We start from the raw sequence: 60,948 nt of genomic DNA on the forward strand, positions 1-60,948 counted from the left end.
CTCATTTGGCTTCACATGTTAACAGTTATGGGTGCGAACCAAAATTCAATGAGGTAAATATTTTGAAGAGACATAAGGACCAGTTGGTTAGAGAGCTAAACGAGGCTTACTACATTAGGAAGAAATCTGGTTCATGCATCAGTGAACCACTGGTTGTGAGTATCAATTTTTAAACCAGTACATCTGACTTAGATGTTCAAGAATTTTTTGTGTTCGCTTGGTTTTTATTTGTTGACACGCAGTGATTAGTGCGTTCCTTTAGTTTGCTCATGCGGGAATCTTACGGTGGTTGTTCTTTTAAGTGTTGTTTGTGAAGTAAAATATTCAGTTTGGAGTAGCGCTGTGTTTCGTGTACCTTCTTTCTTCAGTCCCTGTGTGGTTGCGCTGCCGTTTCATCATGAAGTACGACCGTCTAGCCCAAGTTTCGGTGTGATTACGATATAATGTAAACCTAGTATACATCAGTACAGTGTTCTAAAGGACGCTTAGGCGCGCATCTGGGTGCACAAACGCGCTAAAATTAAGTGGGCAGAAGAGTACGAAGCACCAATGACCCTGCCCGAATCCCGTCCTCTTCTGCAGCGTCGGCGCATGCGCACGAAACACGTTAAAAAAAAGAAACTAGCAAAACCTCCCATTTTTACGTAAAAATAAACGAAAAGTTTTCGTTTCCGCTTTCTGTTTTCGCATCGCCATTCCTTGGTTTCCATGGGTAATTCGGTGTGCTACCTCTGCCTGTTTTAATGGCGAAACTGGTTAAGCGCAGCGTGATCATGATCCTAATCATGAACTGCCACGCGCTCTCCACATCCTCTCCTTCATATTCTTCCTCTTCCACTTCTCCCCCCTAACGCGCGCGCCAATTTCTCTGGCTTGGCCTGTCATAAGCCTGATGGGGAGAACAAGTACACAGAGAAATAAACAGAGAAAAAGAGAGAAATAAATATAGATATATAAAGAAATAGAAAGACAGATATCCTTCGCGGAATGTAGTGTCTAAAGGCGTTACACAAAAGATAATATAAAGTAACTATTTAAACACCAACAGTTTAAAAAGATATGATAACTGTCGAAAGAGTTTTCCGCAAATAACTGAACACAGAGAATAAAATAAAAACAGGGGGAAAAAGAAGAAAGTAAAACATACCGGTAACAGGATTGCAACGCCATACATCAAATTTCGGTGCATAAATATATTTTGAGGTTGTTTAAGAATTTTACATGACATCGCTGTGATGCGAGATCATCTGGAAGGTCATTCCACAAACGAATCGCTCGTGGAAGAGCCGAAAGTTTGAAAGCGTCAGTTTCACCGTACATGCGTGATAAGCTATGGTTGTTATGTAGTCGGCGTGAAGTTCGATGAACCAGATTAAGGTGAACAGATGGCATCATGCTGGTGTGGATGAGTTTGTGGAATAGTGATAAAGGGGAAATGTCACGACGAATTTTTAGTGGCTCGAGTGCAAGGCCTTGTTTAATCTGTGTTATGCTAGATGGGTAGCCGTAATTACGCGTAATGAAACGACTGGCTCGGTTCTGGATAGATTTTAACATGTTAATTAAGTATTCTCGATGCAGTGACCAAAGGGAGGAGGCGTACCCTAGTTGGGGATGGATTAAAGCAAGATACGCGAGTTTACGTACATCGGAAGCAGAATTGTATAAATTATGGCGTAGAAAACCTAATGATTTTGATGCGTTAGCACTAGATGGAAGTGGTATGTGTGAACCAGGAAAGATTAGGAGTTAGGTTTATGCCTAGGTACTTATAATGCTGAGCGCGTTCCACAAGGCTGTTACCAATTTTGTATAGACCACTGAAGTTATGACGTTTTCGACAAAAAGTGATCAGTTTGCACTTGGAAACGTTTAATGTCATCTGCCAGGTATTGCACCACTCACCAATACGCTCAAGGTCTTGTTGAAGGGCAAGATGATCACTACTGTTGCGGATGCGACGGAAAATAATGCTGTCATCAGCGAATATGCGGATACAAGATGATAAACTGTCCGGCAGATCATTAATGTAGAAGAGGAAAAAGTAAGGGGCCGAGAACACTTCCTCGCGGAACACCAGAGGAAACGTAACAAAGTGATGAAGAGGAATTATTTGCGATAGTGAACTGTTGCCGGTTCGTTAGGAAGTTACGGAGCCATGTTAGCGTAAGCGAATATAGTTTTAGCGATGATAGTTTTAAAATCAAGCGGCAGTGAGCAACACGATCGAAGGCCTTTGCAAAGTCAAGGAATATGCAGTTTGTCTATAGATTATTGTTCATGTTAGAATGTAAGACGGTAGTAAATTCGAAAAGTTGAGTCTCACAAGAAAGACAATTTCCAAACCCATGCTGGTTAGAAAAGAAGAATTTGTTAGATTCTAAATTAATGTAAATGTTAGAAGCTAAGATATCCTCCAGCATCTTACAAGAGATGCATGTTAAGGAAATGGGGCGTTAATTACCAGGAGAACTTTTACTGCCACTTTTATGGACTGGCACTACTTTCGCTATCTTTCAGTCAGAAGGCAACAATCGTGTAGTTAGGGACTGCCGAGAAATGTGGAATGAAATTCTACTAAAGACAGATATTGTGGTCTGTAAAATTTTAGAATTTATATCGTCAATACCAGAAGACGAATACAGTTTCAGATTTTCTTTGATTTTAGAAATGCCTTCAATTGTAATATCGGTGGGTGCCATGTATGAGTAATCCCGTTCGAGAACCTTGGAGAGATGGTCGTTTTCACTGGCAAAGAGAGATGAAAAGAATGAGTTAAAAACATATGGACAATCAGTGTCGGCAAGAGGAATGTTATTTGCATCATGCAAAGAAATGAAGTTATCGTCGCAGTCAGGACTTAGTGCTTTCCAGAACTTCTTCGGATTAGATTTAAGAATGATATATATATATATATATATATATATATATATATATATATATATATATATATATATATATATATATAAAGAGAGAGAGAGAGAGAGAAATACAGAACTTACAGTGTTCATAACTACTACACCGCAGCGGTAGGTGGTGGGTCGGCGAAGGGTGCAACAGTGCTGGTTCTTTTCCATTTTTTCGCGCTATCAGAAGAATTATCCGCACTTTCTTTTTTTAAATTATTGTGAATGCTCTTTGACGGCTAATATACAAATATATTTGTTGTCCTCACTTGAAAGGATGCGGAGACACGTGTGATTCTCGGGTATCTTGAGAAGATTGTTCAAGTTAGCAGTTTTATGATCACCCACTCGCAGTTGTGCATTTCCTTTGCAAGTGTGCAGCTGTGCATGTTTGCCGTCTCTTCACTGCATTCGGAGAGTCGTGCATGTGCGTTTCGTCCTCATATATTTTGTATGAGAATGCAAGCGCACTTTCTGCCAGTTGTCAACATCAGCAAAGTAGCAGTACAGTTGAAACCCGCAATAACGAAATCGGCGGGAAAAGCACAAAATTTCGCTCTTGCGGGAATTTCGTTGGCGCGAGAATGCGGCAGAAAAGACATGGAGTTTACAAAAAATACATTTATTTCCAAAAGTCAGTGTGCTTGCTCTGGAAGGCCTTACCACGCAGCAATTTCATGCCTCTCGATCGGGAATCTCGTTAGCCACGGCACAAAGTTCGCCCCACGCACTGGTCAGTGACGGCGGCACTGCGCTGTCACCAGTACCGTCAACAAGTGCGCCAACAGGTGAACCTTCTCCCGGCTGCGCTGGATCAGCGCGAATCAGCGCAGAATCGTGGACAGCGAGCTGCACGCAACGCCGAATTCTTCGGCGATGTCCATTTTTTTTCTGCCCTTTTAACACGAAAGTGTTTTATGCCGGGGTCCTTCGGTGACGTATTTCCGTCACGGAAATGACGTCGAAAAAATACACACGATCAGATGCCAAAGAAAAAAGGTTCCGTCAACGGGCATTGAACCCACGACCGCTCTGTCCGCAACAACAGATGCCGGGCACGCTATCCACTGCGCCACGGTCACAGACTCTAGGTGCTTTACAAACGCACCTTTTATATATACCATTCTCCCGGTCGGCGGGATGGTGTTGCTCTCTGGGAGCGGTAAAGTAATTCGTCATCACTGTGGCCTCCACGATTAGCACCTGCAACGGGTTACACTTCCCTTCCATTCGGCGCGTTTTCAATAAAGTTCAATTTTGTCAATGCCTTACCACACCGCGTGGTGGCGACCTTAGCCAAGCGTCGTTAGAGTCACTAGCGTCGTAAAAGCGTCGGCCTCGCTCATAGCTCTGCGACGCGCGCCTGCCTCACTTGGCTGTAACACCGTGTTTCCCGCTCACGCGCTCGCCCCTACAAAAATCGCGGCCGGGCTACCGGGGCGGCACAACGCGCTTTGCGTTTCCCTCTAGTGCGGCCGTGGTGTTCAGTCATATTTTAACATGCCGCTGGATGGCGACCAAGTTCTGCGACCAACATGCGACGCTCGTCTGGCTATCACACCTAGTTCTCTCATTACGCTTTCACCGTTAACTACTACAGCTACCACAAGGGTTTGTTTAATCATTTAGCAGGGACGTTAGTTGTCGGGGTGGAGATGTACCACCAATCATCAAAGTGGGCACATCCACGTTAAACGGTGCTATAGCTGCCAGGCATCAATATACTTGTGCAAACTATCTTATATCAACGGGCAGTTAAGATTCAGTTACTTCTGTAAGGACACGCTTTACTTTCGTGTTATTCCAATTCCTATGACGGAGGGATCAACGATGTTTTTCTACCTCACTGATGATTGCAGCCTTATCTTCCAGCGTAATAAACTTCCGCTTTTTCGTAGGAGGCGACATCTTCGCAGGCAGTGAAATCGGACGAAGCAATCGCAACACACAGTTCACGTTGCACCAAGCGACCAAGCAAACGCTCCACAAATGGCTCCACACACGCGACCATGTGCGCGGTAAGCCGACAAAGCCAAGCACAGAGCCAAGCCAACGAACGAAACTCCATGAGGAATGTGGATTTGGCTACGTAGTCCGCGATAACGAGCAGGTGTTTCGGCAAGCCATCATCATCATCATAGTCGCCAGCTTAATGTTATTTTGTAAACAATGATTGCGGCTGCTTCTCAAGTGCGCTTAGCAATAGTTCTGCATAATTTAAGTGTAGCATGAATGCATTTCAGCAGTCTTCGAATGCAGTTAATGTTGCGAGAGTAGGTTATTTGCGCGCTCGTGTTTCAAAAATTTCGTTAATGAGGGACTACGGTATGAATATCTTTCGTAGTCGCGAGTTACGAACTCCATTGACTCCTATAGGCGTTCGCCGGTGCTCCGAAAATATTTTGTTGCGGTGAGAATTTCATTCCCTCGGGGATTTCGTTATCGCGGGTTTCGACTGCATAACTGAAAAAGATTGTGTGCATTTCAAAACTTCTCTTTCACAGTGCATTTTCAAAGCTGGACCCAAGAGCTGAGACACCCTTCAGATAAGCACGCAAGGACATAACCACACATGTTATGCGATACTCGTTTTTTAATGGCATACACTACGTTTTACTCCTACTGTATTCTTTCAGAACAACAGAGAAGCTATGCCCACTAAGTACACAAATATTGCAATTTCCCCGTCTGTTGAAATAGCACAGCAGTTTAGTCAGGAGTATTCACGTACTAGTAAACCAGAAAATTGCAGCCTGTCTTTCAGCGCAGCTATCTCAGCTGAACATTAGGTAATGAATTCTTATACCTCAGAGGGTTATGCCGCACCATTCATCTATCTGTTAAGAACACTAGTTTCAATTATTTTCTCGATGTGAGGTTTTCATGGCCTTATCGGTGGTGTGATGTGGCAGATTTCGCAGTGATATGCTATCGTGCCCATAGCTTTGTGGGAAAAGCATGGTTTCGCAGTGCAATCACACAAAATTAGATGCGGCGCCAAGATCTGTGAAAATAGTTACAACTGCAGTAAGGAAGCACCGCTAATGTATGTGTAAGAACGGGGGTATCATTTTCTTTCTAAACAAGCACAGTATTCGAAGCAAAAGAAGTTTTCGTATCTTCCTTTTAATTTTATGAAGCAGTTAAAAAGTAAGCTCTCACCTCATAATGAAGAGGGCAAAAACGATGAAGTATGCGGTTGCATTGTTCATTCTGATTGTCTTTTTTCATGAACTTGCTTCCCAAGGAATATGATCGAGCGTATTTCCTGAAGCAGAAAAACTGACGTGAGGTATACTTGAGCGAATATACTGATAAAGCTCACCTACAAATTGATACGCGCTCATCAAATGTGCAATAAAGTGGTAGGGTTTTATCATTGTGTGTCAAAGAAATTTGTGATTCGTTGTAACGAGAAAGAAAGAAAAGTGCATACTTAAAGTGATAGTTTACTAAGTGAAGTTCAGATAAATGGATACTTTTGCCCATTAAGGAAGAAGGATATATCTCGAAATAAGAGATTGGAAATTCAAGTTTCGGAATTTCGGAAAGTGCAGAAACAGGCTTTGCGTGTATCCGCGGCCAAACACTCTAGTACATTGGTATTACAGCTGTGTTCCGTCAATTATACATGCTTGATTCGTTCTTTAAAATTCACTTCTGTAAAAATACATTACAGAGTAGTTAGGAACGCCAATTTTGTTATCATACATTGTTATCGAATGTGTAAAGATTATTCTGAAAGAACAGGAAAGTTGGATTGATTCGCTAGACGCCACTAGAACAGGGCAGGGGAGTGCTCGGAACGGCGCAGCTACACTGCACAGAAAGCGAAGCCAAAAAAGGGTAAAGCCGCTTATCCCGCTGCGATCGGTGGCTTGTAATGTGGCATCATTTAAGAACGGCGCGCGGATCTGCCAAAGTGGTGTAGAAGTAGAATGCCCGCTTCCAATTGAACGACCTGGGTTTCAATCCCAGCTGTAGAAGGTGGATTTTTATTGGTAGCGTCAACTTGTCACAGTTGTATTGGTTTCCTTTTCATTTTTTCTGTCTTCTAAAACTAAGTTCAGTTGCTACGGATTTTCAAAAATGTTACGCGAAATGTGAAGTAAAACACAGGACATTTGACAGAAAGCGTAAATAATGGCAGCACCCCGTATGACATGCATTTAAAACAAAGTTCGCGGTAAGCGCTCATTAAGACGGCACGCACTAAGCGCACGAGCCAACGGCCTGCTATTCAACTGCCGTACAAGTGACACACTACGATTTGGCTATGGTGTTACAGTGTACAACCCTTCGCCATTTCCGATAACTGAATGCCGACTGCATTCAGTTCTTCTCATGCTGTGACCCAGCGGCCGCTAACCGAGGGCAGCGTATCGAGCACAGGTAGGCCGAGACTCCTATTCGCAAAAATCTCAGAAGTCATAATTTTATTTACGTTTATGTATAATCTCGCTTGGATGCGCTGCAAGTATTTAAGCTTGTTGTCACATTTCTTGTATTTTACTTGTCATTTCACGTTGCTTTCGTAGCAATGCTAAGCAACTGAAGGCACTTTTAAATACAATAAAAAACAGGTTACAGTAAAAATAAAACAATATGTACAGCTTTAACCGGAATTTGGGTCTTTTAAGTGGGAAGCGGGCATTCTACATCTGCACTACTTTGGTGGAGCCGCGCGCAACTCTTACACGACTACACATTGCAGGCTGTAGATCGCAGCGCCACAAGTGGCTTGTCTCTGTTTTGGCTTCACTTTCCGAAGCCGTTTGCGAGCACTCCCATACTCTAGTACACTATACTAGCGCGGAACGAAACGTGATGATTGGTGATGATGACCACAGATCTGGGATGGCGTATACAGTCGAAGACAAAATTCATGACGGCCATCGAAACAGCACAATAGACAAAAAGAAGTACATGAGGCAGGGGCTGTTTACTAGCTTTCATAGTATTGTTAGGGTTTAATGTCCCAAACCCACGATTCGACTATGAGGGACGCCATAGTGAAGGGCTCCGGTAACTTTGACCACATGGGCTTCTTTAACCTGCACATAAATCCAAGTACGCACACCTCTAGCATTTTCGCCTACATCGAAAATGCAGTTCCGCAGATCTACAGGTCTTAACCACTAGACCACCTTAACCACTAGACCACCGTGGCGGGTCTTTCTATTAGCTGAAGGTTCAATATTGCCACGCCCACTTCTTGTCTTGTTTTGATGTATTCGGGTTTGACCGGCAGAGACGGTTATCAACGCTCGACGCTGTCCGCGAAGTAGTGTTCTAGAAGCGTCGCGATTGTAGTAGATCGGTTTGTTAAGATTGCGCCCCGCAGGCGAATGTTCCAGCTTTGTCTAGAGATTACGCCGCCACCAGCGATATTGCTGGGAAGTTCGATAGCGCCTGTATAAAAGCCGACGCGCTTGATCGCTTGTCAGTTGATCGACGGACGACGCCCTGTTCGCCGCTATCATTGTACAGCGTGCATTGCTGTAGTTCTAGTTCTCATTTTCCGGCCACAGGTTCGGCCAAATAAACAGCTTCATCCTGCAAACGCCGACTGCTGTCTTCGTCGACGTCACGACCACGTGACATCTGGTGGAGGTGCTGCTTCATGATCCGGACGCCACCGCGGAGCGCTGACCCAAGCCCAAGCCGCGAAGAAGACGACTCTAAGGACAACGCGGATCCTCGAACCAGCCGCCGGCAGAAAGGACTACCCCCCCCCCCAATACGGACTCCTACCGGATAAGCCAAAAGCCACGCCGACAAGAACAACAGGTACGATGACGGCCGCAGCGAACCCTGCCGCGATAGTGATGCAGCCGCCCAGGGAGCCGCCGACATTTCGTGGTTCGCCACGTGAAGACCCCGAAACCTGGCTGGAGACGTTCGAAAGGGTCGCAACATTTAACAACTGGAACGCCGACGACAAGCTGCGCCACGTGTACTTCTACCTGGAAGAAGCAGCAAGGACATGGCTCGAGAACCGGGAGTCCACGCTTCGAACCTGGGATCTCTTTCGTAGTGCTTTTTTGGAGACGTTCACGAGCGTCGTTCGAAAGGAAAGGGCCGCATCCTTGCTGGAGACACGGGTTCAGCTCCCGAACGAAAACGTGAGCATCTCGCGGAAGAAATGACCCGGCTGTTCCGCCACGCTGACCCCAACATGCCTGAAGAAAAGAAGGTTCGTTTACTCATGCGAGGAGTAAAGGAACAGCTCTTCGCTGGCCTTATGAGGAATCCGCCGAATACCGTCCAAGAATTTGTCTCCGAAGCAACAATCGAGAAAACGCTTGAGATGCGAACACGGCAATACGACCGCAGATTCTCGACCACAGGTTACGCCGACGCTCAAGCGCTAGGATCCGCCGACCTGCGTGAGACGATTCGAGCAATCGTGCAAGAGGAGCTGCGAAAACTTCTACCTTCGTCGCAACCTCAAGTAGATTCCATCGCCGACGTCGTGCGCCAGGAGATCCAGCATTCACTCGGCGCGCCTCAGCTAGTAGAGCCGTAGCCGCAAGCTATGAGCTATGCTGCTGCAGCCCGCCGTCATGCTCCTCCTCCACGTCCACGCCAAGACGACACACCGCCGCAGTACCGTCGCCAGGCGCCGCCGCCGCCACCGACGCCCTACCGCCCACCTGTCGGCCAGCGCTACACCCCGAGGAAGACAGATGTCTGGCGCGCCCCTGACAACCGCCCGCTCTGCTACCACTGCGGGGAGGCCGGCCACACGTACCGCCGCTGCCTGTACCGACAGATGGGACTACGAGGATTCGCCATCAACGCGCCGCGACCGCAGCCAGGCGAACGGCCTCGCGACATCGACGACTACCCAGGCAGCACGCCGGCATTGGACCAATCTCGGAACTACGTTGGTAAACATTGGCAGAAATATTGGTCCTGCGTTGGCTTTTAGGGGTTTGCTACACCTAAATGTGCATTGGTCCAATATTGGATGCCAATTATTTTCCAATAATGGCAAGGATGGCTGGAGCCAACATTGTCCGTCCAACATATCGCCAATAATGGCAAGGATGGCTGTAGCCAACATTGTCCGTCGTACGTATCGCCAACATTGTATAAACATTGGCAGCTCCAATGTTTTTTGCCAGCCTTTATCATTGGCTGCACCATCGTTCTTTCTTTTTCAGCGTTTCACACTGGTTCTTGCCAGCCTTTTTGTTGGCTATGTCAACATCTTTACGACATTTTTCACTGAATGTGTAGTTTAACATGAGGTAGATTTTTGTGCACGTAAATAAATGCATGTTGCCCACGCTTTTGCTTTTTGGCAAGCAGCAGGGATAATCAGCGTAGAAAAGCTGAGAGTACACACAACTTTATTCTGCATGTATACATATGGCAAAGATACTGCAAGTATTGAAAATAATTTCGCATTTCACGCTTTGTTCTGCTGACCGCTTGCACAGAACCTACACTAATTACCTTGAATAACGCTCTTATATTAGAAATCGCGGAAACGGGACCACTCACAAACACACACAGCCTCCCTGTTAGCGCTTATTTAAGTTGTCAGTTCACCGAAGGTTCAAAAGGAAATGAGTGAAAAGCGAAGCGTAATGCAAAATGAAATAAATGAACATCTACATGCGAACAGACATTCGACACAGATGAAATCTATAACCATCTTGAACTACCGGAATGTTCATAGCCTATTTGTTAATTAAAAGGTAACTGCGGCAAGAGCTTGAAAGACTGCAACAACTTCAAAACTAATGAAAATTTGTGTGTTACAGATCCATCATTTCTTTGCGCGAAACGAGCGGCGAAGGGCAAATCAAAAACGGATATTTAGCTGGCGCACGACAACGCGATAAAAGAACAAAACAACAAACGCAAATGCTGAAACATCGCTAAGGGCGAGGACTTAACTAACCTGCTTCGACGCGCACAGCAAAGCCCACCACATGGGTATTCACAAAGTAACAATTTTAGAGAAAGTACGCGGTAATGTATACGTTAATAAACGCAGCACATATTTCACGTACGAAAAACACGGAAAGTAACATGCGACTAAGGAACGAAACGACTTACTGAACGCGATACGTACACAAAAATCCGGCGGAAAGTTTGCGATTTGTCAGGACACATCGGCGCTCATCTGCGGATCGCTCTTCAAAAGTCAAAACAATCAAGTCCGATGAAGAACAGGACAGCTGCCTTCTCACTGTGGCATCGTCGTCGAATCTCCGTATCCATAGAATCGCGGCATCCTGTCTCGATATCCGACTTCGTTTTTTCCCGATGACTCTTGACTGAATACTGAGGGGCGCGCGCGCGGCGCCCGCCGATGCTTGGAGCCCGAACGAGGGAAAGTAACCACCACTGACTGACGAAGAATAGCCGCCGGCCAGAAGGGGCCGAAACGCGTACGCATCTTCCGAGGTGCCGTCGTCTCCCGCGATCTCCTCACCCCCCACCCTCTCGTTTTCTAAGGCATTGAAAGCCCGGAGCCACGTTTGAACCGTCGTGGGCGGAGCAGCCGTCAAGTGACAAGTGTTTTATGACCAGCCACCCCCGCGCAACTGCCGGGAGGAGAGGATGTAAAATTCCTGAGCAAAACATGGCGTCGCGCTGCTTCTCCGGCCTCCCGATCACCGAGAACATTTGTTCGAAGTGAACACGTCTGGTTGCGTGAAGCGTTGAGAGTGCAAACATAACTCATCGCTCATCTGGAGATTCCGCGGGCGATACTGTAGTCTTGGACAGCACGTCGTTGTAGCACGCACACAAAGAAGTTACAATCCTGTAATCCAACCAGTCGTGTAGCAAACACAAAAATACGTGGTGTGGTTGAAGTGACATGAAATGTTTTGATTGTTCGCCGCTAATAAAGCCGTCAGAAAAATTTCGGTGCGCGTGCGCTAAAGGCGCACCAGCGCAGAGGCCCATTGCGAAGCAGACTAGAATTCTATAGCTTCAATCAATGTAAAGGCAGGGTTTTTTTTATACAGTTGCGTTGTGTACGCTGGCTGTATCACACAATTAACTTTTAACAAGCATTGCAAAGTGAGATGTTGTGTTGTGTTTCCTTTCTCATAGATGTATTTCCAGCAGCGCGAAACTCACTTGAAAACTTGGTACTTATTTTACATTGCTCAACATCTCTAAAACAAATTTTGTCCAACTTGTTTGATATATTTTGTGCCAACTTGTGATATATAATGCCAACTTAAAAATCAAGACCCTGTGTGCGCCGATGTTCCCTTTCTTATAGAATGGAATTTCCAGTTTTGTTTGTTGACTGACAGCAATGGACTGTTTTTGCCATATTTATACAGTAAAAGCTCGTTAATTCCACAATCATTATTTCGGAAAATCAGACAATTACAACGTGTTCTCTGGTCCCGCCAAGCATGTTTATTGTTTAATGGCACCGAACTCTCGTTAATTCGGTCATATTGGGGCGCAACCGGGTTAATTCGGACGAACCTCGGAACGCGCCGAGCGCGAAGCGCCGCAAATATGCGATGCAAAGGAGCGAAAACGGCACTCGCGGACGGCCGAAACGGCCGCTGGCTTTCAGAAATGCGGGGTCGTCATCTACAATCGCGTTGTTATACGTAATAAGGAATGGGTTCAGAGCACGTTTCGGATTAGGACTCGACCGGGCCGCTCCCACGTCGGAACAGAAATACCAAGTCTCTTTTGCGTCGCGGGCCCGTTGGACGGCCCATAGCTGTTCTCGAGTCCGGGGCTAGTAAAAACATGCAGCCTCCCAGTTGGACGGCGTGATGCCTTCGCCGCCGTGTAACGCGGGGCTTTTGTAGAATATTTGTAGAATAAAGCAATGTGATAAGTAACCAGAAATCTTCTTTGAGGTGCGCTGGATGCCGGACAAAGTGATTTTCATATTAGCGTGCATGCGCAGGTGGTGGCTCGATTCGGGCTAACCTTCACTCAGTGATGGTAAAAGGGAAAAAAAAACATTCTTGCCGATATATCATGCATATGCTTGCCAGTGTTTAAGACATTGGAGCGACAACGTGTAAGTCTGGACAATATTGTCCGGCGCGTAGCATTGGCCGTCCAATATTGTTTAACCAGTCAGATTGACTGGACAATATATCCGATCTACTGCCATTACTTAACCAATATTGTTTTACCAACGGATAAGCTGGCCCAATATTGCCATCCATACGGCCTGGTTCTGCCAATATTGTATGTACATCGGCAACCATGGACCGTTGTTGCCAACCTCAAAGAATGGCACGACCAATATTGTATGTTGGCTGGCAAAGATGGACCATTATTGGCATCCTTGTAGGCTGGCTTGCCAACATTGGTTTTATAGTGGTTTGTATGGGCCATCATTGGGCCATCGTTTTCCAACGTATAAACAATATTGGACCAATGTGCTGTGCTGCCTGGGTACCTAACCGGAACGCAGTGGCAAGAACGACGTCCTTCACGCTCGCCGTCGCCCGGCCGCTACATGTCACCGCACCGCCGGCCGTACACTGGCCCAAACCGGGGCCGGTCGCCTAGCCCGTATCCGGAAAACTAAGGGCAGCAACCGATGGAGGTGCGGTTGCTCTACGACGAACTACCGAAGATCCTCCGCCGACGACGACGACATCGCGACGAAACCTTCAGAACACGACGCGAACCAGACAGACCCCTGACGATGAGATCTTGCGGACCAAAGAAGACCCGACGACGCAACATGGAAGCAGCGGAACAAACCGACGCAGCCGTGACCCGACGCCGAGACCCAACCGCAACGCAAGACGACGAACTAGCGACCTCGACGTTCTCATCGACGGCCACAACGTCACCGCTCTCGTCGATACTGGAGCCGACTATTGCGTCATCAGTGGGCCCTTAGCCACGAAGTTGAAGAAAGTTAAGACCGCTTGGGAAGGCCCCGAAATCCGCACCGCTGGAGGCCATCTGATAACGCCGATTGGTGTCTGCACGGCGAGAGTCACCATCAATAACCGGACTTATCCTGCGAGCTTTGTAATCTTGCAACACTGCTCCAGGGACGTCATACTTGGCATGGACTTCTTAAACCATCACGGCGCCGTCATCGACTTAAGAACCAACTCGATAACCCTATCGTCGGAAAAAACGACACCGCCGGATACGAATCCATGTCAACATGCCCTCAACGTGCTCGAGGATCAAGTTACTGTCCCGCCTCGCTCCACCGTCATAATTTCCGTCAGCACTGAGAAATCTGAAGACATCGAGGGTGTCGTCGAGAGCGATCAGCGTTTGCTCCTAGACCGTGACATTTGCGTGGCAAGAGGCATTGCTCGGTTACATGAAGGAAAAGGAAGCGTGATGCTAGCAAACTTCAGCCAAGAATACAGACACATCAGCAAGGGCACGACGATTGCATACATCGAAGAAATCTTGTCCGCCAGCGATGCGTTTGCCTTTTCATGTTCTGACGAAGCTACGACGACCACCCCAATACCTGAGCCACCCTTCGACGTAAACCCAAGTCTTCCCGCTCGCCAACAGCAACAGCTTCGATGCCTTCTGCAGGAATACAAGGATTGTTTCTCGTCGTCATCGCGGGTCCGACAAACACCCCTTGCTAAGCACCGCATCATAACAGAAGAAAATGCTCGACCACTCCGTCAGAGTCCCTACCGGGTTTCGACGCGAGAACGGGAGGCCGTTAAGAAACAAGTCGATGAAATGCTACGCGACGACATCATCCAGCCGTCCAACAGCCCGTGGGCGTCTCCCGTGGTGTTAGTGAAGAAGAAGGATGGGACCCTACGTTTCTGCGTCGATTATCGTCGCCTGAACAAAATCACAAAGAAGGACGTGTACCCTCTCCCACGGATAGACGACACCCTGGATCGACTCCACAACGCGAATTACTTTTCGTCGATGGACCTCAAGACCGGCTACTGGCAAATTGAAGTCGACGAGAGAGATCGAGAACAGACCGCCTTTATAACACCGGACGGCCTGTTCGAGTTCAAGGTCATGCCTTTCGGTCTTTGCTCGGCGCCTGCGACTTTCCAATGAGTCATGGATACTGTGTTAGCTGGCTTGAAGTGGCAGACTTGCCTTGTTTACTTGGACGACGTCGTTGTGTATTCCTCGAGCTTCGACGAACACCTCCAGCGACTTCAATCCGTACTTCAAGCAATCAAGAACTCCGGGCTCACCCTGAAGCCAGAAAAGTGCCGCTTCGCGTACGAGGAGCTCTTGTTTATGGGTCACGTGATCAGCAAGACTGGAGTGCTCCCAGACCCGCAGAAAACAGCTGCCATCGCCGCTTTCCCGCCACCCACCGACAAGAAGGCCGTGCGCCGATTTCTCGGCTTGTGCGCCTATTACAGACGCTTTGTCAGACTTTTCACGGATCGCCGAGCCACTAACGCAGCTCACGAAGACCGACGTCGAATTCAGGTGGCAAACAGCGCAAGTCGAAGCATTTCATGAACTGAAACGACGCCTGCAGACACCTCCGATACTTGCGCATTTCGACGAATACGCCGATACGGAGATTCACACCGATGCAAGTAGCATAGGACTCGGCGCCGTCCTTGTGCAGCGGACGGGCGGACTGGAAAGGGTTATCCGTTATGCTAGCCGGTCGCTGTCTAAAGCAGAGGTCAACTATTCCACAACAGAAAAGGAGTGCCTCGCCATCATCTGGGCTACGTCAAAGTTTCGCCCCTACCTCTACGGCAGGCCCTTCAAAGTTGTGAGCGACCGTCACGCCTTGTGTTGGCTAGCTAACTTGAAGGACCCTTCAGGTCGCCTCGCACGGTGGAGCCTAAGACTTCAAGAATTTGACATTACTGTCGTCTACAAGTCCGGAAGGAAACACTCCGACGCCGACTGCTTGTCTCGTGCCCCCGTCGACCCACCAACGCCCGACGACCAGGATGATGACAGCTTCTTGGGAGCCATAAGTACCGAAGACTTCGCCGAACGACAGCGAGCCGACCCGGAACTGAAGGGTCTAGTGGAATACCTGGAGGGCAGGACCGTCGTTGTCCCAAAAGTATTCAGGCGAGGATTGGCATCATTTTCCTTGAAAAACAACGTCCTCGTAAAGAAGAACTTCACTCCGGCCCGAGCCAGCTACCATATCGTTGTACCTTCGGGACTGCGACCAGAAATTTTGCATGCCCTGCACGACGACCCAACGGCTGGACACCTCGGACTTTCCCGAACGCTCGCACGAGTACAAGAAAAGTACTACCGGCCGCGCCTTGCCGCCGACGTCACTCGCTACGTAAGGACGTGCCGAGACTGTCAGCGACGGAAGACACCGCCCACAAGACCAGCAGGCTTCCTTCAGCCGATCGAGCCTCCTCGGCGACCATTCCAGCAGATCGGGATGGACCTCCTGGGGCCGTTCCCAACGTCGACTTGCGGAAATAAATGGATCGTCGTGGCTACCGACTACCTCACCCGCTACGCCGAAACAAAAGCCCTGCCCAAAGGCAGTGCCGCTGAGGTAGCCAAGTTCTTCGTTGAGAACATCGTCCTTCGACACGGCGCCCCAGAGGTTCTCATCACCGACAGAGGTACGGCGTTCACGGCTGACCTGACTCAGGCGATCTTGGAATACAGCCACACAAGCCACCGCCGCACCACCGCGTACCACCCACAGACCAACGGCCTCACCGAGCGTCTAAATAAGACCATCGCCGAAATGCTGGCCATGTACGTCGACGTCGAACACAAGACGTGGGACGCCATCCTTCCGTACGTGACCTTCGCGTACAACACGGCCGTACAGGAAACGACGCAGATGACGCCATACAAGTTGGTCTACGGACGGAGCCCGGCAACGACGCTCGACGCCATGCTACCAAGCGTGACCGACGAGGATAACATCGACGTGACCACCTACCTACAGCGCGCCGAAGAAGCACGAGAGCTCGCCCGCCTACGGATCAAGAACCAGCAGACGACTGACAGCCGCCGCTACAACCTTCGACGATGCCACATGGACTACCAACCCGGGGACCGTGTATGGGTATGGACGCCAATACGCCGACGAGGACTTAGTGAGAAGCTTCTTCGACGATACTTCGGACCGTACAGGGTACTTCGACGCCTCGGCACACTCGACTATGAGGTTGTCCCTGACGGCATTACGAACTCTCAGCGGCGCCGTGCGCGACCTGAAGTCGTCCATGTCATGCGCCTTAAGCCGTTTTTTGCGCGTTAGCGAGCCTGGGGACTCTATTTTTTTCCTTTGTTATTGTAATTTATTTGTGTATGCACTTGTTTTTTTTCTCTTCTATGTTCTTTCACAAGCATCGGGACGATGCTTTTTCAGAGGGGGGCAATGCCACGCCCACTTGTCTTGTTTTGATGTATTCGGGTTTGACCGGCAGGGACGGTTATCAACGCTCGACGCTGTCCGCGAAGTAGTGTTCTAGAAGCGTCGCGATTGTAGTAGATCGGCTTAAGATTGCGCCCCGCACGCGAATGTTCTAGCTTTGTCTAGAGATTACGCCGCCACCAGCGATATTGCTGGAAAGTTCGATAGCGCCTGTATAAAAGCCGACGCGCGTGACCGCTTGTCAGTTGATCGACGGACGACGCCCTGTTCGCCGCTATCATTGTACAGCGTGCATTGCTGTAGTTCTAGTTCTCATTTTCCTGCCACAAGTTCGGCCAAATAAACAGTTTCATCCTGCAAACGCCGACTGCTGTCTTCGTCGACGTCACGACCACGTGACAATATGTAGTTTGTGACATTTATACAGAAAGAAGGGCACTGAAAAATTGTCCTCACTGTAGACCTAACTTTTATGTTGGAGAAACAAGACCTCAGTATTAGTGAGGGCAATAATGGCTAGCTTGCGCACTTGTCTTTGGCTTTTGTTATCTGATATGCTTCCGCTATTTCACGAGTGCACTTGTTCTTGTACCTAATTACAACAAAGGTTTTCCTCAGATCAGCTGCGAACCGCACTACCTGAAATTGAAGGAAATATTGTAGACGGTGCAACGTTTGCAGAGCTAGCACCCTCTCTTCAGCGAACATTCAGACATTCAGATAAATATTTATTGGGATGACAGACTAATGGTTGAGGACAACGTCGGACCAGAGAATATCCATGGGGCGCCTAACGAAACAAGGATGATTTTCCACCAGAATGACATTAAACGAAAGTACCCAGAACTTACGTGCATGGGCAGCTACCTTCCGGCGATGGAATCTCACGTCGTCTCTTTCGAACTTAGTGACAAAAGAGTTGTGCGCAGAGTTCCTTATAGCATGTCTAGAGAAAAAAAGTTCTGGCTGAAAAAGGAGTTGCAAGAAATGTTGGAGGCTGGTATTATCCGCCCTTCTGTTTCTCCATTTGCTTCTCCCATAACTATATTCAGACTCTGCGCAGATTACCGGGGTCTTAACAACCAAACAGAGTTCATACCTTATCCAATGCCGAGGATCGACAGTACATCATATAAAGAGTGTGAAACACCGCGGTGGGGTTATTATCGAACCAAAGTCGATCACACACGTCGCAACTGTGGCCAAACGAATGAGCGAGAAGTTCCCGCTCAAACCGCGCGTCGGCTCATTGAATGGGAGACCGCTGGCGCCGCGTCCCGCGCACGAGCTCCATCAAGGTCTGCCAGGCGCCGCGCTCGCTTCTCGGGCTCGCACCGCGGGATCCTGGCGAGGAGCACGAGCCGCCGCGGCCCTCCGCGCCCGCCGCTCCGCTTCGCCCATGCCCCACCAACGATCCGACGCGTACGGCGACGATCCAGGAGACTAAAAGAGGCACTCGTTCCCCGCAACCCAGGCACAGCCCGCGCAGCAGCCGATCGGAGAGTAGCGGCACTTCCACCGCCATCTAGTGGCGATTCACACACGCGCACTATTGTACACACTTCTATTGGACCAACACAGATTGTGTACAGCGCCATCTAGAATATCATCAGTCAACTGCAGTTTGTATGTACTTCTATGAGACAGCGCCATCTATTATACTATTCGGGAGATACTGCCGGTTACGCCTGACATGGGACAAGGTTAGACTAAGATGAGCTACGCCCCTAAAAAGTGCTCTCAGTGTACCAACATTTCCTTCTGCGATTGCTCTCTGGTTTCCTGTTTAGAACGGAGTCGCCTAAAGTAATACTCTACCTAAGTACTTCATGGTTTGCAGTCTTCTTGTATACACATGTAACACAACTTTATTTTTTGCCGATGCATTCTAGAAGTGACTTCTTCAAGCAAAGCTAATGTTCATGAACAATAGAAAGCCCTAATGCATTGCCCGGTATAGCTCACCGTTTCGCCATGAACGACATTCTTTTTTTTTTGAAAGAAAGAAGAGGTATTTTAAGGGCTCCGTTTTTTTAGTAGGTACAACAATAATTAGAACTAACAGACAGAAAAGCCAAGGATTCCACAATCTTTCCTTGGCTCTCCTGTCTGTTAGTTCAAATTACTGATACATGATGTGCGCCACTGTTGTTATAACCCATTATGAGCTGCAATTTGTAAAAAAAAGCAATGAAATAATCAATAAATAAATCGACCCTTCTTTATGTTTCGTTTGCATCGCTTCACTACACGTTCCTACGTTTCAGATATATCCACTTTCGTTAAATGTGAAGCCAGCTTGCGGAAAGAGTGTTCCGAACTCTCCGTTCTGGCTGCGACTGGGCCTCACTAACACTCCCAGGATCACACATGCAAAAATACACCATGTAAATTGTATTTTTATAGGATTAATAACACTGTAACTACTTACATACCCAGCCTTCAATTGTTATAATATGAAAGAGTCTAATAGAATGCGATCAACCGTTATACTTTTCATGCGATGGCAAAAAGTCTGTCAAATTTTCCTTTTTTATGCATTCGCCAGTGTCAGGAGGCCAAAGGGGCACCACTTTGTCAGGTGTTTCTCCCAATCGCGCTGTGAAAATTTTTGACAGACACGTTCATTTCCTTATCACTCGTCATCGTTCCGCGATGCTCAGGCAATGTTGTGTCTACTGCAGGACGGTGGCTCACTCAGTGACCTCCAATTCACCCTAGATAGTGCAAGCTTTTAAATGCGAAGCATTTCTTAGCGAACTTCTGCGAGTTTGAGCGTATCTATCTATCTATCTATCTATCTATCTATCTATCTATCTATCTATCTATCTATCTATCTATCTATCTATCTATCTATCTATCTATCTATCTATCTATCTATCTATCTATCTATCTATCTATCTATCTATCTATCTATCTATCTATCTATCTATCTATCTATCTATCTATCTATCTATCTATCTATCTATCTATCTATCTAGCCGCCTACGACTTTGTGCTCTCCTGGTCGTTTCGTTAATCGCATGTATGCCAAAATTGCTATGGAATACCATGACCGTATTACGAACATAAATGACAGGTCATAACATGAAAATCATGACATACATGTCATGAACAGCATGATTTACATTCCACGGCCTTGGGGCTCTTGCGGCCATTCCGTTAATTTCATATATACCAAAACTGGTATGACGTGACAAGAGTTCATGGCGAACATAATGACAGGTCCTAACGTGCAAATCATGACACGCATGTCATGTGCGGCATGATTTACATGACATGGTCTCGGGGTTCTCGCGGCCGTTTAAATGAATGGATATATACGAAAATTGGTATGACGAGACATTTCAACATGACGAACATAACTGACACGTGGTAACATGAAAATCATGACACGCGCGTCATGCACGTCATGATTTACATGCCACGCTCATGACGCACTCGCGGCCGTTTCGCTAGGTTGATATACACCAAAGTTAGTATTGCGCGATGTGACTGTATCAATTACATGAGTAACAGGTGGTAACATGAAAACCATGACATGCATGTCATGATTTACATGCCACGCTCATGGTGCATTCGCGGCCGTTTCGCTGGCTTGATATACACCAAAATTGGTATTGCGCGACGCGACTGTATGACGAACGTAAATTAGAGGTGGTAACATGAAAATCATGACACGCGTGTCATGCACGACATAATTTACATGCCACGCTCATGACGCACTCGCGGCCGTTTCGCTAGGTTGATATACACCAAAATTGCTATTGCGCGATGAGACTGAATGAAGAAGATGAATAACAGGTGGTGACATGAAAACCATGACATGCATGTCATGTATGTCATGCTGTACGTGCCACGCTCATGGTGCATTCGCGGCCATTTCGCGGGCTCGATATACACCAAAATTGGCATTGCACGATGCGACTGTATGACGAACGTAAATTAGAGGTGGTAACATGAAAATCATGACATGCGTGTCATGTAAGACGTGATTTACGTGGCACGCTCATGGTGCGCTCGCGGCCGTTTCGCTAGATTGATATGCACCAAAATTGGTATTGCGCGATGTGACTGTATTAAGAACATGAATAACAGGTGGTAACATGAAAACCATGACATGCATGTCATGATTTACATGCCACGCTCATGGTGCATTCGCGGACGTTTCACTGGCTTGATATACACCAAAATTGGCATTGCGTGACACGAATGTATGCCGAACGTAAATGACAGGAGGTAACATAAAAACCATGACATGCATGTCATGTATGGCATGATTTACATGCCACGCTCATGGTGGACTCGCGGCCATTTCGCTCGTTTGATATACACCAAAATAGGTATTGTGCGATGTGACTGTATGACGAACATAAATGACAGGTCCCAACATGTGAATTATGTTATGCATGTCATGTACGGTATGATTTACATGACTCTGTTATGGTGCGCTTACGGCTGTTTAGATAACTGGATATATACCAAAATTGGTATGGCATGACAGGAGTGCGTGGTCAACATAAATCACCGGTCATGCAGTGTATATACCAGAATATACGTTTCATTGGCATGGTATATACCACATTGTGCATGCACGCGTGCATGGCAAACATGCGATATATGGCGAACTAGATGCCATGGCATGAATGATTTCATTCGGCTCAAAAATAAACAAGGCGATGTATGCAACTCTTTGCTGGCTGCTTCGCATTACATCGATTCCCACAGTGCGTGGGATCTGCCGGATTTTTTATGTTATCACCTCTCGCATCACTCGCTGCCGATTTCTGCTGCATTTTACATCTTTTCTTATTCATTCCGTTGCTTCAACCGACCCTGCGGGTTACTAGTACGTGATAATTGCACTGCCGTTACACCGCTACGATTACTTATATGTCTATGTATGCCTACATTGTACACTTAAACAGCGAAGCTGTTTAGGCTGCCATGTTATGTATGCTTTATCACAATACATAAACTGGTATGTGCACGAAAATTGGGTAAGTCCCACTACTCACCACTGATTCAGTAAAAAGAAGAACGCAACTGTTAGCCCAACACGAGGGAACGGGAAAGGCAACGGCCGCTGCGAGAAACTATCATCATCCTAAACGGGTTTGTGCCACAGAAATGGGGTAAATCCCACAACTCACCACTGGTCCACAAAAAAGGAAAAAAGAAACGTTAGCCCAACAGTAGGGAACGGGGAAGGCAACGGCGGCTGCGAGACGAAACCGCAGCGATGAAAGGGCTACGCAATGACGACGTGCCCGTAGATCTATGAGAGGTACAAACGCTTGGTTTGAGCGTGAGTTTGTCTCTGCTTAGACATCCATGTCCTGTATGGGAAATATACGTTTCTTAGCTAAAACCTACCAACAGCCTAAAAGCAACCTAGAAACAACCCTCATCACCAAGCTAAATCCTAGAAAAAAACTAGAAGCAACCAGATTTCTCCGGTTTCGCTGTTTCAGAAGTTGCGCAGCTTAATGCTTATTGCTAGCTTCGCCTATTTTTTTTGCACTGGCTCTAATTTCTTCAATACTTCGGTTGTATTTTCAATGACCCAAGAAACCTTTACGCCAACATAATTCGCAAGTGTTCGCAGTGTTAAACATGGTAATTCTTCAGCTGTATCTTTCTCTGTGACATGTTGCCCTCCAAACAACGTACCTTTTCCTTTTCCACTTTCCTACCTAACGCGCCGTCAGTGTGATGGGACTCTTGGAGGATAGAGCAGCGAACAAGGCGATAGCACTCAAAGATTTGTTCAATGTTAAGGAGGATCTACGCCGTCTTACCTATGTTCTTATAAACTCTCACCCGCAAAATCAGGCTCAAGCCTGACGCCAACTGAATAAGGTGCTGACGTGGGGTCCGATATTTAATAATATACCTACAAGAAATATAAATGGCGTATATCATGCGGTGCTCTCAGTTCAATGTTCTTTGTCCTAATATTTATGTGAAATTAGCTACGAAGAAACAAAAAATCTGTCCGTGACTCACCTGAAGTGTTCGCGTCAACAAAAAGTACTTGAACTTTTTGAACAAGTGTATGAAAGTTTAAACCAGAAACTTTCGCTGCTTAATTTATTCGGTATGGTGACATTCACTATTGGTATTTGTTCGCACTTTTTCCAGGCTCTGAACTTCGATATACTGGGCTCCGACAGAGACAAGGTTCCGTTAGTGGCTCTCTCTTCGCATTTTGTCTAAATGGGAGTTTTGCTACGTCATAGAAAATGTTCTCATCCATCAAATAATTCGAAGATGATGTCTGAATCATAGGTCGGACAACGCCTAAAACGCATTTAATTGTAGTTTATCGACGAGTTTTTGATTGGCTAGTGATGCATATTCACGGCTTAATCTGAAAAGGAAAGAAATCTACGCAGCTTGCAGTAAGTCGCGCAAACCTGGGTCACAGCAGAGCTGGTGTGCTCGAAGCTGGTCCTGGCTTAGTTAGACTTTTTCCCTCTCAGCGCTCTCTTTCCCACCTCTTGCTATACTGTACTATACATGGCTATGCGTGCCCTCGCCAAGAATTTTTTTGCCGGCAATTCCTCTCTCTATCTTTCTTTCTCTCTTCCTCTAGCCCATCAACTACAGTGAAACCTCGGTGATGCGAATCTCACGGGACCACCAAAAATACTCGTATCATCCGAAATTCGTATCACCAGAAAGCATGGAAAGTTCGCATGCGACAAAACACAGCTGACGTACATTATCATTTATTGTTTTTGAGGGCCGCAGCAACGTCAGGAAGAACACTGAATTATTGTCTGTTAAGTTTTTAGATGTCGGCAATAATACCAGCACTCGTAAATATGCGATCCGTTCGCGCGTACTTAATAATGAACCAGGTGCGTTGTGACCCGCGACAGCAATAGCCCCTTCCAAATTTTAGTATGCTTTTTTGCATGACACTGGAGTACTGCAGTGAAAGTAACGAAAGAAGCGCTTTGACGCGATAGATCAAGGCCACAAAATTACAAAACCACGGTCCTGTGTTATGATTTTCTTATTGCGGAGGCATTGGGAATGTTTTTTGGGAGATTTACAGCCGTGACCGCACAAGTTCGACCTCGACGGTCGCGTATGTTGACGTTGTGAGGTCTGACACTTTCGCCAAGACCGTCCTCGCCTTCGTGCGGTCCTCATCCACCTTTCATAGGATATCTGATGCGCGAGGCAGGCACGTGTAAACACAGTGCAACAACAGTAGCCCGCGTCCACGCGTTAGAAAAAATAAGCATGGCGCTAATGTCCACTGCCATCTAAACGCGAAGGCACACGGAGGCACATAAGATACTCAAAGATTCGCGCACACAACCTCGGAGGACATGACGCGTCTCTGAAGGTTTATTCTGACCGCAAGAAAAGTGTTTTTTTTACACCGTGATTCTGACCATTTGGCGGTGCGCCGTGCATGACCACGCTTGCGTTCCCGCGTTCGCACGTGCTTGGCGCGTCTTCCGCGACAGCGCGGACAGAACCTCTTCGTACCTGGGCGGTAGCGTACGTTCGTATCAAACGTCGCTGGGTGAAAATCCATTCGCAACAACCGTACTCAATTACATTGCAGCCAATGGGCCTTGGCCGGGACCAACGAAAAATTGGTATCACCCCAAAATTCGTACGAGCTGTGATCGTATCACCGAGGTTTCACTATATATTTTTTCACGCCAGTGAAATCGGCGCGGGTGTTCTGAGAGCGAAGGAGAATACGAGAATGAAGAACAGAGCGCATGCCGGCTCATGATGATAATAATTTTTTTGTAAACGACAAAGGCCTAATCTCGAGCATAACAGCTCTGCTGTGAAAATTATCAGGGCGTTTGCGCCACACAAATCCGCTACTCACGTGTGGCTAACGAAGAAGCCATCCCCGGGCAAAAGCGTACGTGCCGCTGAATTTAACCCCTGCTGCAAAGCCAGTGAAATGTGATTACGTGTTCAGGGAGGGAAGCAAAATAGGAAGAAGAAGACCACAACGACAAAGAAAGCACGTGCCGATTTATAAGAATAATAATTTTCTATGTACGACACACGACCAACCGCCCTCCTCTGTGAACTCCTCTGTGAAAAAGCTAGCAGACACGGAGAGAAAAAAAAAGCACGTTTCGGTGCACAATTGAGGGTTCACTTGTGTACACCCGCATTTCTCTACACTCACCTGGGCTCGGCTTTTGCTATGGCACTGACACAGCGACCAAAATCTGTAACTCAGACGCTTCGCATAAATATTCACGCAGAATCTCCTTTCGGAGTTGTGTAACTGAAGCGTAATGGTTGCGTAAGACTGTACATACTTCACTGGAGAGGGCTTTCGTTCCACTTCAACGAAGCCCGAAGCCTTCGTCGAACGTGTTGCCTGTTACACTATTTTGTACGACGGTTAGGGCGCATTCGTGTAATTCACATTCGTTCATAATTCAACTGTGTGGATACGTGGCATAGTGACCAAGACAAACGGCCTCAGAGCGTGACGGCCCAAGTTAAAACTCATGCACCAGAGTGAACATTTTTGTTTTAAGTACATGTTTATAAAGGCCATCGTTCAATGATTCACTTAAACAGCTCTATTCATGTTTTCTTTCATAGATGGCCAATATAGCTTGTCTTTTGAGAAGCAGGAGTGAGCATGTGATCAACGATTCCAGGAAATGTTTACCGCCCTTTCATATATGACGGAGTCAAGAGCGTGATGGTCAAGAATGACGGTCTCGATGCTAAAGTCACAGACACTCTAAACTATAGGAACCTGTTGTGAACTTCAACCAACTGCTGCGGTCACTCGCAAAGACCGAAGGCCTAACCGAAATCTGGCGTCGAGACCAAAATCTGGCGTCAACACGAAAGAACAGTTGAACATAATCATCAAGCGTGTACATCTGACCAGCGAGTAGTATTGCACCTCTAGACCTAACTTGTGAACTTAGTTTTTGGACATTAAATTATTTTTCTCAGAAAACCACACGTGCTGGTGGTATGAGCCGCGAGCAAGTAAGCCTCTTCTTTCATTTGTTTCCGTGCGCTCAAAGCTCATTAAGAGAGGCATCGCAAACTTGTGTTTTAAAAATGCCCTGAACAAATCGTGTCACCAAAAAATGGCCTCCAGTTTCGAGACCCAAAGAAAGCGTCTAAGCGATGCAGGCTATGCAATTCTGTTACAGGTTTCCGTTGCCGAACACATTCTCCAACATTCTCGCAAAGAAAACAGGCGTGACATTTCGGAGTACACAGGCTGCTGAGTAGGTGTGATCCCTAATATGCCCACTGTTTCTCAAAACACAAAAAAGTGGCCCAGGGGGCTAACGTACGCTTCGTTTTTTCAACGCCCAAAAAACCTAGGGGAGCTTTGCAAGCTGACATACCGAAGAAGTGTCGCTCCCCCAGTTTGTGATACGAAGCACCACTTCAGAATTCTTGATTGTGTATCCTGTGTCGTCTACAAGCAATCATTATCATACGGGATGTGCAATATCTGGCAGACTAAACGGTGATAGAATAACAGATTACGCGAACTCTGCTATCAGGCGAGAAATAAGCTTACGGTGTGAGGATTCCTGGCGGCGCACTGAAAAGGCTGTGGGTGCTCCCCTGATCTGTATAGTAGTATTGTTATCGACTGTTCTAGCGAACGGCTCACACAGAAGCCAAAAGAAGCCGAAGCTATAAAACAATTAGGACACTTTTGTGCTCGCCATTGATTTCCATCTCGGAAAAGGAGATGAGTTGTGTTTTCTGGCGTATGTGTAGAATTTGTGTGAATAGCATAAAATAAACAGTTGGAAGTTCAGTGATTACCTATCTCTACATCTGTGTCGCGATCCTTTCTTTTATACTAACCGTAACCGCACTATAACTGTAGTAACAGTATAACAGTAGTAACAGTAACATTAGCAGGAATATAACGTGCTTATGTACGGTACGTCCGTGCTGAAAGGAAACATCCACAGCACATAATTGTAGAATAGCAAAGAATCGAGGGAATAGAATACAACATGTTGAATGCGCATTCTTTCAGCGAGAAAATTCCCCGGGACGACTACACGAAATTTGCGCGTCACTAACCCCACTGCCAGTTCACCGAATGACTGCCTCGAAGAAACCAGCGGTGGACTCCATAGCCACAGCACCGGGAGAGTCACCTAGACTGCTTCGAGGGATATCGGGCGTTCATGAAAAAGAGGACTGTGAGCGCCCCGCTGATGAGTTGGAGAATGTTCCGGCCTTAAGCAGGATTACCTGACGATGGTCGGATACCGGCCGATGCACGTTGGCAGAAATCAAAGTTTCTGTACGTTTATCAGTCAGTCCAATATTAATGAAACTAGATCCAAGGAAGACAATTGCCACACACACACACACACACACACACACACACACACACACACACACACACATATATATATATATATATATATATATATATAATTATATATATATATATATATATATATATATATACACACTTCAGAAGGGAGTCAAGAATATGTTGTTGTTCGGCTTTCATAACAGCCGTTCAACGTGAGGCGAATGAATCACAGACGCCAAGCGTGCATTACCACTCCAAATAAATATCTTTTTAGCCAACATCGGGTACCCTACATGATTATTCCTTCCCGCAGAAAGATAGAATAAAATAAACTAGAAGTGAATAGAAGTGGGAAATGAAATAAAGACAAAAAATTGGGCGGAGAGTGAAAGGCCGAAAAAGGTGACTGTCAATTTTCTCGGCGTGAGAAACCCCAAAGATGACGTTTATTTGAACAAAGGACCAGAGACGTGTGTTGTCACTGACGGGGGTACATCTAAGTCTCATACAATCGGCTCATGAAACTGATGAAATTGGCTCAACTACCAGGATCTATAATTCAGTATACACGGCAGCCACACATGGCTAGACGTGAACGCAGTCGAAACCGTCCCGTTGCCTCGGGTCCGTGATGACGCCAATCACAAAACTCCTGCAGATGGAATCGCCTTTGCTGGGGTGAATGCAATATTAACGAACGCGCAACTTTATCTCGCTGAATTACTCCTTTCTGCTCTAGTCTACAAACCAACGGAACATTTTGAAAATATTGACAAGGCAAAATATAGTCCAGCTGAAGCTACAATTTTCTTAAAAGGGAAAGAAATACGATGTACTTTCAGTTCAAGTAATATGTTAGTGCTTATCAGCATGTGCGGCAGGGCTGGCCAGTATCGCAATACAAAAGTACGGCGATAGTATTTCAGAGATACTTTTGAGTATCTGTATTGCCGTATCGACATACATTTAAAAAAATATTTTTATTTGTAATTTCAGGCCCATTTCACTCACTCCCGCGTAGGCAAGCTTGTGGTTCTCGTAAACCTGTTTTGAAGCATTCTGTTCATTTTTAATGGCCACAACAAGGAAAACAAAGTGCCACACTTTGTGACAGTGGCGACAGAGATGATGTGAAAATTACACTTTAAAAAATATTTGAAAAACTCCTATAACCTGCAAAGTGCGACAGTCAGGAATTACGCATACTTCTCCGCCGCTACCACTGCTGCGAAATTATGCGTCCGAGCAACACCTGTAGCTTTATTACCAGACGGTAGTCACGCGCTGTCTCGCCTAGCTTGCGCTGTCAGGATCCGATGAACTAAGCCTGTGCACTGCCACTCTGCTGTATATTTGCGCTGCCATCCTGGGCATTCTCACGTGTCCCTCGATTAGCGCTGTCAGCACGGTGGTAGTGACGACTTCAAGGATGTGCAGATCTGCATGGTGCAATAGTGAGGAATTAGGCCTGCTATTCCGCCGATTCCACAACAGCCAAATGATGTGTCCGTGCAACATCGGCAGCTTTATAGCCAGGTGGTGGTCATGTGCTCTGGCGACCGCCTTGCGCAGTGAGGACCGAATTAACGAAGCTTGTGGCTGGCCGCTCTGATTTATAGATTTGCGTTGTCTTCCTGCCCAGTCCCACGTGCATATCGATTAGCGCTATCAGCCACCTGATAGTGACGCTTTGAAGGAGGTGCTGATCTAGAATGTGCAACAGTTTAGAATTACGCCTGCAGCTCCGCGGCTGTCACTACTGCCAAACTCCTGCATAGGACGTGCATCATTCCGGATTTTTCTGTGTTTCTCTAATTGGTGGGCTTGATAGAGAACACGCAATTGTTCATACACATGCGCATAACACTGCGTCATGAGCCGTGTTTTATGAGCCGCCGAAGCTTGGACGAACGACATTGAATTTCAGCATTGAATTCTTCCCCGAGGTGCAGAAAAGATGAAACATTCTGAGGAAGTATTTTGGTGCTACAAGAAAAAGTTGACCGCATCGCTTTATCCCCTACAGGTGTCACTGCTTATAAGAGGACAGGCCACCACCCAACAAAACTTATGACACACCTTTTATGTTCCTATTTCGAGCGCCGAAATCTGATCGCAAAGTTAGGTACCACATGGAAGTACCACATGCTCACCCCTGATTGGCACGACAATATTCTAACATAATAATTGATAGTGAAACGGGGCTGCTATGGTTTTCGTCCTCTCCTTTGTCTTCTGCTTCCCTCGCTGGACATTTGGGCCCAGCGCTCGCTGTCCGGCTGCGCCCAATTGTCCGTCGTACGATGCAATACCTCGGATGAGCAAAATAACCAGTACACAGCCAGAGGGACAGAGACAGCGACAAAAAATAATAAAAAGAACATTTCTTGCGAAAAAGTTTTTCGACGAGGCACTATTCGACCCCGTGCACACACGATCCAAGGGCAGGCATCGTAACCACTCGGCTGTCCAGGCAAGCTGGCAGAGCAAAACAGCCTTGTATAGTATCTGGAGTAGTATAGCAAGATGGTTGGAAAAGGAAGAGGATGAAATGAAGGAGGTGGGATAGTAAGGCATAATATAAAAGAACTGAAAGACAGAAAAAACAGGAAGGAAACGAGAAAAGCGAAGAAGAAACAAAATGCAGAAAATCAAAAAGAGAGAAACTGCATCTTCATTTGCGTGGAAGACGGCAGAACCTATAAAAGATGTGTCATGACGCGAACTCAGATTTACACATTTATTTTGCAATACACTTTGCAGATGCGATCACTATAAATAATATCCTGAAAAGAAAAATAAGCTCGATAAAGTTCTAACGCGCACAAGCAAATGCATAGGACAGCTATTTGTGCCTAAATAACACTTTAACTTACCATTGCACACAGAGTCTCCTTTGTTAAAAAAATATATGGGTGAATCGCAGTAGCTTGCGAACATAACTTTGCAGTCAGGGGGAAGAGCTCCTTCGGCATCACTTTTAGCCCACAACAAGCAGACCTGTTTATCTGTAAGAGAAGTCAGACGATAACACTTCAAGCTGTAGGGTTTTGCGGCTATAGCTAGCCCTGAACCCTTTAGAGATGAGGCCGAGACCCAAAGAGACACATCTTTACTGGTACAAGCCTCGGCCGCCACTACCAGCTGCCAGCAGCTGCCGCGTGACACGAGCGCACACGCGATAGTTGTCGTCTTCTACGCGCTCACAGCCGCGGAGCGCCCCCATAAAGCATATATTTCGATGCTTCAATGTTCTGCGCTAAACTGAGACTTTCCTGTAGTCTGCGTTAGGTTATTGTGGCTTCCAAAAAGGTATTTCGCAGTACCTTGCCATCGCATGATATTGGTAATATCAATAACGTTCCCGGATAACAAGCTTGCCCGAACTACTGGCAAATAATTAAGAACACCCCTTTGTATTCCATGGACAATCCAGTTTTGATCAAAAGTTAGATAAAAACAACGACAAAGAGCTGTTAAGCTCTTCCCTAAGCCGGTTCACATGATCACAAAATACTGCGCCTAGCTGTGCTCTCGCCCCGCGTTGCCTTGGGCGACAGCATCGTTCGCGGCGGGCCTGCGCCTGGCGTCTTCTACCCCAAGCCACATAACGGCAATTATGGAGGTGGAGCTTAGCTGTGATGTCAGCGGCGAGATAAAGTTCGTGGTCACCGCGTCGGCGGCAAAACACTCGTTTTACTAGGAGTACAATATCCAGCTAGAGTAACACTTACGAGGAGCATGCGGCCAGCTGCAACAACCACTTCAAGAGGCCGCAGCAATAGATAAGCAGCGAAGTGGTCATGAAGGCACCGCAATGAAGAAAACGAATGTCGCTAACTTCCTATGGTAGTGTCCCATCCCCCCCCCCCCCCCCGCCCAGACTGTTTTCATTTAAGAGTTCACATAAAAAAAAACTTCAGTGTACCTAAAAAAGCAAAAAAAAAGCAATAGAATGCCGGACGAGTGTAATCTTACACATTCCCCTGATCTGCGCAAATGTGTACAGGGGACACCTTGACCACCATGTTAGTACGTACTCCAAATAATATTGTGTTCCATATTAAAACAAAGTTGAGTGGCAATTGCTCCTGTGTAGACACCATCGTTAAGTTGCTGCATTTTGGAGCACGTCTTTGTGTATTCTACAAAAAATACTTGTTTCATATGCTTTAATGCGGGTAGTGCATACTGCTCTTTCTTTTTTATTCTTGCAGCGAAGCTTTATATGTCAGAGGGGTTTGCCCGTTTCCGTGTTAAAACTCCTTGCCCATGCATGTGCCATGGAAATTGCGGAAACCACACTACTCATCAGCCAATCTTTATGGGTTGGAAGTTTCAAACGCCCGCTCACTGCGCAAATCACATGTCCTGATGTCCGATGTATTTTTTAACAGCGAACATATTTAGCAAATCATTCCTTACGAGTCGATCTAAAAAACTATTAATATATTAAACGTGCGTGTGCCAAGAAAATTCGGTAAATCCCACTACTAATTGCTGGTCTACTAAAATTGGAGGAGAAAACTACCGTCATCGAACAAGTATGTGCCACTGTGCATTCTATCGGAAAACTATCATCCTCATGAACGGGTATGTGTCACATAAATTGGGTCAATCTCAATGCTCACCACTTCTCCACTAAAAATGAACAAGGCAACAGTTAGTCCAACAAATGGCTGCGAAGTGACGGCGGCGAAATGAAGGCCGTTACGGCCGAACTTAGTCACGGCAGGTTCTGGCATTGCCCTGAACGGATTAATACTGATGTGCCCAGTAGTATATTTTGCCAAGGCACTCTGACGTTCTCATAAATCGTAAGCCACGTACATCATGAAATCATTTCCACCACTCACGCGTGGCACATAGCCGCATAGCGCGGCCCCTGTTTTCGAATATGCACCCGAGGTGATCAACAGTATACACAAACTGGAATTTTTAAAAATCGCATGCTTCGGCGGCATTGCCGATGGGTGCAATATCTCGATGGAAGCACAAAAAAAATAACGCCAGGCCTGCGCGCAAAGTGCTGTACAGTCACAGCGAAAGCTGGAAGAGCGGCATTTCTAGAGCCTGTTATAAACTCTCTTCGGACAAGTAAATTAGCAACGTTCTCACTGCGCCACAAATAATCTTTTGTTAAGGTGGGAAGCACCCACTACGACATTATTCGTCATTCTGTGGAGAAGCGAACTACATCTGTAAGGCATTGTGTGCACTTTGTTGATGCGACGGCTGATGGCGATGAAGAATTATGGCTGAGCCCTTTGTAATGGGTAGGAAGCTTTAAACGACCGACTAGTTACGTAATTCGCATTGTGTGACGCCCGGTCGTTATTTCACTCTCCCACCACGCTATATAACCTAGGTTAAAGGGACCGACAACTGATTTTTCTCGACCCAGTTTATTACGGCGCGACAGGAAGCTCACCCTTCGTAGCGTTTGTAGCTGCAGCAGTTTATCCGAAAAGCACGTAGTTATTTTATAAGCAGTATTTTTCGACCTGAAAGGTTCCAAACACGCATGAAGCCTTGCTCCAGCAACGCTGAGAATTGATAGCGATACCACTAGCCCTTGTGAATGCTGTCATTGTTCTGCTTTCGCAGGAGTTACTGTAACTGTGCTTAACCACCTTTATTTTGAGCTTTCCAACCATTTTTGAAAATAGCAAGCGGTTACAATGAGACAATGTGGCTTTACACACCTTCCCGGTATTTTTACAGCGTTGTGTGCGCCTGCGCCTGTGTCATGAATGGCTTGTCCCGGCGTCGTTACACTCTCGATACCCGAGCCAAGCCGAGTAATCGAAAACGTGACAGCCCATATGCACGGCCGCACTGAGTAGCAGTTCGCGTCATTTCTTAGACGAGGTTTAGGTAGCAAAACTATGTCGCTCCAAAATCTTAGCGACCTGGAAACTGCGTGCACGGTTGCATGAGCACGCTGAAAAGTTGCTCAAGACGCGCTGACGAACATGGGATCATTACATCATGCGAAGGCAGCGCCACTTTAATGCATACTACTAACGCAGGCCTATATGTACATTATTATGGAGTAATACCTTTTAATATAAAGAAACGAACACTATTTCAATACTAACAATAAAATCGTCGACCGCGTACACCAATCAACGGTCACGTGGCCGTCTTCATCGAATCATTCATGTTTTTCCGCCGGAGGCGCCACAGGTCATTTTTCGCGACTTTCAATAAGAATTACAAATATAAATCCATCTCTCACGAAAAAAAAACAGGGTTGGTTTGAGCCAGTGCAACGGCCAATCTTTACATCAGTGGTGTCACCTCATTTCATATTCTGGGCAGTTGTCGGTGCCTTTAACGTGAGGAAGAGAGAAAGAGAGAGGGAAATATCTTTATTGAGACCCTGGGAAAATGGATCATGGGGACCTTGTTGGCTTCCTTGGCAACCAATAGAAGTGCAGTTGCGAGGAACCCACAACGCTATAAACCATCATAATTTTTGTGAAGTAGGGAAGCAGCCACCATGCCATTTTTCTTCACTCTGCGGGGAATCGTGGTAGCCGCTAAACACCTGTAAGGTATTATGTGCACTTTGTTGATGCTGGGTCTGATAACGATGACGAATTATGCAAGAGCCCTTTGTAATGGGTTGGAAGCATACAGCAACCCACTCGTTGCGCTATTCGCCTTGTGTAACACCTGGTTACAGAATTCATGTTGTGTGAAGCCTGCTTCTTATTTTGTTCTTCTACCACGTTACATTACATATGGTAATGTGGTTAATTCCCGATATGAAGCCGGTGCATGGTCTTTTCGAAAAGCAGCTTCGAGCACCAGCATGGCTTTGAGGTAGGGCTTAGGTTAGAACCCCGTTGTATTCTGGTAATTGTTTTCACTTTTTAATTATTTCGCGAGATTACGGTTATGGACACCGGCGGCGGCGGACAACTACGGCGCCGAAAACAGCCCGTCTTGTGATCTCATAACAGCTTTTGCTGCCAAAAAAGTAAACATCACCGCTTGGGCCAGAGTTGAATCCAGGCCTTCTGCATGTCAGTCAAATAAACTGCCACCTCCATTTAACAACTTTTTATTAATAGTAAATGATGTCTCCACAGAATAACGCCAATGCTTGAAACTGCCTCTGATTAATAACCAATGACTGGAGAACGCCTGTTGTGGTTACAGTGTTTGCTATCCGCATTTATACTAGTGAATGAAACCCTATATATGACTAGCTATGAATCCACATGCTATTTGCCGCGAGAACGAGGGGAGTCGCCCCATGGCGGCTACACGCTGAAGCGCGCATAGTGTGGATTGCTCCCTGCGTCGTCTGCTAGCCACGCCGTGTTTGCATATGCGCGTACGTCCTGTACGTTCTCAAAGGGCGGTTTGTTCTGTTATGTTAGCGCGATTTTAACTGCTCGTACGTATACCTTACATGGTGTACAGAAGCAAATGGGCTTGCTCGGCGCATGCGCATTGTAATCAGATGAGTGATTGCGAATTTCGAGAGGGCTGTGTATTGGTGTCGAACCCTTCGTTCGCCGGAATCATTTCCGTCTTGATGCCGCTTTCTGGCTCAAGCACATCGGAAAGTGTGCTTGGCATAGTCCCAAACATGAGGAGCACTAAATTGTATCTGAATGCAGCGTTTTAGCGACTCGGTGGTACACAAAAACGAGGCTCATGCACTTTCGCGTTGATGTTAGGTGTATAATTACGGCACTGTAGTTCATGATGAGCTTTAATTGCGCTTAAGATGCCCTTTTATTTTACGGTCGTGGTCCCGCTACAGAGAAATATTTCTATCGAGTGAATTCTGAGACTTCAGTACGCAAACCGTCCCTAAAAAACACACAATGGAATGACACGGCAGTGATAAAACGGAGTCGCCGCGCGCAATTTTAACTTGGAGCGAAATTTATGCAGAACCACGCGTGTGCTTAGCCCGACGGCGTGCCTTACATTTACGTCGTATAATTTCACGCGAAACTTTATCCTTCTTTTTCACATTATCTTGAGCGTTTGTGTGGAGTTATAAATTGATGGAAGGCAGCGGACATTATTACTTTGAAAAGAGACACTTATTATATAAAATAATCGGACCTTTGTTGCATCACTGTCGTGCACGTAATCAATCGATGAAAGCTCTGTGCTCAATCCTTACCTGCGTATGCGTATTCGCGTGAACAGTGCTATTGAACTCATTGCACAAGAATATGGGCTAGTGTACAAATGAACAAGTAAACACTTAAATAGTTCAGTCGTGCTACAGCAGTGCGTAGTACACAGAACACAAGGTAAAAACGGACAGAGAAAACCAGAAAAAACATCATATAATGCGTAAGCGCAGACTGTCATCCAGGGCGAGCATCCCTTTCATCGGCAGATTGCGCATCTCTCACAAGTAATAGGAACGTTGGATAATCTTCGTGCATCGATTCAACAATGCGGAGTGTATATATTACCAGCAAGCAGCAATCAACGCATTTTATTCGCCGACAATCAGCTGAAGCTGCTCACAACGAAGCGCCGCTGTGTGCATTTATATACGCGCCTCCGACCGCCTCCCCACACTAACGCAGCGACGCTGCTGCCACCTATAGGCCGATGTCGCGGCCAGTAGTGAAGCACTGCACAAATACACCTACGGCAGCAACTTCTGATATTTACATCATCGTAGCGCAGCGTGCACTGAATAATTTAAAATTTAGTATGTCAAGAGGTTCAAATTGGTCATTGGCTGTGTGGAAACTGTTATTTTTTGAGCCAGATATATGAGCGAAAATAACTTTGACGCACCCGAAAAGCTATTTACCGCTTCCTACAACTATCTGGCTGAAAAAGCAACAGCATCGAGCAAAACATTTTCTTGAGCGGTCGTAAAGTCTTCCCTACAGCCAGATTTTAGGCATATGCCTATAATTTTTTCTTACACTCTTATCGCGGCATTTTGATATATGAACATAAATTAGAGGCTTAAGAGGGCTTTTATAGTGTTTTTATAGTGCCTATAAATGCCTATTTTTGGCGTTCGTGCCTGCATGGTTATAAGTACCTATAAATGCCTTTTTTTTAAAACAGGCGCCGATTTGAACACATTTGACCTCCAATTTCGCTTCCCGGTTGCAGTTTCAGCCCGTTATTAAGGTTACCGCGCGACATTGACTGTTCAGAACTCTATGGAGTTCAACCTAGTCCTCTCGGTCAAAAAAAAAACCGCTAGCAGCAGTGAAATGGGACGCGCGGACGAGCATCTGCTGCCGCGGAGACATGGCGCGAGCACTTGGCGAATGTGAAATCGTGGAGAACCGTCAGGGGAGAGTGAAGAGCAAAAGAAGAATGAAAAATGTAATGTGCACGCGGCTTTTGTTTAGTTTGTAATTTACTATTTAAGGTGTTCAGCGCCAGGGGAGAAACTTTGTTCTGTGCCATTAGACCAAGAAAATAGGAAGAATTCCCTCATCTTGTTCTTTTAGCGATATAGATGTCTGCTCCTGCTCTACCCTTCTCAATCATGCCGAAACGAAAGGCACAGAGGTGTGAGTTCATTCGACAGTGGACACTTGAGTCACCATGCTACAGGAAAAGCGGAGTGACCGTGTTCTGCAAAGCGTGCGTGATAAAGGACAATTGCACGGCTACGTTGAGCTGTATTAGATTCGAAACATCTTAAGGCGGAGTTTAAACCGGTTGGTGGTGTGCGGCGTGACCACCCCTACTGCGCATGCGCGAACCCTCTCCACACATTCATCTCCCACTTTCCCCATTTCCCACGTCCAACCCTCCTCTCCCATTCCCCTCTCATATTCCCCTCTCCCATTCCCCCTCTCCATATCCCCTCTCCCACGTTCCCCCTCCCACATCCCCCATCTCTCTCACTTCCCCCTCTCCCCTGTTCTCCCTCTCTGCTGCCCCTCACCTCTCCCACTTTCTACCTCTCCACTACTCCCCCCCTCTCCCTTCCCTCTCTCCTCCCCCTCTCCACTTCCCTTCTGAAACGCGGGCTCGACATGCCTTAACGCTGCTTCGCATCGCCTCATGCTCCCCTTTAGCGGAGATGGTGTGATTTTTTGTTGTTTTCTTGTCGCAAACAGATGTGGCGCCCGTGTTTCTTTGAAATTATATGGATTTGTGTAAAAATTTAGTGTACCTGTATTTCCTACATTGGAGGCCAAACCGTTGTTTTGCCTGCGTATCTTTGGCGCCTAAAACGCACTATTTATTACCTAAAAATCCGGTCTCTAGTGGTCACTCTGGCCAAGATCAATGACGTGCGAGTCTCTCTACGTTAAGAATGTTATGCTACGAAAGGGGGTTTGCTAAGTTGCGCAGTTCAAATGTAAAATGATAGGGCAAATATAGCCAGGGAGCCAAATATAGTTTTTCGACGGCAGAACAATAAAAATGTGGCCATATGTCGTAGTTAGTACCTCGGTATCCCTACATAGGTTTAAGTGCTAATTTGATATAATTAAAATATAAAAGAGCGATCTAAACACATACCATTTGCATCGGAGCGTTTGCGTTGAAACGCTATAATTAGGCATTTGGAACTCGCGTGAATTACATCAAAGGACTCCGGCGCTTGTGTTCGATTCTGATCGTCTGTAATGAAAGTAGTTGCTTCTTTAGAACATGTATTGAGACATAAGCCTATTCGTGCACGCGGAGAAAAAAATTATGCAACAATTCATGATGAAAAATTGATGTCTTGAAGTTATACACGCATTAAGTAGACCAACCCTGTAACCTAATATTGATATTAGATGACTAGACACGACATAAAACCGTAAAATCACGTTATTAAAACAAAGGCATTTGACGCAGGGGTCCACCAAGACTTCACTGACGTGTGTCTGTCATGAATATGACGTTACTAAAATGCAATGTAATGGATGACAAAGAAAAAAAAAGTAGAAGAAAAGGTTGGTCCCCGTGGATCTAACCCACGACCGACCACCTCTCGGTTCGCGACCATGGGTACCCGGCGCTCTACCCACTGAGCTACAGACGCACATGCACGAGGCTACACATAGGCGCCTTATATCTCTCACACATTCTTGCTTGCATAGTGATCTTGGTTTGCCGGGCTAGACAGGGCAGGCGGCGTGGAGTAGTGCCGCCGATTGGGAGCGGTGAAGCGAAGAACTGCGTCACGACATTAACGGGCGCTGTCGAGATTGATCCGCCGATGACGCATTCAGAACGTCTCGATGTGAGCGACAAACGCTAACCGCGCAAGCATCGGGAACTCGCCCTAGAGGCGCTTACGTTCTTTTCATTTCGCTTGGTGTTAGCGTGTGGCGGCCCGTTGTAAGAGTAATGTAGCTTCCCCCTGCGCCAGCGGTGTTTTTCCACCGCCTAATGCGTCGAGTGTGGTAGCACCAAGTACTACAACTGCTTGAATACGCGCTGCCGAAAGATAACGATGCCAGCGGGGCGTCAAACCTCTTCGCGCGTTCAGGCTACAAACCTCTGCCTCCTGTGTTGCAGAATAGCAGTGCGGCAGTGTATGCATGAGCACATGCGTAGGTTTCCATATTACTCGGGAGCGCCCACGTTGCCGTTTCTCTCCTCAAATAAAGACGCTTGCAAAGAGTTCACACTACCACGCACGCTTCTTTTTTAACACGAAAGTGTTTTATGCCGGGGTCCACCAAGGCTTCAGTGACGTATTTCCGTCACGGGAATGACGACGAAAAAATTTACGTGATCAGATTGCAAAGAAAAAAGTTCCGTCAACGAGCATCGAACCCACGACCGCATGGTCCGCAACAACAGATGCCGGGCACGCTATCCACTGCGCCACGGTCACATACTCTAAAGGCTTTACAAACACGCCTTTTATATTTGCCATTCTCCCGGTTGGCGGGGTGGTGTTGCCATCTGGGAGCGGTAAAGTAAAGTAATTCGTCATTACTGTAGCCTCCGCTATTAGCACCAGCAACGCGCTACACGTCCATCCTATTCGGCGCGTTTTCAATAGAAGTTCAATTTTGTCAATGCCTGAACAAACCGCGAGGTGGCGATCTCAGCCCGAGCGTCGTGGAAGCGTCGGCCTCGCTCAAAGCATCACGCTAGTCCAAACTAAAAATAGCTCTGCGACGCGCGCCTGCCTCACCTGGCTGTAACACCGCGTTCCCCGCTGGCGCGCTCGACCCGAGAAAAATTGCGGCCGGGCTACCGGAGCGGCACGACGCGCTTTGCGCTTCTGTCTAGTCCAGCCATGGTGTTCATTCACATTCTAACATGCCGCGGAATGGCGACCAAGTTCTGCGTTCGATATGCGACGCTCTTCTGGCTATCACACCTCGTTCTCTGATTAAGCTTTCACCGTTAACTACTACAGCTACCACAAGGGTTTGTTTAATCATTTAACATGGACGTTAGTCGTCGGGATGGAGATGTACCACCAATCAATAAAGTGGGTGCATACACGTAAAACGGTGCCATAGCTGCCAGACATCAATATACATGGTGGAAACTGTCTTATATCTATGTACAGTAACATTCAGTTACTTCTGTAAGGGCACACTTTACTTTCGTGTTATTCCGATTGCTTTGACGGAGGGATCAACCATGTTTTTTGTTATTTTTAGGTAACTATACTCGCGGACAACTTTCTGTGGCAATGAAGAGAAAGCTACGGGGGCGGAGCGTCTGCACATGTACTGCTACGCGAAGTAGTACGGTTTGGCGCGCATCTCGTAACACCGTGGAAAGTGATGGCTAGCGTTGCATTTCGAGGCAAACGCTCCTTAGCGTCTAAGGTACGGGTAGGCAGGCAGGCAAAGAACTTTATTATTATCCGGAGGCGGCGCTCGACCTCCTTAGGGGGTGACACCGGTGGGCCACTCCCACGACGGGACGGGGAGGTTAAACTCCATGGCCATGTCGCGGGCCCTCTGGATGACCCTAAGTTGGTCTTCTTTGTCTTGGCTAGTGAGCAGATAATTCCAGTCCGCCTCTGTAGAGGGAGACTCGCTGCTCCCGCGCAACGCAGGGCATTGCCACAGCATGTGTTGTAAGGTGCATTTGGGGTGGCCACAGCGCGGGCACCCCGGCTCTATGCCATCCATGTACTTGGAACATTTTAAAGGCGATGCATACGCCTCTGTCTGTAACAAACGTAGAGTGACTGATTGAGCCCTGTTTAAGTGTGGGTGCGGGAGTGGGTGCCTCCGCCTCTCCAACTGGTAATGTTTGCAGATTTCATTAAATGTTAACAACGGATCTCTGAAGTACCAAGTAACGTCCTCAGCCTCCGATTGGTTCTCCCCGACGTGGAATGTGAGACCTCGCGCCCGGGAGTGAGCCAATTCGTTGGCATTGAGGATGGTTCCGTGTACGTGTCGGCCAACGTGTGCCGGGAAACAGATGATGTGCTTTTTGTCTGACCAATTGGCAGCAGAGAGAACGCGCGCTGCTTCCCGACAAATCGAGCCCGTCATGAAAGCCCGTGCGGCTACGCGCGAATCTGTGTAAATGGTGGTGCGGTCGGTGGCAGCGAGAGCTAGTGCCACAGCGACCTGCTCGGCGCGATCAGCGTTCGAATTTAATAAAGTCATAGACGACAAGTGTTCGCCTTTGAGTGTTGTGACTACCGAGACAAAGTGGTCCGTATTGCGCTGAGTCTACGAAGGCCACGTTACCCTCCATAGCGGCTGCGGTACGGAGTAGGGCTCGCGCCCGTGCCTGACGTCTCCCCACATTATGTGTGGGATGCATGTTACGGGGTATCGGGGATACTGTAAATTTCGCGCGCAGCTCTTCGGGGAGCTGTCGCGGGCTTCCTGGGGTTACGGGAGATTTGAGTCCGAGGTGTGCTAGTAAACGTCGCCGAGCTGCAGTGGAAGACAGCCTTACAATTTGAGAGACTTTTTGAGCTTCTACAATTTCGTTGAATGTGTTGTGAATGCCTAGTTCGTTGAGCTTGGTCGTGCGGGTGCTGCCCGGTAACCCGAGCACCTGTTTAACGCACCGGCGGATGATCACGTCGAGACGGCGTACGTCTCCTTTTTGCCACAGGTGGGCGGGAGCCACATAGTTGATGTGGCTCATGAGGAACGCGTGGAACAGTCTGCGGATTAATAAATTCGATTAATTAATTTAGCCATAGCTTCGGCCTTCTTGGAAATGTGAGTGGTACTGACGTCGTTATGGCCGTTGGCCTGAATGACCATGCCTAGAATGCGAACTTGGTCCACCGTGGGGATCGGTGTACCGTCCGCCGTCAGGACGTTGATCTCCGCGTATGCGTCTCTGCGCGCCTTGTATTTCGGGCTGTAGAGTAGTAATTCTGATTTCTCGGCCGATAGCGAGAGGCCGGCCTGCCGTAAGAACGTTTCTACCGTGTTTACCGCTTCTTGCAATCGCTCCTCGATATGGCCGTCGCTGCCGCTCGTACACCAGACGGTGATGTCGTCTGCGTAGAGGGCGTGACCGATGCCGTCGATCTGTGAGAATTGTCGCGACAGAGCGCGCACGGAGAGGTTGAACAGGAACGGAGAGATCACGGCCCCTTGGGGTGTGCCCCTCGGTCCCAGGTTAAGCCGAGTTGGATTGTAGCTGTCCTGTCACGTAGGAACGAGCTAACGTAATTGTAGAAACGCGTGCCTACGCGTGTAGAAACACAAATGTACATTGTACAAGACCGTACCGTATCAATGCATAATAAACATCAACCACTTCTGTGAAGACACGCTTCACTTTCGTCTTATGCTGAATCCTACGACGAATCAGCGATGTTTTTCTTCCTCATTTCACCAAAAAACGTGATTTCACACGAACAGATAAAGCAGGTGATAGTGCGTAGAGCTTTGGATAATACACGAGGGAATAGAGCCCTCGAACTGAGGCAAGAAACAATAATTTTGCAAGGACTAATCGTTAAATGCCTACTGAGAAGAGATTTTTTTCTTATACATATATTTGCTGAACGTTTACGAGTAGAAACCACCAACGCCGTGGTCTGTGTCATGTAATCGTCCTGTCATTTTAGGGGAGTATTTTCATGCTTGTAATCGTTATCGAAGCACCCCAAAAAAGAACAGTTCACTTGATCTTTAACGTAACACGTGTGCAACTATAAAAACATGACTGGTCCCTCTGACATAGGAATCGGTATAACACGAAAGCGAAACGTGTCTTGAAAGACGTACCTGAGCGTTTGTTGTACATTGTCTCCGTACAAGGGCGAAATTATGAACGTTATAGGCACAATTTGCAATGTCACGCGAACGACGGCAAGGAGCTCAAAACTCGCAACGCGCTGCTCGAGCAGAAAGGACGCCCGGAAAGAACATGAACAGGTTGAGCGCAAACTAAAAACTGTCGCAGCTCAACCGCTAAAGCGCGCTGCTGAAACGCAATTCAGTCATACAACTTACAAAGTAGCCATCAATTCGTAGCGCTGGTCTTCCACTTTCCCATCGTACCCCTCCCAGCCACCAGCCGTCAAGAAGCTCAACGTTTCACATGATGGGGGTTTCGCTAACTAATGCTCGAAGTTTCTTGCCCAAAAAAAGAAACGTTGGAAGCAGTCGTCAGAGACGATGACACTGACCTTGTCATTATCACAGAATTATGGCTGAACTGGGATATTGAGGATAACGAGATTTTAAACAACACGTCATATACCGTTTTTAGGCGGGACAGGTCCGATCGTGAAGGCGGTGGGGTCTTTGTTTTTGTCAACCGATCTCTGTTCTTTTCCATCGTATTTGTTGTAAGCCAGCACGAGATTCCTTGCATCAAGATTTCGCTACCGGCAAGCACGAACACACTGATGCCAACGAACCTAATTCCATCATATCTGATATAATCTCCCACTTTCCTCGTGCTAATCTTGTGCAATGTGGCGACTTCAACTTTCCGGATACTAATTGGGATAATTGCCTCGCATCGGCCCGCGGATCCAAAGATTCTCTTGAAGTCTTCCTCATGTACAGCTTAAGCCAAGTTGTTACCCCACCTACTCGAGGTAGTAGCATCCTCGATTTAATTCTAGCTATCGATAATGAACAATTTAATTCCTTACAATGTGTCCAAGTTGTTAACGACCATAACATCTTGCTTTTCAGCATAGCCATAGAGCTCCCTGATCATCTGCCCTCAACCAAGTACATCCGAGATTATAACAATGCAAATTTTTCGGACATTAACAATCAGCTGGAATCTTTTTTCGAAGGCTTCAGTTGAGCAAAACTAGAAAGTATAAGGGCAAACTTTCGTCTCTTATTGATGCATATATTTCTCTCGTGCGCATTCGCGGAGATGCCGGGAGGTCCTGGTATGCCAATAGCCTCGGAAAGCTATCTAGAAAAAAATCGTATTTTCCGTGAACTCAAGCGAAGTAACAAGCCGCAAAAATGGGACAGACACTTTACGGTGCTGCGTGAATACGCCGGCTTACTGAGGAACTCTAAGCGTGAATATTTTCACATTGACCTTCCGAGCATTCTGTGAGACAACTCTTACAAGTTCTGGAACTCATTGTCCCTAAAACGCACCTCATATCATAGTATAGCGCTTATTCATTCTGACGGGTCACCTGTTCCAGGGGATGAACGTCCTAATGTCACCAACTCCTATTTTACAGCGAAAGCTGTTATGAGATCATTTCACCGGCCGTTTTTGGTGCCGTAGTTGTGCGCCGCCGCCGCCGGCGTCCGTAACCAGTATCGCTCGAAATAAGAAAAAAAAATTCCAGGATGGAACGAGGTTCGAACCTGGGCCCTCTGCGTGGGAGCCCAGTATTCAACCTCTGAGCCATGCCGGTGCTTGAAACTGCTTTGCAAAAAGGTCCTATACAGGCTTCATGTCGGGAAGGAACCACATTAGCATATGCAATATAGCGTGGTAAAAGAGTAGAATAAGCACCAAGCGTCGCACAACGCGAATTCTGTAACCAGGCGTCACACAACGCGAATTGCGCAACGAGTAGGTTGTTGAATGCTTCCAACCCATTACAAAGAGCTCTGCCATAATTTTTCATCGTCATCACGCACAGCATCAACAAAGTGCGCATAATGCCTTACATGCGTTTAGCAGGTACCACGGTTGTCTGTAGAATGACGAAAAATGGCACAGTGCCTACTGCCCTACTTCTCAAAAATTACAATGATTTATAGCGTAGTGGGTTCCTCGCAAGTGCACTTCTGTTGGTTGCCAAGGAAGCCCATAAGGCTCCCATGATCCATTTCCTCAGGGTCTCAATAAAGTCAATTCTCTCTCTCTCTCGCTCTACATTTCTCCGGTTAAAGTGTGTTATAAAACAAACTGCACATAATCGCTTACATATGGTTCCTCGCTTCTCCGCAGAACATCGAATAATGTCGTGCTGGGTGCTTCCCAACTTACCAAAAATTACGCTTTGTGGCGTAGTGGGTACGTCGCTAATGTACCTGTATTAGTAGCCACAGGAGAGTTTATAACGGGCTCTAGAAATGCCGCTCTTCCAGCTTTCGCTGTGACTCTGCTGCGCTTTCCGCGCAGGCCTGGCGTTTTTTGCTCAGTTTTCACTAAAGAACCCATTGCCAATATTCCTACGTTGCCATCTCATAATTTTTCGACAATGTCAGAGGTTATTATAACTATTCAAGGAATCGCGAGCTTCATCGACAACCTCGAACTTTCCAGTGCACCAGGCCCGGATGGCTTAATGGCTATAGCATAAACGCACCAGATCGCAATCTAGCCGCTCCTTCCAATTTATTTTCACTCACTTCGTCACATCTTCCACTATTCACAATTACTGGAAAATCAGCCATGTGGTACCCATACACTAATCGGGTAGCCGTTTCAATCAATGTAATTACTCATTTCTCAAGAATCTCCCTTCATACGGCCTTTAATTACTCCAATAAAAAGCCTTTCAAGCCTTTTTTGAGAGCAGTATTCTTGAAATTGAGCGTTAGATTACGCACTCAATAAAGAAGCGACTTCTTTTGAAGTTTTCTTGAACGTTTGTGCATTGTTTGCACATATAATACATGGTAATCCAAGACATAAGGTGAACCTTCCAAAGGCTAGCGTAAAGCCGTCTGCCGATACATGGAAGATCAATTCCCAGTATATTGTTCTTTTTAGAGCGCACGTGAACAGGCCTATGCAACTCGGAATAGCAATTGTCTGTGTTTACGTACAGCGGAAACAGGACATATATTCCCACAATCTGAAAAGTATTGGAGCGACACGATCTTTCTCGGGGTATTGGTGCTACAAGCAGGCTCGCTGGTTTGCCTCTCTGCACTGCACATGTGTACATCGCACATCCAGCAATAACTTTCATCCCGACTTGTCCGCTGCGAGGTATCCTGAGGTCATCTCCATCTTCGGGACGCGTCATTTGTGCACTGCCATGAAGGACGCGCCGATGGCAGTCACAAGCGAGACGTTTAGTAAAGTCATAATGCGGAGGCAAGATAACATGATGTTTCACTGTTTCTTGTGTTAACTCTAGCCTAGTGTTCTTTCCTCAACTGTAGTCGCCTTTCCGCATTAAGAAACGGATGAAGTGTTTGACACTCGGCCGTTGATTTGAGTTTTCTTTTTTCGAGTTCATGAATCTCTTTCATGCATATATCTTCTTGTACAAGCTTAATCCAACAGTCACCAGCCTTGTTCCTGTATTTATATCTTATGCAGAATAATATCTCTCGAAGGCGTCCGTTTCAGCAATCTTTAATTCCTCCTGTCCATTGCAGTGCGATGGAGGATTCAGTCCAGAAACTCACTCCCAATTCCGCTCAAAGGTCTTGAGAGACCTAATAATGAAAATCACCAACCTGGTTAAAAGTAAAACTCCCAGAAGTTCGAATCTGGCCAGCGTAAATTTTTATAAGGATGTTGCTCCTGATTTAACCCAAAGAAGAGTCGTAGAGTCGCGATTATTCCACGAGACATACCTCAAAAGCGCGCAGGCTCTGTAAGCTTTCTCACTGGCATCACAATATAGGTGTAGTCGCCTAGTTCGATCACCAGGCGAAGCATCTGCCCTATGATCGATGGTTGTCGCTTGAATATTGTCATGGGGTCATGACGTCAACGAAGGCGGCAGCCGGCGTGTTAGACTAAAGGCTTCATTTGAGCAAATGTGTGGCCGGGAAACGGAAAGTCAAACTACAGCAGCGCACAATGTACACTGATAGCGGCGAAGAGAGCGTCGGCCGTCGATAAAATTGATCATCACTGGAACGCGCCGGCTTTTGTACATCACACATCAAACTTTCCAGTGTTATAGCTTGTGCGTGTGTTAGCTCTGGAAAAATCGTAACTATTGGTGTTCTGAAGCATTGTTGCGTGGTCTGTGCTGACAGCTGGTAACAGTCTTTGCGCGCGACATCCGAACAAATAGAAATAAAGTTAATTAACACATGTGGCAATATAATGCATCCCCAAACACCAGCTACAGCGCTGTATACGAATATCTTCTGGCAGCTCATCATCACAACCAACTTCCGTTTTCAACAGCTCTTCAAATAGTACCTTCACTTGTAAAAGGAAATGTGCTAACACCCATATTGGCCGCGATGCTCTTGATGCCGTCTCTAGCAGAGACCTCTGGTGCGTTTTTTGTTCTGTCTGCAAGAATCCATGCGCCGATATTAAGGCAATCGTCATAACATCTGTTGGCGGGTTCCATATGGATCAGAGTACTTTCACAGAACCCCAAGGTTTGTCGGCTTGCTAAGTCACAGCGAAATATTTACGCAGAGCCTTCGCATTTGACGCCTATTTCCTCAGACGCATACCTGCCGCCTCCGTCATAAGACTGGCTTATCTGTAAATTTCCTCAGTTTCTCTCTCTTAGAACTCCGGTGAGGAAGGTCTGTACATAAAAAGACTCAGCTGAAATCTTGACTGTGGTCTGTATTTTACCTCGTTCAGAATTCTCGTGTTGTCCCAAAGTCGTATTTATTAGAAATGGACTCGCTGCGGTTTTAATGGCGACTCTGGTCATCCTCTACTCCTAAATTTTAGGTTCCGTAATTGCTGTAGCTAGAATGCATTTCAACCAGAGATACCGCAGAGCGTCCCGGTCTTCCTTCCTAATACTGATCTGTAGAAAGGCTTTCCCTGCATTAGTCGTTAAAAAGGTTTCATCATCATTATCATCATCATCAGCCTGTCTATGCCCACTGCAGGGCAATGACCTCGCCCATGTCCCGCCAATCAACCCGGTCCTGTACTTTCTGCTGCCACGTTATACCTACAAACTTCTTAATCTCATCTACCCACCCAATTTTCTGTCTCCCCTTCACGCGTTTGCCATCTCTTGGAATCCAGTCAGTTACCCTTAATGACCACCGGCTATCCTGCCGAGTAAAGCGATTTAATTTATCATTAAATCGCTGTCGCTGTCGTCTGTATATTTTACTCCTTGTAATATTCTTTTATATCATCATAATAAACTTATTGATTGATTGATTGATTGATAAATCAGATGACCAGAGCAACCATTCTACCCATCATATGAAGACCTTAACTTAAACATTCCTTTTAGGAAAAAGAGGTGAGTTAATGTACTGACGCGTCGAATACCACACGAAATCTGCTAGTCGTTGAGTCGCTTTGTACGACGGCATGATGCGGCATATAATAAATCCTAGATCGTATCTTGTCACTTTTGTCAGGTTCTATGGGCGCCCATTCAGTGGGTCCCGTCTTCATATAATTATCGTCGACTCGTATTTCACTGTGAAAACCCGATTGCGCTTGATACTCATTCCGATAGAGAACAATCTTTTTAAAGCTTAGCCTCAATTACTGTAAAATTTCCGCCTTCTTTGAATGGGAGGGCATCGGCACAGCGACCGTCTTCAATGCTGTTTTCGCTCACACTCTTCCAATGCTTAAGCGTTGAGTTCTGCTACGCTGTCGTCCTCTGCTAAATATTCAAATGTTCTAAAGTTTCCACAACTTTCGAATAACATTGTCACTTGTTTCACATCATGTGTTCACACGTAGTACGCTGACTTGCGTGGCTACGTTGACCGATGTGCCGAGGAATATTGATACTTGAAACATCCATCAGAAGCTGGAAGCAAGAGAGGCCAAGTCCCTGTTACAGGATCATCGTCGAATATTTTCTGTCTTCAATTCAGACAAGTGGTGTGGTCGAAATAATAAACATACTGCAGGCACAGCGGCCATTTTATGCGTGAATAACTTACCAGCGATTGGGAACCCATTGCCTTTCTCCCTTATGAACTTATGGTTCACTGGTAGCAATAGTACGTCGTTGGAAATTAAGGAAATATCTATAGCTTGGATCAAGTCATACACACGGTCGTATTGACTACGCAGTCGAAGTTCTATGACGCGGCGTATCCTTGAAAGAGTTCCTGTTGGTCCCAAGATGTTGCGACTCAGGCCCATTTCCTTAGCTCTTTGAACCCGAGCGTCTCCCAAATATTTTCACGCATGAAGGTACGTCGCCCGCCACTGTTTACTATGCCACGAATGTAGACACAATGCACGTGCCCTATAGCCTACATTGGAGAGGTTTCCAACAAGACTTCGGTGCCGAGAATAGTGTGCGGCGTTGTATGTAGGCTGTTCGTTGTGACTGTACTTAAGTAAGAAGTTCAGCCGACTTCAATATCGCGTCATACGTTGAGGACAGATATTTTCCTTTGAAATTTCTGCATTTTACCTTCCCGCGGCATGTTTTTGCACCATGACTTTCCAGAATGCAACGAAAGAAGCGATTTTCAGTAGCCAGATTCTTCAGCTTTCCTTCCCTGCTTAAATGTAGGTAGAATTACCGGTAGGATGGTTTATTAAACAACCGACGATACACGCCCCAAAGGTGCTGCTGTTGGTGGCTGACACGACGAACCACTTTTATCTCCAGGTCCGGAGTATCTCTTTCCTATACTTTCAATGTTTCGGCTTCGCTGGCGGCTTTCTACTTCTTGCAGTCCATCGTAGGTGGCAATGTCACCGTTGCTATAAGCTGTCCCGTGGGAAGGCGTACCGCTGGCCAGTTCCCGGTGGTGTCCAACAGCGATGTCTGTGCTTTTAAGCCCTTAGTAAAATCACACCATCTCACGCTAAAGGGGGCCATGAGGCGATGCGAAGCAGCGCTTTGGCATGTAGAGCCCGCGTTTCAGAGGGGGAGTGTAGAGGGGAGGGGAGAGAGGCAATGGTGAGAGGGGGAGTTGAGAAGGGGAGTGTAGAGGGAAAGGGGAGAGGGGGACGGGAGTGGAGAGGGAGAGGAGGTGTGCGGAGAGGGCTTGCGCATGCGCAGTAGGGTGGTCACGCCGCACACCACCACCACCACCACCGGATTGAACTCCGCTATAAGATGCTTCACATCTAATATGTCGATCATATTCGTGCATTAGTCGCCGAACTAATCTTTAAGCCTTCCAACCCACGAATGTGGCATTAAACAAAATCGTACATAGTCCTTAAGCCATGGACGTCATTGGAGCGCGTGACATTTCCAAAGCAGCACAAGTCGGGCCGATATTCGTTATACGGCGGTTATTCGAGGCACAGTATCGGTCCAACGTGGCCGGCAGTGAGCCATTATTGGCTGAGCTGCTGAATTTGGTCGGCAATGCTGGGCCGGTTTTGCTGCCCTTCATCGAATGTTGCCTTTTCGCCGGCAATATTTATCCCGGTTTGCCGCCGTCCCGCCGATATCGGCTGAGCCAACGGCTTTGATCGACATATATTTGAGCGGTTTTGTCGTTCTTCAGCCTATAACGGATGAGCCGTTGGCGTTCAGCGGCTAGTCACAGTCACAGTCTTTTGCCGAAAATATTCGCCCTTTTTTGCCACCAGTCTGAGCTCGACCTCATAATTGCTTCCATCGAGATAAGTGTTACCGAAATTCTACCAATTTATTCTCTGTATCAATCATACGTCTAGCGTCCTACGTACGTGATTCATTGCCGCAACATCACACGTGTGCATTTCTGAGCAGTTTTGCTCGTATGCTTTCTTTCTTAAACGCGGGGTACACTTGTAATGTATTATATGATCAGACATAGCGGCTAGATAGATAGATAGATAGATAGATAGATAGATAGATAGATAGATAGATAGATAGATAGATAGATAGATAGATAGATAGATAGATAGATAGATAGATAGATAGATAGATAGATAGATAGGGCCTAGGGTCACGAAGCAATGCGTCGAATTTAAAACACAGGGGACAAAATACCAACGCTAAACCCTAGCAGTGCCAGTAAACATGAAAGTCGGTATCGCATTCATCAAGTTCCCGCAAGGGCGAGTGAATCATAGCGAGAGCAACACATCGGAATGTGAAAGGAAAAACGACCAGCAGCTCGAAACATGCAGCAATGTGGTCAAGCACAAATGATGCACTAAAAGAATACACAGAGGACGAGCGCAAACTCACATCTGTCACAGCTGGGCACTTGCATCGGGCTGCTCAAACAAAAAGAAGGGTGCAGGAAGACACTGCATGGGTAAATACAGGACGAGGGCGTACTAACAGCTGTCACTTGTTACTTCTTGTTTGAGCAGCGCGCTGCAAGTTTCGACCACGCACAACCACCTACTACTTTGGCTCATCTAGCTGGCAGCGAGCAAAGTGACCTTCGCGCAGCAAACTTCCAGTGAAAGCACAAAACGCACAAACCACCCCTCACGATAAGCGTGCGAGAGTGGTGTACCACGCTCTCTAGGGCAAAGTAAAGGTACAACGCGCGAAACGTTACTAGACTAGAGCACTGCACGGGCTCGGGCCTACCCGAAAACCCGGGCGCGGCCCGGCCCACGGGCCGGGCCGGGTAAAGTAGTTTTCACGGCGGGCCCGGGCCGGGCTGGGGCCTGAAGCTCCGGGCATAGGGCCGGGCCCGGGTTTGAGGTGGCGGGCCGGGCTTGGACTTTGCTCCGTTCTTAAAGAGTCACTAATGTGAAACACTGAATTGGTTTAGACCGATAAAGTGTACTCTGAGAACCCGAACGTCATTAATTTCACCATCAATGAGTTTATTAATAAAGGAGAAAATCAAGGTCAAAGTTCTATTTTGAAATTTCGCGCTGAAATCTCCGCACGTGACGTCACGGATTTCAAACTGTATTCGTCGTATTTTGGGGACATTGGCTCAACGAAATTTCCAGAAATTTGGTATGTTAAGTGTTATGACCCCCTCAGGGGTCAATGTACTTCATTTTTACTCACTATAAACTACGTAGGGCCCAGTAGATGCCGTCAGAATCTATGACGTCACGGAATCTGCTGCGTGAATTTCAAGTTGGCGTCGTTACCTGCATTTTCATGCGAGTTTTCTCTCTTACCAAGAGTCTTGTCGCGGCGAGCGTGGTGCTTTTGGAATGGTAAAAGAGTAATTTACTGACAATAGAAAAATCGTTGTTCTCTTTAATATGGCTTGTTCCGCATACGCTGTGCATATATATACGTCCCACATTTTATCTCGAAAACACGCTTTTTTTATGTGGGGTAAGCTATTTGGAGAAGTTTTATGAGGGATAAGTACTGAACTCCTTTGCTTCTTGCATACGAGCAACTTGATTTATCTGAAACGGGCGAGCTAAAAGTAAATAGACCAGGCACTTATATGTAACATCTCGCTATTCCGTGCTTTATTTCCTTTCGTTATTATTTTGTATCCCAAATGTTATTCTGTAATCGCAGTAATAAATGTAATGTGTAATGCACTGTGATCGCAACAGCGATCACAGTGCCCCAAAGCGGGCAAATGTGTAAATTTAGAGCCCCCTCTAACACGAAAGGACTGCGCGGAGCCTTGATACATAAAATCCCTATAAAGGCATATTGTTTTTCCGTGACTCTGTGACGGCTTCCAGTGGTCATGTGGTGCGAGATGGACATGCACAGCCTGCTTTGTATGTCTGCATTGTTAACGTCTGAGCTTTCGTCTTGCTCCGCCATATCAGGGTTCTCAAACTCACCTCAGCTAACGGGCCGCATTCACGAAAATTTACTCCCGCAAAGCCTCGGGCAATGACGAAGGTAGGAGCGTGGGACGGGGGAACAGGTTTTAAAACTACCGTTATTTCACAGCAGACCTTTCCCATATCTCATATACGGGATCATTTCTGAAGGGGATTTGGCGGCAGGATTCCAACAACATGTCGTTGCAAAATAGTGCGGAACGGAGCAAATTCGAGCGCGCCAGACTCTATCGAAGAACAGGAAACCGATGGTCATTGAGGGCACGTGCACATGCACGTGGCCGGCGCAGCAGTTCGCCTTTAATACTGCCATTAACGGACGTCTCTCTTTCACGTCTGGGGAACCAGCCATTTCGTATCACCCATAGTGACTAAAATCTGGACGCAGATTCCGAAATATAGCTTTTGTTTCACGGTTATGTGTCAACACACGTTGACCGCAGGGGCATAGGCGTGCGCAGGGTTCCCCATCAGGGGGGGCAAAAAGTCATCGCAGCGCCCCCCCCCCACCCTTCTAAGTCAATGTATGGGGCAGATTTTGCGCCCCCCCCCCTCTTAGGTGACTAGAAGGGTCAATGTACGAGGCAGATTTTGCGCCCCCCCCCCTCTTAGGTGATTAGGGAGGGCGGCGGCCCCCCTTGCCCCCCCCCCCCTGTGCGCACGCCTATGCGCAGGGGGTGCCTCACGAAAAATATGCTTTCGATCTGTCATGCCTGTGTATCTCAAGAACATATAAAAAAATGGGATGAAGACAGTCATGTGCGGGCGGAGAGCCGCTAGCGAGAGGTCCGCGAGCCGCGTGTTTGAGGCCCTATATAGTGTGCTATATAGTGCGAGAGCTACATGATACTGCCACAGCAGCGTTGGAATGTGCAGGAATAGAACAGGTCCATTAAGCAAGGCGTGGGGTGAAGTATATTCGATTGACGAAATATCTGGCTTGAAAAAGGATAATGACAGATTCCGTGCCGGGTGATGTCCCCTTACCTCGAACCATATGCATCTAATGAGTAAGCTTCGAGAAGCTTAGTCGCGCATTTATTACCAAACTCGAACGGGAACCCCGAAAATATATCGAAACTGCTTCGTCCTACTCCTGCCAGTCCTAACCGCGTAGTCCAATAGCCACCTTCTACCGGTACAACATCGCTAGGAAGGCATAAACCATTATAATATGGATAAAACGAGCACGGTGGAAACCGTGCATAACATACACTGCTGAAAACTGCAAGGAGAAGCCCTCAAAGAGGAGTTTTATAGACGACATTGAAGAGGGGCACGACGTTCGGGAACGAGCGAAGTGAAGGGATGAACTGGACAGCTATGGTCATTCTGCAGAGGTCCACAAAGACATCCTAGATTTCAGGGGCGTAGCCAGAAATATTTTTCGGTGGGGGGGGGGGTTCAGCCATACTTTATGTATGTTCGTGCGTGCGTTTGTATGTATGCGTGTATATATACCCAAGCAAAACTAAAAAAATTCGGGGGGGGGGGCGCTAAAACCCCCAACCCCCGCCCCCCCATTGGCTACGCCCCTGCTAGATTTGCTCCAGTGGTGGAAGCTAAGAACAACGACTGCCGACGCCTTCGCAATTGGCAAGGCAGATGTGGTGCGCCCGTCCGGCCAGCGCGAGCAGTGCAAGAAGCTTTAGCGCGGCAGGATATGTGATGCAACAGCGCATAGCGTGCTTAAATCGGGAATCTCTTGATACTTTGATTTTTCGCTCAATAACATGTGCAGAAGTAAACTATAAACTATGCCATAAGAAACTTAGTCTGTATATACTAACAGTGGTATGGTATATGAAAATAATGCTACGACAAATACTTTTTTCTTCCTTTCGGCTGCTTATACGCATACACGTGGTGCATGCGGTTCCATACCTTTGCCTAGATTAGTGTATTTACAACAAAGGTCACAAATTTGTTTTTTCCCCCTGTTTCTCTTGCTCTGGCAAGGTGCTACAATGGTGAAAACGGGTACTACATATCGAGAAGGGTGCATGGTTGGCTTTTTGGTTAGAGCTTGCTATAAATTTCAATAGGTTATAGAGTGCAATAAAAACAAAGTGAAGTGAGCGTTTTGTTCTCTGCCAAGCCAATCTAGAACACATGCTCTGGCGGTGCTCCGTGTTACGCGGCGGCGAAGCCATCACGCTGTCCAAATGGGAGGCTGCTATTATATACCAGCTCCGCGCTAGAAGAACAGCTATATGGACAGGCCAACGGGCCCGCGACGCAGCAGAGAGAATTGGTCGTTCTGTTCCCATGTCGGAGCGGCCCGCAACGTGCTAGAGCGCGTTCCGATGGACCATAATAAAGTTTATCTATCCATCAATCCATCCTTTCTTGGTATTGCGCTCCCTATCGAAACTGAACTCGTGCTGCAAATCACTTTTCTTGCTACAATGTCTGCTACAGAACACCCTTCATGATCCCCAGTGTATTTGCAGAAAAAATAGGTACAGTATACCACTGCCGAACAAACATTCATTGTATTCAGTATGTCCGCTGAACTGTTTGCACCGTGAGTTCCTTTTTACAAGAAATTACCGTAACTATGTTAAAGTATAATTGTTAGCAAAACATGCGCCCACAAAGCGTAGATATTTGCCACTTAAAACACCCTGCTGTCGATTCCATGTTCGGGCATCAGCACCTAGATTACTGGGTCGGGCCTCAGTCGGGCCTGATCTGTGGTCGGGCCGGGCCGGGTAGGCGAAATTTTTTCTCGGGTTCGGGCCGGGCCCGGGTCTCATTTTGAGCCACCGGGCCGGGCTCGGGCGGGTAAATTTAAACGAGGTCCGGGCCCGGGCCGGACCCGGGCCGAAAATTACGGCCCGTGCAGTGCTCTATAACAGTTGAACTTGAACACACCCATGTGACACACAAAACCAATGAAACGGCAAGTCAGCTGACATCACCAACTCAGTATTATCACCAACTGGCCCAGCTATCAGTTCTTCTGCTCTATAATAGACACGCTGGCCGCCAGTATGCCAACTCTTGCGAAACACGAGCGGGGCAACAACTTAAAGCGTGCCGTTCACGCCATCTCGCGGGTGATAGTGAACACGCTGAAGCACCTCAGAGCTGTGCGTGCTGCCCGCGGCATAGTGTTTCGTTCTATGCAACTAGAGGGGTATATGGCGCTGCGATTGTTCAACCACCATGGGAATGACGGGAATTACAGGCTTCAGAATGGTTTGCGTTAGCTAGCGAACTGTAGAAGGTCTTTTTTTGCAGTTTCAGTTTCGTCCCTGCGCAGCAGCTGTATCCAACCGCAGTAATGTTCAATGTAGTCTTTGGCGTGGGTAGTGGGGTGCGGTGCAAAGCACTCAAGCGGTGTCTTTTGTTATTGAGAGAGGCTGAAAATCGCGAAGTGTCTCGGTTTGCGGCCACTTTGCGGCTATAAATGTTATGTTTGACATCGTTAGCAATCCGCCGCTCGTGCACCGCGCCGCACTGAATGACATAATGCAGCGCTAAAAACACACACACCACAAAGTAAAGAACAAAAACCGACGGGACAGGCGCTGTTCCTTACTTTGTGGTGTGTGTGTTTTTAGCGCTGCATTATGTCATTCAGCAAGCACCAACTCGCCCAACAACACGTTCTTCCTCGCCGCACTGTTGTAGCATCTCATGCTCATGCAGGCAACAGCGTGCACTCTAAGCCAAAATCGAGTATTTTGGGAGTGTTTCTGCCACACAACGATAATCGTCATCTGGCTTGCTCGCGTTTTCTTTCTTGAAAACCCAGCTCTCGTCACTTTCCTGTCAAGAATGCTATGTCACGCTGATAACGCGGGTTCGTGACCGGGAAGTGCCGCGACCGCGGTGATAACGCGAGGAAAGCACGCGAGGTGGATGACGATTGTTGTTGTGTGGCAGAAACACTCCCAAAATACTCGATTTTGGCCGAGAGTGTGGATTTCATGCTTTTTTTGTATAGCGGGTCTTGCCAATACTCGTTAAAATTAGCTGAATAACTACGATGATGTGAAGTAAACTCGCAGTCACACTTCTCTGACTCGGATTTACTGCAGACCGAGAGATGCGTAGGGGCAGACGCACCTGTAGTTGCAGCAGCCAGGTGGTACGTGTAGTGTTTATCGCTGGATGCAGTACATATTATTGCGCTAGCAATTAAATGAACAGCCTCGACGGGTTTTTACCGCCGGCGTTGCCTTCGCCGTCATCTCCTTCCGGTATGAAGTCCAAATTGATAAGATCCCCCGCGCATTGTATGTTTAAAGGCGGGTAAAAGCGCGCGAGCGGGGGCAGCGAACGCGGCTGAAGCAGAGTTCAAACGAGCAGGCCCATTCCCGTCACTCGGCGGGTGCAGGCGATAACATCACCCCGCTCGGGAGGCCTGCCGTTAAAGCCGACAGGAAACACCCGCCCGTCTTTAACGAGCCTTAAAATACGCGTAGACGTGAGGGGGGGCGGGGGGTGCCGCGCGAGTAGCAACATTGAACTTTGAATTTAAGGGCGCGGTCGCGATCGCTGGGGCGCGCGCTATCTCGAAAGTCATCACAGCGGGCGGTTCGTATACCATTCTACGTGCTGCGCTCTCAACGCGAAGTGACTACGCGGAGAGCATCGCTGTCTGGAGCGGCCGTATTCACTTACACCAGTGTTTTGTAGTTACGCGAGACCGGATACAAAACTCTTAGCTACCAGCCTCACTTGTAACACTACAGTTTATTCCTATCGAATTCATAGCTTCGCCCTTGCGGAGAAACTGTGACTTTTTTCCGTACAATATTATGAGTACTTTCTAGAGAAAAACTAGCGCGTTTGTCTTCAAGTGTTTTAAAAATATCTCAATATTTGTTAATGTTCTGTTACCAATGATTTGTTAACAATGATCTGTTGTTCTGCGCACGGTCGCAGAGCTATGCTACAATGGTAGTGAAATGGTTCCAGGCTTCATATCAGTGTCACGGTCACGCAAACTTTCTTGCGTAAGTTTTACATACGGAAAAACGAAGAAAAGTTTATTGGACAGTAACTTCATATCATTTTGTTTAAACATTTTCCTTCATATCACTTTGATGTTCGTAAACGAACGCCGCGAATGTTAAGAGCGAAATTCATCCGAAGCAAATCTGAAGCTTGCACTTTCCATCATTCCCAAGGTGGTTCAAGCGCCAATCAACGAACCCCCCTATAGAAACTAGCATCAGATTCCCCTCTAGGTTTTTTATTATGAATATCTATCGCCCGCGGTAAATTTTGTATGTATATAGATCACGGTGAGAACGCTGGAATATAATTAATGCGTGGTTGAATTGTCTAAAGCTGTGTGCTGCATAGCGAGGGGTCGCTTTATTCTGACTTATAGGTATATCCATGTCAATACACACCCGGAACATGTCGGCCAACAGCGTCCATATAACTACGGTCGCAATACACAATAATGATGTTCAGGGATGACCTCTGTTTTCCCGGCTCTGTTTACCTGTTTGGATGTCTCCAGAGCGTTTTTGGGAGTTGCGTCAAGCGGCATTCCCAGGATGCTCATTTGCTTTAGCGGGGAGCAAATGATTTGAAAACGAGGCGTGGCACTTTTCGGTTATTCAGACTTTGCTTTATCCTGAGTTGCTGCTTTGAAAATTGTTTTAGTTGCTTCTCATTTTGTAGCGTTAACTCCACTGGCCTAGCCGAGCCAGTTTCGCGTGCCTTCTCAAGAGCCGTGCTGCGCATGCGCGAGGATCAGCAATGTCACGCAGCTGGCGCACCGGAGCCGACACCTCCCACGTACTCCGCCACCGGCGCGTGCGACTCGCCGCCGCCGGTCTGCGCATTCCAGAGGAGTGACGTCGTAGCCGTAGCAGACGCACTGGCATCGGCGCGCGCGCAGCTATTAGCCTTCACTGTGCAGCCGCCGTCTGACACTGTGCTGGAGCCGCATGATGGTGCCTGTGACTGCCGTTTGCCATTGTGGTATAGTCATTTAGAAGGAGAGCGCAAATACTGCTCATAGGCGCAGAAGAGCGGAGAAGCTTAAATCATCGGATCCCAAAGTACTTGCCTTGCAATTAGCGGTCGAGCGTAGGAAGAATGAACAGAAAAAAAGCTAAACGTGATGCGGAGACACGAAAAGCTAAGTATATACAGATGAACCTTTGCTCACGCGACGTATATCCTGGCATAGCCAAGCTAAGTCACTGCAACATTTTTTCCACTGTGCGCACTAAAGAATATACTACTGTTCTCTCAAACCTGACTGGTCTTCTAAATGTTGGAAAGGAAAAAGATGACCGATCTGCAATTTATGTGTACGCTTGCAGTGCGCGCGTTACCTCTCCCTTCACTGCCACTGCGTTTATACGGCACAATCAGAAGTGCCGCTTTAAGGCATTGCTCGTTGAATTATCAAAAATAGGGGGCAAAAATGATGTGCCAGCTACGTTTGTCGCTTTGCAATGGGGACAATTGATTAAAAAAGTAAAATAACAGTAATGTTGGGTTTCATTCCTTCATTTATTAAACCGACCGGTGACATTCGAGACGTTTTCTCAGGACACTACTGTTGTAGCTGTACTAAAAGAGCTGCGTAGATAACGTTAAGTACACCAATTCAACCATTGAATAATTATTCAAACGAAGCAGTCCAAGTAAAAGAACGTTTCTTTCGTAGTAGAAAAATATAATTCTAAAAAAAAATTCAAGCTTACCCATAACGACAGCTCGAATGACTTTACCGGAATTATGCACCGAGAAACCAAGCCGAACTTCTCTAGAAAGAAAACAATAAAAAATACTTAAAGTGAATAGAGCATTTTGAGACAAATACACCAGGCAATGTGCAAAACGTATAGTGTTTCGAAGCACTCTTTTATTGTGGACTTAGTCGGCATGCGTGATGTGAGAAAAATGCGCAATGAACGCATCATGAAGCGCTTGTTTATGTCTGTTTCTGATCTTTGGTATTTTGTGCGTTTTCGCTCTGTTCCGCAATCACGCATCATTTGATATTTTGTCTTGATGTGTATGTGGCGTCAGTTCGGAGCAGCATCGCCAATATTTGAATCAAAACTGAGGGCACCGAGCACATAAGCGAAGCCAAGTTCTTCATTTCAATTGACATTTCCAAATTATTTACACGATATTTGAACTGAGCTGTATATCATTGATAAAATTGGAAACTAAATCTTCAATACAAAAGTAGCATATTCTATATGACTACTAAACAAAGCGCTTCAAAATAGATTCTTGCATACACGCTAATAAAGCAAAACGTTTATGCAGGTTTCTCTGGCAATATGATCAGCATGTACATAATAGACATCGCCCTTCTGCACTTTGAAACCTGCCTTTTGGCGTACAAAAAGTCGTGTGCTAAGTGTACTCTTTTTCCGTATATACAATACATCTTAGCTCTCATTGCGTCGTATCAGTATTGCCGACGACGAAGAAAGAGAGAAGAGTGTGCAAAAGAAACGAGCGTGTATTGCCAGGTGCATTGGGGTTTTGAAGTCCACGGAGGAACCACGACAACTGGATAATTAGCAACTCTCTTCTCTTCAGCAAGATATACTCTTTGTTCTAGTGGTTCGGCGTTTACATTGTGTTCCTGTGCCACAGACTTAGTGACCATCGACATCAGGAAATGACTTACGAAACCCACAATGCTTTTAGTAAACAGTTTAAAGCCACAGCCATAAACAATGGCGATTCAACGGCACCTGTAACACAGTGTGACGCGGATGCATTTCTAGTATAATTGCCCAAATATGTGATGCAGACCCCCAATTATGCGTCGCCATAACACGAATCATATCGTATACTCGGACTTCAATCACGTCGTGTCATCACTACCACGGTAAATTACGACTGAGCTTTGTTACCTGATTCTCACACCCCTCGGCGATGGACCCTTCCAATGCTTTGGCGAGCGAGGTGATCAAGCTGGCCTCAATGGGGGGATGGATAATGGCTGCAGTATGTTCTGCAGTCCTAAGTACGTGCTGATAGCAAGGTGTGGCAGCTACAGCTAAGTATTCACTTGCTTCTCGAAGACAATGTAGCCGCTGTTGCGACCGAGGTTGAGATCGGTCCTTCCGTTGCAACCAGTTGTTGCGACGTTAGGGCTGCGTCGTACCGTCGTACCCGGACTCCCTTCGGTAGCGTGGCAGAGTCTCCGGGATGAGGAACTGATGCTAGCAAGTTGGGAATACGAAAACAAACATGTTTACTGGCATTTTTCACACTAGATTACATAGTAAAAAGGTAAGAGTTCAGCGACGAGTGAACTGGATGACCCTTTAACCCAGGGCTCAGCGCCTTTTCTTACTCAGCACCGTCGTTATAACCCCTGAGGCTGGCTCCTCCTTCTTGATTGTAACCAATCGCACACACGACACCACTCACCATGGCAACAGCCAATAACACTGTCGCTGAGGGGTTGTTGCACTCACTGTAACAACAAAAGTCCTGCGGTCAACGACACGCCGGTAGGGCCAGCTATAGAACAG

General features: G+C 46.9%; 2 long non-coding RNA genes across 2 annotated transcripts in view; both read right to left on the reverse strand.

Moving 5' to 3' along the window:
• The window catches only part of LOC119400764 (uncharacterized), a 9,725-nt gene extending 3,555 nt beyond the window's left edge, over positions 1-6,170 (reverse strand). The window contains exon 1 of the long non-coding RNA XR_005185212.2: positions 6,069-6,170. This is a non-coding gene — a long non-coding RNA (uncharacterized LOC119400764). The remainder of the gene's footprint in view (positions 1-6,068) is intronic.
• Positions 6,171-30,425: 24,255 nt separating this feature from the next.
• LOC119400765 (uncharacterized) lies at positions 30,426-59,210 on the reverse strand. Its single transcript, XR_005185213.2, has 3 exons — positions 59,149-59,210; positions 38,039-38,140; positions 30,426-30,552 (listed from the first exon to the last, which is right to left on the reverse strand). It is a non-coding gene; the product is annotated as an uncharacterized LOC119400765 (long non-coding RNA).
• Positions 59,211-60,948: the final 1,738 nt, after the last annotated feature.

This window comes from Rhipicephalus sanguineus, chromosome 7 (genome assembly GCF_013339695.2).
Source record: "Rhipicephalus sanguineus isolate Rsan-2018 chromosome 7, BIME_Rsan_1.4, whole genome shotgun sequence".
NCBI classification, from domain to species: Eukaryota; Metazoa; Arthropoda; class Arachnida; order Ixodida; family Ixodidae; genus Rhipicephalus; species Rhipicephalus sanguineus.